This window comes from Amblyraja radiata, chromosome 38 (genome assembly GCF_010909765.2).
Source record: "Amblyraja radiata isolate CabotCenter1 chromosome 38, sAmbRad1.1.pri, whole genome shotgun sequence".
NCBI lineage: Eukaryota > Metazoa > Chordata > Chondrichthyes > Rajiformes > Rajidae > Amblyraja > Amblyraja radiata.
Genome location: NC_045993.1, coordinates 2,535,065 through 2,606,046, shown reverse-complemented (window position 1 = coordinate 2,606,046; position 70,982 = coordinate 2,535,065). Strand labels below are relative to the sequence as shown.

General features: G+C 47.7%; 3 protein-coding genes across 5 annotated transcripts in view; 1 reads left to right on the top strand and 2 right to left on the bottom strand.

Annotated features, from left to right (window-relative positions):
* Positions 1-9,158, top strand: part of gga1 (golgi associated, gamma adaptin ear containing, ARF binding protein 1) — a 33,769-nt gene extending 24,611 nt beyond the window's left edge. The window contains exons 12-17 of the mRNA XM_033013414.1: positions 967-1,040; positions 3,585-3,790; positions 4,547-4,887; positions 6,558-6,727; positions 8,324-8,434; positions 8,700-9,158. Of these exons, the coding sequence (XP_032869305.1) occupies positions 967-1,040; positions 3,585-3,790; positions 4,547-4,887; positions 6,558-6,727; positions 8,324-8,434; positions 8,700-8,810 (1,013 nt within the window). The 3' untranslated portion in view covers positions 8,811-9,158. The remainder of the gene's footprint in view (positions 1-966; positions 1,041-3,584; positions 3,791-4,546; positions 4,888-6,557; positions 6,728-8,323; positions 8,435-8,699) is intronic.
* An 8,021-nt stretch (positions 9,159-17,179) lies between these two features.
* On the bottom strand, positions 17,180-45,093 carry LOC116966950 (cytohesin-3-like). The gene is made up of 13 exons (XM_033013337.1): positions 44,940-45,093; positions 36,767-36,846; positions 35,089-35,153; positions 34,816-34,882; positions 30,011-30,129; positions 28,316-28,396; positions 26,915-27,027; positions 25,973-26,121; positions 24,825-24,936; positions 24,078-24,154; positions 22,762-22,833; positions 19,100-19,254; positions 17,180-17,763 (listed from the first exon to the last, which is right to left on the bottom strand). The coding sequence occupies exons 1-13, from the start codon at positions 44,947-44,949 to the stop codon at positions 17,685-17,687; spliced, it is 1,179 nt and encodes a 392-aa protein (XP_032869228.1). The 5' UTR covers positions 44,950-45,093; the 3' UTR covers positions 17,180-17,684.
* A 9,541-nt stretch (positions 45,094-54,634) lies between these two features.
* On the bottom strand, positions 54,635-69,952 carry tmem150b (transmembrane protein 150B). 3 transcript variants are annotated; one of them, XM_033013403.1, is made up of 7 exons: positions 69,860-69,952; positions 65,061-65,135; positions 61,109-61,168; positions 59,791-59,858; positions 57,563-57,690; positions 56,260-56,437; positions 54,635-55,533 (listed from the first exon to the last, which is right to left on the bottom strand). In XM_033013403.1, the coding sequence occupies exons 2-7, from the start codon at positions 65,123-65,125 to the stop codon at positions 55,349-55,351; spliced, it is 684 nt and encodes a 227-aa protein (XP_032869294.1). In that variant the 5' UTR covers positions 65,126-65,135; positions 69,860-69,952; the 3' UTR covers positions 54,635-55,348. The 3 variants fall into 3 exon arrangements, with proteins under 3 accessions (XP_032869294.1, XP_032869296.1, XP_032869297.1); XM_033013405.1 differs by lacking the exon at positions 59,791-59,858 and having other exon boundaries at positions 69,860-69,920; XM_033013406.1 differs by lacking the exons at positions 59,791-59,858; positions 69,860-69,952 and adding an exon at positions 69,455-69,617.
* Between the last annotated feature and the right edge of the window lie 1,030 nt (positions 69,953-70,982).

Here is a 70,982-nt window from a genome sequence, read left to right as displayed (position 1 = left end):
GGTCAGGCAGCATCTGTGGAGAACATGGATAGGTGACGTTTCACAGAGCGCTGGAGTAACTCAGCGGGTCAGGCAGCATCTGTGGAGAACATGGATAGGTGACGTTTCACAGAGTGCTGGAGTAACTCAGCGGGTCAGGCAGCTTCTCTGGAGCTAAGGAAATAGGCAACGTTTCGGGTCGAAACCCTTCCGGGTTTCGGCCCGAAACGTTGCCTATTTCCAGAAGGGTTTCGGCTCGAAACGTTGCCTATTTCCTTCGCTCCATAGATGCTGCTGCACCATAACTCAGCGGGACAGGCAGCATCTGTGGAGAACATGGATAGGTGACGTTTCACAGAGCGCTGGAGTAACTCAGCAGGTCAGGCAGCATCTGTGGAGAACATGGATAGGTGACGTTTCACAGAGTGCTGGAGTAACTCAGCGGGTCAGGCAGCATCTGTGGAGAACGTGGATAGGTGACGTTTCACAGAGTGCTGGAGTAACTCAGCGGGTCAGGCAGCATCTGTGGAGAACGTGGATAGGTGACGTTTCACAGAGTGCTGGAGTAACTCAGCGGGTCAGGCAGCATCTGTGGAGAACGTGGATAGGTGACGTTTCACAGAGTGCTGGAGTAACTCAGCGGGTCAGGCAGCATCTGTGGAGAACGTGGATAGGTGACGTTTCACAGAGCGCTGGAGTAACTCAGCGGGTCAGGCAGCATCTGTGGAGAACATGGATAGGTGACGTTTCACAGAGCGCTGGAGTAACTCAGCGGGTCAGGCAGCATCTCTGGAGAACATGGATAGGTGACGTTTCACAGAGTGCTGGAGTAACTCAGCGGGTCAGGCAGCTTCTCTGGAGAACATGGATAGGTGACGTTTCAAGTCGTGGTCTTTCTTCAGACCCTGGGCAACCTCTAAGACCCAAAATACGCTGCTTTAAAAAAAAAAAAAAAACCTGTTAATATTTATTTTCCTTTATCTGTAGGGCTGAATGACCTCGTCCCCAATACAATGCCCACATCGCAGGCTGTCGACTCAAGCAATTGGAATACATTTCAGGTAAGAGTGTAAAGCTTGGATCTCTTTTTATTTTTCTTCATTTAATCTTGAAAATGTACCTGGTCATATCTCTATTTTAAAGAATAATAACAGCATTGTGACAAAAAAAAACATATTTCAGGATGAAGTTCTGAATATTTTTTTATCTTCAAGAGTCGAGTGTTTTATTGTCTCTCCTAGATGCTAGATGGAATCCTCTTCCCCCATATGCTTAACATTAACCTTCAGAGCAAATGCAGGAAGATGGGGGGGGGGGGGGGGGTGGAGAGACTAGTGGGGCATGTTGGATGGCGTGGACAAGTTGGGCTGAAGGGCCTGTTTCCGCGCAGTATGACTCTGAGTTAGCACTATGGCTCTGGCTGGTAGTTAAAAAGAATGATTATTATGCATTGTAATTCGTTGGAGCTGGTTTCCCTCTTTCCCCCCCCACCACATTACAGCAGGTACAATCTTCAAAGGCAATGGTGGAGCACTTTGAATTGTCTTAAAAGAGATCTGAAGTATGCTATGGAAATATGAGGACTGTGTTATGATCATTCAAATATTTACTATTTAAACTATGTTTTGAATTACCAATGTGCAGTTAAATATCTTACATTTTAGGTTTGGGTGCTGAAAGGTTGTAGAGAAACCTGTCTTAAATGCTGTACTGCTGTTTTTCTGTTGTGACATAAATTGCTGCGATATCTTACTCTGCCTTTCCAGCCTGCAAGTTGTACTGCTGTGGGTGTGCATATTTCTACCATTTTGAAGTGTTCGTCTGATAAACACACTTGGGTGTGTTTTATCTGGTGGATCCTGCATGTTTCTGCACAGTAAATGGACACAAAATGCTGGAGTAATTCAGCGGGACAGGCAGCATCTCTGGAGAAAAGGTTTAGGTGATGTTTCGGATCGAGACCCTTCTTCAGACTGAAGATAGACACATAACGCTGGACTAACTCAGCGGGACAGGCAGCGTCTCTGGATAGAAGGAATGGGTGACGTATGAAGTCAGTCTGCAGAAGGGTCTCGATCCGAAACGTCACCCATTCCTTCTACCCAGAGATGCTGCCTGTAATGTTTGAGACCACGCAAGGCCCTGTTGTGACTAGCACAAAGAAAATACGTCTGACATCTTGTAAGTACATTTTATTCTGCCCCACCCACGGAAACTTCTCGAAGGTCACCTGATCTCGATCACGAGGCACAGGCATTTATATTAAAGGGGCACTGGTATGTATATTACATATACATCACACTGCCTGTCCCGCTGAGTCACTCCAGCATTTTGTGTCTTATCTTCGGTTTAAACCAGCATCTGCCGTTCCTTCCCACATGTTTCTGCACAGTTCCCACCCAACCCGGCTGTGTATATTTGTGCAATTCACACTGCTGACCGATCTCAGATGACAGGCAAGCTGGGCGTACAATAAATGTCACTGTTTTCTCGTTTCAATGTTATTTTGGTGGTCAAAGCCTGAGCCATCTTGTTAAAAGCAACCAATACTCCTTAATCACAATAATTAATCTATGTGCCTTATATCGACAGTACCTTATTCAGAAATTTAATATCAGCCATTTTTCCAGCTCCCATGCTGGAGTAACTCAGCGGGTCAAGCAGTCTGAAGAAGGGTGTAGGAAGGAACTGCAGATGCTTGTTTAAACCGAAGATAAGACACAAAGTGCTGGAGTAACTCAGTGGGTCAAGCAGCATCTCTGGGTAGAAGGAATGGGTGACGTTTCGGGTCGAGACCCTTCTTCAGACTGACTTCAAAAGACACCCATTCCTTCTATCCAGAGACGCTGCCTGTCCCGCTGAGTTACTCCAGTGTTATGTGTCTTATCTTCAGTCTGATGAAGGGTCTCGACCCGAAACATCACCTAATCCTTTTCTCCAGAGATGCTGCCTGTCCCGCTGAGTTACTCCAGCATTTTATGTCCATCTTCAGCGTAAACCAGCAACTGCAGTTCCATCCTGCACCTGTCATTCCGTCCCGCACCCATCTCTATTCCAGCTTTCTGATCTATCTCTCCCTCCTAACCCCAATTTCCTGCCTCAATCGCTGACACCCGTACTAATCCAGAATCTATCTATCTCTGCCTTAAATATATCCACTGACTTGGCCTTCAAGTTCAAGTGAGTTTAGTGTCATGTGTCCCTGATAGGACAATGAAATTCTTGCTTTGCTTCAGCACAACAGAACATAGTAGGCATTTACTACAAAACAGATCAGTGTGTCCATATACCATTATATAAATATATACATACATGAATATATAAACTGATAAAGTGCAAATAACAGATAATTGGTTATTAATAATCAAAGTTTTGTCCGAGCCAGGTTTAATAGCCTGATGGCTGTGGCTTCTGTGGCAAATAATTCCACAGATTCACCACCCTCTGACTAAATAAATTCCTCGTCATCTCCTTCCTAAAAGAACGTCCTGGTATCATGGATGGCATGGGCAAGTTGGGCCGCAGGGCCTATTTCTGTGTGTGAGATGCACAATTATCCTGTTTCCTTTCCGTATAAGAACAAGTCCTGTTTGTATCCTCTCCAGTCTGCCGAGCCTGATGAGCTGAGTGGCCCTGCAGCCTCTGTGGAAGCCAGTATGATGTCTACGGAATTGCTAAAGCCAGCTACTTCGACTGCCTGCCACCAAAATCCGGCTGCCAGCGCTGGAAGTAAAGCCTTGGACGACTTGGATATGTTGGGGAAAACTCTCCTTCAGCAGTCGTTGCCTCCAGAATCTCAACAGGTTAAATGGTACGGGACAGACAAGTGGTACGGTGCCGTCAACAATGAGTCTGTGTTTGTGCTGGAAGAACTTGGTGACGTCTGGATCCGCTGAGTTCCTCCAGCTTTTTGTGCCCCATCTGTGGAAGGAAATGGCCAGTCCACATTTTGGGCCAAAACCCTTCATCTGGACTGAGAGTGGAGGAGAGAGAGTTAAGAGTGGATAGGCGTGGCATCTCTTCTTCCTGCGTATGGCGTGCACAGCCTAAAGTTGTAGGACAACTTGTTCTATTTGATTGTGCACGCCAGGTTGATTGCATTCGTCGAAACAGGGTGGACCACGTGAAGGTTGCAATCTCCCACCCCATAGGTGTGGCAAGAGTTGGCAAGTGATAGGTAGGCCCGGAGAGAGGCACAAAAAGCTGGAGTAACTCAGCGGGACAGGCAGCATCTCTGGAGAGAAGGAATGGGTGACGTTTCGGGTTGAGACCCTTCTTCAGACTGAAGGTAGATCCGGAGTATTGTGTTCACATTTGGTCTCCCTTCAGAACAGTTGGATCCTTCCTAACTGATAGCAACACAAACTACAATGCTCCACTGTTTAGACATGACATGATAACTGGGACCACAAACGTATTCAGGTTATAATCCATCAATGGAGCAAAATTATCATGTGCTGCTTCGAACCTTGGCTGCTATCAAGTGCCAATGAAGTTCTGTTTGGCCTGGGATATAGGTGTGACCATCTCCATCTCTGACACATTACTTTACTTGTCTTATTCACAGGTCGGCTCCTCAGCAAAGGCAAACACTTCGAGATCTCCAGAACAAAGCAGGCACTAACTCCGCATCTGCCATGGACACCATGCCACTCTTGCCTGCTTTGACCAAGAGTGTCTCACCCATCTTGACAAGACCGATCCATCCGACAGGCCTTACACCTCACCCTGATCAGCCACTGGTGTTTGGGCATGGTTCGTTACTTGCCTCAGCCTCTGCCGGTGCCTCGAGCATAGGACAACGCGGAGCTCACTCCAGCGCTCACTCTGGCCTCAAATCATCACTGCTGTCTCACCAGGAAATATCGCTAACTAATGTTTTAGTACCTCTAGAATCTATAAAACCAAGTGAGTAACTAAATAGTTTTCACAACCCGTTCTCTATGGGGACGCAAGAAACCGCAGACGCTGGAATCTGGAGCAAAACACAAACTGCTGGAAGAACCTGCTGCTCCGGCAGCATCCGTGGAGGAGTGGACAGGCTGAACAAGGGTTCCAACCCAAAATATCACCCGTCCATTCCCTCCACAGATGCTGCCTGACTCGCTGAGTTCCGGCAGCACATTGTGCTTTGCTGTTGTCTGGATGATTTTGTGAAGTCAGGATTATTCTGAACAGATGAAGTTAGGAAACAAGAAACTGCAGATGCTGGTTTACACAAAAGGACGCAAAGTGCTGGAGTCAGAAGGAACTGCAGATGCTGGTTTATACTGAAGACAGGCACAAAATGCCGGAGTAACTCGGCGGGTCTGGCAGCATCTCTGGGGAAAAGGAATGGGTGACATTTTAGGTTGAGTCCGACGGGTTCGTTGACAAAGAACTGGAAAGCACGATGAAAATTAGTTCAGTAATTTTCAAAGAGGGATTGGAAAAAAATCTTTTTTGAGGGGAAAACTGCAGGAGTTACGGGATAGAGTAGGACAAATTGCTAACTTCTCTGAAGGCACTGATGAGTCCGGTTTATTGTAGAGATGATGAAAATTAACTCGGGCTTGCATTTCTGGACTCCTTCCTGTGTTTTTTTTCAACCTATTGAAGTAGGATTCTATGGAATAATACGCTATACTTTCGTGTGGTGTTGATATAACATGGGTGATTGATGTAGAGTGGATGATGTGGTATGGGTGGATGTTGTGTGACAGAGTGTTATGGAGGAGTAGGGAAGAACTGCAGTTGCTGGTTTAAATCGAAGGTAGACGCAAAATGCTGGAGTAACTCAGCGGGGACAAGTAGCACCTCTGGAGAGAAAGAATGGGTGACGTTTCGGGTCGAGACCCTTCTTCAGACTGAAATGTCACCCATTCCTTCTCTCCAGAGATGCTGCCTGTCCAGCTGAGTTACTCCAGCATTTTGTGTCTACCTTACAGAGTGTTATACCTCACTGGTGTGGGGGTGTGAGGGGAGAGAACGAAGGAGGTCCAGGTGTAGGGGAACTGCCAGGGGGGGGGGGGGGGGGGGGGAGAGAACAAAGGAGGTCCAGGTGCAGGCGAACTGCTGGGGGGGGGGGGGGGAGAAACGAAGGAGGACCGGTCGCGGGATACTTTATAACTTTGTGCCCTTTAGGCGGCTACTCTTTGCATACCTCGTGTGTGCAAAACAAAGAATATCACCCTGACTTGTTACATGTGACAATAAAATACTCATTCATTCATTCTATAACACCAGAGGTACTATAGAGTGTATTATGTGGCAGAGGTATTTCAGAATGTAAATATCTCTCCCGACGAGAGGGCCTGTACTTCGGACCGTCCTTAGCGGCGACTGCGGAGGGTTCATGGCCCCTGACCACGGGTGAAAAAAGGAGGAGGACTGGCTGTACTTTGTGCCTTCCCCCACAGTAGAAGAATGCTGTTGTGGATGTTTGTGTTAAATTTTATTGTGTATTGTGTGTTCTTTTTAAGTGTACCATTGCTGTCAAATTCATTTCACTGCACCTTTGGCTGCATGTGATAAATAAAATTGGCTTTGACTTCATCAGTAGACATGTCCATTGACGACATCTTTTTTCCTTCTTACAGGTAGCATCTTACCAGTCACAGTGTACGATAAGAATAGTTTTCGTATTCTCTTCCACTTTGCAAAGGACCCCCCTCATGGCCAGCCTGATGTGTTGGTGGTGGTTACGTCTATGATAAGCACAGCACCACAAACGGTGAAAAATATAAGATTCCAAGCTGCTGTCCCAAAGGTGAGTTGGCCTCAACACCTTTTAAATTCTTTAATTTTCAATATACGTTTGAGTTTAGTTTATTGTCATGTGTACCGAGGTACAGTGAAAAGCTTTAGCATGCGATCCAGCCTGCAGAAATCAATGCATGATTACAGTCGAGCCGTCCACAGTGTATAGATACACGATAAAGGGAATAATGCGAATTATGTTTAGGGCAAGATAAAGTTCAGTAAAGTCCGATCACAGATAGTCAGAGGGTCTCCAATGAGGTAGCTAGTTATTCAGCACTGCCCTCTGGTTGTGGTAGGATGGTTCATAGAAACATAGAAAATAGGTGCAGGAGTAGGCCATTCGGCCCTTCGAGCCTGCACCACCATTCAATATGATCATGCCTGATCATCCAACTCAGTATCCTGTACCTGCCTTCTCTCCATACCCCCTGATCCCATTAGCCACAAGGGCCGCATCTAACTCCCTCTTAAATATAGCCAATGAACTGTGGCCTCAACTACCTTCTGTGGCAGAGAATTCCCCAGATTCACCACTCTCTGTGTGAAAAATATTGTTCTCATCTCGGTCCCTAAAAGACTTCCCCCTTATCCTTAAACTGTGACCCCTTGCTTCTGGACTTCCCCAACATCGAGAACAATCTTCCTGCATCTAGCCTGTCCAACCCCTTAAGAATTTTGTATGTTTCTATAAGATCCCCCCCCCCTCAATCTTCTAAATTCTAGCGAGTACAACAGCTGGGGCAGGTTTTATTATTTGACATTGTTGAATCATTGTACGAGTTATTTCAGCCAAACTAGCAGCTCGTTAACTCTTCTCCCAAGTTCCCTTGTGGATTATCCCGCAGAAGGGCGGCATTGTGGCGCAGCGGGTAGAGCTGCTGCCTCACGGTGGCAGAGACCCGGATTCGATCCTGAGCTCGGGTGCTGTCCGTGTGAAGTTTGCACATTCTCCCTCTGATCAGTTTTACAGAGGGCAAATTATTAACCTACAAACCTGCACGTCTTGGCAGGAAACCAGGGGAAAACCACGCGGTCACAGGGAGAACATGCAAACCACACAGACAGCAGCGGAGGTCAGGATCTGACCCGGGTCTCTGGAACTGTGACACTGTGCTGACGAATAGACTAACTGGCTGTTGTAAATTGCTCCTAGTTTAGGTGGGTGGTGGGAGAACCAGGGGGGGTATAAATAGCCTTGTGCAGGGAAATAAGAAATATTCTTAAGACTGACTCAAAAACGTTAGTAGACAAAAATGGTGGAGAAACTTAGCGGGTGAGGCAGCATCTATGGAGCGAAGGAATAGGTGACGTTTCGGGTCTCGACCCGAAACGTCACCTATTCCTTCGCTCCATAGATGCTGCCTCACCCGCTGAGTTTCTCCAGCATTTTTGTCTACCTTCGATTTTTCCAGCATCTGCAGTTCCTTCTTAAACAAACTTGAGTAATTGTGCGGGTCAGGCAGCATCTCTGGAGAAAAGAAATAGGTGGCGTTCTGAGAAGGGTCTGTAACCCGAGACGTCACCCGTTCCTTTCCCCTGAGATACAGCGTGACCCGCTGAGTTGCTCCCTACACAAGAAATATTTTCAATTGCTGTGTTTCAGGCCATGAAGGTGAAACTACAGCCTCCCTCTGGCACCGAGCTGCCAGCATTCAACCCTCTCGTTCCACCTTCCGCAATTACACAGGTCTTGCTTCTAGCAAACCCACAGAAGGTGAGTCTAAGTCGTGTTGGTGCATCCTCTGTGCCGAACCAGCTACCCCAGGCAAATGTCTTGTCACAGTCGTGCAGCATGAAAACAGGCCCTTCGGCCCAACTCATCCCCATTGAAGCTAGTCCCACTTGCCCATGCTTGACCCTTTATCCCTCCCTCCCTCCCTCCCTCTCTCATCCTTTCCTATCCATGTACCCAAGAGTGGGTAATTCGAGTTAAATGTTCCGTTCCAACGTTTCCTAAAGTGTGGCTTCGTTCTTTGCAGGAGAAAGTGCGATTACGATACAAGCTCACGTTTGCGCTGGGCGACCAAACCTTCAATGAAATGGGAGACTTGGACGAGTTCCCACCTCCAGAGTCCTGGGGGAGTCTCTAACACGGACACAAACAGACACTACATGGGCACCTCTCTACTCTATTGCTAGGAGACCGCCTGCATTTTACTTATTAGGGTGAACTTAAAGGGGTGACCATGGTTTTAAAATGGTGTCCTGACGCAGTCCAGTTTCTAATTTCTAGGGCTGATCTTACCACACAATAAACTGCTCTGGAGCGACAACTCTGTTCTGATACTGAGCAAGACCTTGTTACTCCTGCTGTTAACTAGTTATGTCACAAATAGTTTTTCCCCCACCTCTGTGTGCAATAGTTTTACAGCTCCTGTCGTAAGGACTCCATAACTTTATTCAGTATGTGATAAAATCGTTCAAAGTTTTATTCCTGACTCGTTTCAAAGTCTACTTTTTCGGAGGCGCTCGTTAGCGCCCGCCTCTGTTGGTGTGTCGCCTTCTGGAATATGATTTTTATTTTATTTTGTCCGCAAGTTGGATGAATAAGTGGCAGAAGTTGTGGCTAGTGGACAGGAGAAGGGTTCGAGCCGAGAGGTTCAACTTCCCGGTTCCTGCCGGGGAGTAGGTCCTGACATTAGGTAGCGCGTTGGAGGCTGGTTGTGTGCTCCAATGTCGTGATTTGGGCAAAGAATGTTGGAAGAAACTGCTGGAGTAGCTGATTGAGGCAGGCAGTTTCTCTGGAGAGAAGGAATGGGTGACGTTTCTTTAGTCTGAAGAAGGGTCTCGACCCGAAAGGTCAGAGAAACATAGACATAGAAAATTGGTGCAGGAGTAGGCCATTCGGCCCTTCGAGCCAGCACCACCATTCAATATGAACATGGCTGATCATCCAAAATCAGTACTCCGTTCCAGCTTTACATAGAAAATAAGTGCAGGATGAGGCCATTCGGCCCTTCGAGCCAGCACCGCCATTCATTGTGATCATGGCAGATCATCCACAATCAATAATCCGTGCGTGCCTTCTCCCCATACCCCTTGATTCCACTAGCCCCTAGAACTAACTCTTTTAAATTCATCCAGTGAATTGGCCTCCACTGCCTTCTGTGGCAGGGAATTCCACAGCTTCATAACTCTCTGGGTGGACAAAGTTCCCCGTTCCTTCTCTCCAGATATGCCTCCTGACCCGCTGAGTTACTCCAGCATTTTGTGTCTACCTTCGGCGTATACCGGCATCTGCAGTTCCTTCCTACACGAATGTTGGAAAGAATCTGGGTGGTGGGAGAAGGGGCAAATAAAGTCCAGCAAGGAGAGGAATAATTTTTAATGTCCGAACCACTGCAATTTCCCATCTCAAACAGATGCAGAGTTAAGACTATGCCCCTTGATTTAGCTTGCATGTATTTCTGTTTGGGGGGGAAAAAAAGCTAGTTCTTCTGATGTACATGATCTGTTTCTCCTCTGCACCCAACAAGGCCCAAGTAGTTCACAAGGAATATTTGAAGCGGGTGTCCCTTGCTGAAGTTTGGTTTGCTCACCTTGGCTGCCCCATGACTGGTTCAGCCACAGAGTATCCAGCTGAGAATACTGACCTTATGCAGCCTTAAGTACGTACCTGCGGGTGAGAAACCTAATCCCTTTGCTCTTCCCTCTCCGGTGTAAAAATAGCTCGGCAAATAGTGTGATCTTGTCCTGATCTGAAATCTTCAAAACGAGCAATACTAACCTGAGACATCGGGTGGTCACTGTGGCACAGCGGGTAGAGTTACTGCCTCACAGCGCCAGAGACCCGGGTTCCATCCTGACTACGGGCGCTTGTCTGTACCGAGTTTGTACCTTCTCCCCGTGACCTGCGTGGGTTTTCTCCGAATTCTTCCGTTTCCACCCACACTCCAAAGACGTACAGGTTTGTAGGTTAACTGGCTTGGTATAAATGTAGAAATTGTCCCTAGTGGGTGTAGGATAGTGTTAATGTGCAGGGATCGCTGGTTGGCACGGACCCGGTGGGCTAAAGGGCCTGTTTCCACGCTATCTAAACTAAACTATAGTGCTGAATACTAAGTGCGTTCATGTCACAGGATGCTGAAGGATGATGGAGCATTGGTAAAATTGGCATTAGGAAGAGAGGTTAGAACGGCTTGAGACTGAGGTAGTAATAATCCCTGCTTGGTCCAAGTGCAGGTGATATGCTTTGCCTTTTTAATGTTCCTTAAAGTTTGTTTAGTGCCAGTAGTCACTGATTAGTGAGAAGGCAGACACAAAATGCTGGAGTAACTCAGTGGGGCAGGCAGCATCTCTGGATAGAAGGAAGGGTGACGTTTCAGGTCGAGACCCTTCTTCAGTCTGATTTTGTGCCAGCATCTGCAGTTCCTTCCTGTACGTGATTCGTGAGACCCCTACTGTTGGACTTGACTCTTAAACTCCTGAGGGAAAATTCTTTCCAGAGATCCTTACTTGCAGGTGAATCGAGCAAGGATTCAGAGTGGCTCTTTGCACAGTGGGCTACAGATGCAGGCTGTAGAGTCTAGACGCCCTGGGCACAAAGCTGAGACTAACTAGGAGAAGGGCCCTGGTGGGGGATGGAGAAAGACAAAGTGGATCTTGGGCACCATATGTGGCAGAGACATAGAGATTTGCAGCGTGGAAACAAGCCCCTTTGGCCCATCTTGCCCAAACCGGCCAAAATGTCCCATCTACATTAGTCGCACCTGTGCGTTTGACCCAGGTCCTTCTAAACCTCTCCTAACCATGTGGCTGTCTGATTGTTTCTTAAACGTTGCCTCAACTACCTCCTCCTGTAGCTCGTTACCCCTCACATTCCTATTAAATTTCTGCACCCTCACCTTGAACCTATGTCCTCTGGTCCTCGATTCCCCCCCACTCTGGGCAAGAGACACTGTGTGTTTTCCCGATCTATTCCTCTCATGATTTTGTACACCTCCATGAGATCACCCCTCATCCTCCTGCGCTCCAAGGAATAAGAGTCCCAGCCTGCTCAACCTCTCCCTATAGCTCAGGCCCTCAATGAAGAGTAAAGGTGCACATCAGTGGGCGGGGATGTGGCGGGTTTGAGCAGTGGACTATTTCAGCTGGAGTGGCTCGTCCCACTCAAGTACTGAACGGATAATGTACAACGACCAAGTAAATAGTCGCCTCCAAAAATAGAGGCGTGAAAACGAGAATGTGGGTGAGGCCTTACACTTAGAGTTTGCACATGTGGTCTGCAGGATGCACAAGCGATAGATGCCTTGTTAGTCTGTGAGCTGGAACGTGGTCATTTACAAGGGTCCTCTTTAACTGGATCTTAATTCCGATCGCAGAAATCATTACATATCTGAAGGTAGACAAAAATGCTGGAGGAACTCAGCGGGCGAGGCAACATCTATGGAGCAAAGGAATAGGTCGAGACCCGAAACGTCGCCTATTTCTTCGCTCCATAGATGCTGCCTCACCCGCTGAGTTTCTCCAGCATTTTTGTCTACCTTCGATTTTTCCAGTATCTGCAGTTCTTTCTTAAATATCTGAATGTCCTGCAAGGTCACTATTACAATGGAAGTTTGTGTGGCAGTGTGCCAGCGTTTTGAGGTGTCGTGACATTTGGACAAGATTAGATTATGTTTTTTTAAGCTTAGTTTAGAGATGCAGCGTGGGAACGGGCCCTTCGGCCCACCTAGTCCGCGCCAACCAATGATCAACCATTCACTAGTTCTATCCCACGCGCTACGCCAATTAACTTCCAAACCTGTGCGCCTTTTGGGGTGTGGGAGAAAAACAGGAGCCCACACGGTCTCAGGGAGAGCGTACAAACTCCACACAGACAGCACCCGTTGTCAGGATCGAACCCGGTTCTCTGACGCCGTAACGCATACTGTATGGTTCAAGCACATAATTGAGGCTTGTTCTTAAAAAAAAAATAAAATAAAATTGAGTAAGACAAAATAAAACTAGGAAAAGGCTGGAAAAGTGTTGGCGAACGAGCATTTTTTTTTTTTCCCGCGCATAAAATAATTCACGAAGGGTGGCGCAGCGGGTAGTGCCGCTGCCTCACAGCACCAGGGACCAGGGTTCGATTCTGACCTCGGGAACTGTCTGTGTGGAGTTTGCAGGACTCTCTGTGACCGCGTGGGTTTCCTCCGGGTGCTCCGGTTTCCTCCCACGTCCCAAAGACGTCGGTCTGTAGATAAATTGGTTAGCTGTAAATTGCCCCCAAGTGTGTCGGGAGCCGATGAGAAAGTTGGATAGCGTTGAACTAGTGTGACGGCAATGGCTGGTCAGTGTGGACTCGGTGGGCCGAAGAGCCTGTTTCCATGCTGTATCTAAACTAAACTAACTGAATATAGCAGTTGTGTTGGACCATTTGCAGACCACTAGTTGCTTGTGAATTGGCAGACTTCATTTCTCATGAAACAGTGGGGATGTTGCTGAAACAATTCAATGGCATCTGGACTGACCCTGTTACCACCAACCTAATGACCACAGCCTTTTTTCTGTTCAAAACGTGGTGTGCGTTAAATTGTTTTTAAAATAACCAGTCGCGGTGTGCTCGAATACAATGCAAGGAAATGTTACCCAAATGAACACTAGATGCAAGAAAAAAACTTCCCTTCATCGACTCTTCAACAAAAGCCCCACAAACAACACTATCCACAGCCGAGATAAATGAGCTCGGCCATGTTGGCTGCCTCTAAGCCACATTGTAATGCCTTGCATAGTGGTATTAACCTGAAACCCTAGGAACGCTATTCACCATTATTCAATCCTCAATCCCATGTTGTTTTTGGACCTGTTCAGGGTTTGGCTGGGAGGTAATTCTTGACCACCAGTTGCAGTTCAGGATTTTGACCATTCAGGATCCATAAAGATGGTAGAATGTATTGCAGACTTGAATTTAATTTTATTAATTAATGTCGGCAGCAAGAGAATCACTTGCCTTGTGTGCAACCAAGTGACTCCTTTCTTTCGAGATCTGAGATCGAGACAGCGGTGCGGCGGGTAGAGCCGCTGCCTCAGAGCCAGAGACCCCCCCCCCCGTTCGATCCTGACCTCGGGTGCTGCCCGTGGAGTTTGCACGTTCTGCCTGTGACCGCGTGGGTTTTCTCCGGATGCTCCGGTTTCCTCCCACACTCCAAAGACGTGCAGATTTGTAGGTTAATCGGCCCTCTGTAAATTGTCCCCATTGTGTAGAGAGTGGATGTGAATGGGTGATCGATGATCCGTGTGGACTGATGTACCTGTGTCTATGCACATCTCCAAACTAAACTAAGCGTAACCAATGCCTTTGAAGTGCAGAACTTGCCCAGGTTGTTTAAGGTCTGCCTCAGAAAGTGGACATGTATTTAGTGTGAGCAGCGAGATGCTAATACTGTTCTCTAAACATTGCACATCTACTGATTTCATTAAAGCCCCAGCTTGGGGGTCTGTAGAACTAACTTGTGTATATATTTATATGGTCCTCGAGAATTATGTACATTAGAGCAAAGATGTATTTATGGGAATTAATGTGTTCTTTTCCCAGGATGGAGCCACAGTGATGTGCTCTTGGCCTGCCTTTTCTTTGTGTATATTTTTCAATAAATTCCTCAAAGTCACTTTGTATTTTTATTTGTGTGTTAGATTTACAGGGTCAGGCTCTCGGTTTAATAATTGTGCAACAAAAAAAAAAGGCAGCCTCGCCTTGTACGCAAACTTAAACTCGGATGTGAAAAGCATGTGTGTTATTCGTACCACCGGTGTGAAGGAGGTTTCCCATCCCTGACCCGAAGGTTCACCTATTCCTTTCATCTAGAGATGCAGCCTGACCTGCTGAATTACTCCAGCACTTTGCTCCAAGCTGTAGTGTTGTTTCCTCACAGCACCGGAGACCTATGTTCGATCCTGACTATGGGTGCTGTCTGTGTGGAGTTTGCACGTTCTCCCCGTGACCATGTGGGTTTTCTCCAGGTGACCCGGTTTCCTTCCACACCCCAAAGACGTGCAGATTTGTAGGTAAATTGCCCCTTGTGTGTAGGATGCGAAACTGGGATACGGTAGAATTGTTGGTGTGGGTCATAGGGCCTGTTTCCACACTATTTCTAAACTAAACCTATGGGCCAAGCCTCTGGTTAATATTGATATTCAGAGTTTACACATATTGGCAAAATCACCAAAACCCATTTAAAAATTAAAAAAAAGACAAGTGCAAGGTGCAAGTTACGTTTTGGAAAATATAAATTTATTAATTTATTTACAGCAATAAAACATGAACTTATTATGAACATGAATTTCTGCAAAACCAGTTTCAACAACAATCGTTATTCTAAAAACATAATTACTTCATTAAGAATTTGAACATTATACATTTTTAAAATGTAGGAACCTAAGAAAGGCATAACTACTTTCACTGCTTGAAATGTGCAGGAAGGAACTGCAGATGCTGGTTTGCTCAGAAGATAGACACGTAAATGCTGGAGTAACTCAGCGGGTCAGGCAGCATCGATGGAGGAAAGGAATAGGTGACGTTTCGCGTCTGAAGAAAGGTTTCGACCCGAAACGTCACACTTCCTTTTCTCCAGAGATGCTGCCTGGCCCTTTGAGCACTCCAGCACTTTGTGTGTGTCTCTCTGCTCTCTCCCAATGTTGAGCTTGTTCCTGTTGCATGTTGATAAAGACCATCATATTTTTATTAAATTGCGGTAATTTCCCTCACTGTCTGGGCTAAGATATTGAGGCAGGATTGCACTGTGTGTTTGCTAGAGTCTCTGGATGCAGACAGTTAACACTGATCTTCTGGTCGGGGGGGGGGGGGGGGGGGAGTTCCCCCCGCCACGGGTACCATGTAATCCCCTGCTACCAGCTCCATGGTCGGATAGTCGGCGACTAAACCGTCTCCCCGCCTGGTTTGCCAGGTGAGGAGGGGGCTGTGGACCCCCAGCAGGACCAAAAACAAGACCTGTCAAAGGGCGGATGAGCTCCTAGCGAGCCAATGGCCATCCACACTTCAGTAGAAGTTGCGATCACTGTCGTACACGGCATTGTAACGGAGTGAAGAAAAACATGAAATGTAATTCTTCCCTCTCCTTGCATCTCAAGAGAGAAGTTGTTAAATTGATAATCTACTCTGATGATTGTCCCCACACCTTCCCATTCCTATAAATGTGCACATGTAGATCAGTTTCAGCCAAGAGTTCGTGAAGAAACATCCCTCCAACTCCAAAGATGTTGAGATGAGCTCTGAATAAAGAAGTTACTTCTGAACTCATCTCTCTGTGAGCAAGATCTCATCTGCAACTGTGCCGCATATTTCAACATTAGGCTCAGGCCAGTTCTACCATTGACATGTCCCTTCCATCATCACTAGGTCTTTCACAAAGCTTCTTCCTTGATTGGGCAAGGTTAAAGCAACTTAAATACTTGATCACGGATGTATGATTGTCCTGAACTGCTGCTTACAGAAACCACAGATGTTGACTGGACTAGAAATAACATCGTTGCTTGATGCATAGAACATTAAAAAAGAAAATCTTGGTATCAAAAATAATTTATCTAATTACGATCAGGATACGAAACAAAACCGTGGTAACACACCCACCACCATAGTACAAAATCACCAAATTATCTACACACTGCATTTTCACACAACTGTGTTACAATCCTTACAAATACACTAAATAACTCCAGTACAACTATGTGTTCAAGAAGGAACTGCAGATGCTGGAAACTCAAAGGTACACAAAAATGCTGGAGAAACTCAGAGGGTGCAGCAGCATCTATGGAGCGAAGGAAATAGGCAATGTTTCGGGCCGAAACGTTGCCTATTTCCTTCGCTCCATAGATGCTGCTGCACCCGCTGAGTTTCTCCAGCATTTTTGTGTACCTTCCTGTACAACTATGTTCCTTTCTAACACCACCCGGGCATGGACATAACCCCGGTAGAGGGGCAAGCATCTGGCTCGGGCAAAGCTCTCTTCCGCTTGGCGCCGTGACTCATGGATGGCCAGCTTGGCCAGGCCTAGGAGCAACCCAACCTGGACATTTTCGGCCCTGCCCTCTCCTTAGATCCCGTCGCCAGTCTTTCGGTCGCTGACAGCTGAGCCACGCACAGAACATTGGGCGGCACGGTGGTGCAGCGATAGAGGTTCCGCCTCACAGCGCCAGAGAAACGGGTTTGATCCTGACACTATGGGCGCTCTCTGTACGGAGTTTGTACATTCTCCCTGTGACCACGTGGGTTTTCTCCAGGTGCTCCGGTTTCCTCCCACACTCCAAAGACGTGCAGGCTTGTAGATTAATTGGTTTCAGTAACATTATAATTTGTCCCTAGTGTGTCTGTGTAGGATAGTGCTAGTATACGGGGTGATTGCTGATCGGCGCCTACTCTGCGGGCCTGTTTCCGCGCTGTATCTCTTAAGTCTAAAGTACAGCACAGGCCTTTCGGCCCACTTTGTCTGTGCTGGATATGATGCCAATCTCATCTGCCTGCATGTTCATAAGTTCTAGGCACAGAATTGGACCATTCGGCCCATCAAGTCTACTCTGCCATTCTATCGTGGTTGATCTATCTTTCCCGCTCATCATAACCCCAGACACCCGTGCTAATCTAGAATCAAACTCCGCCGTAATAATATCCATTGGCTCGGACTGCAAGTCCCGTCGATGGCGGTGAATTCGACAGATTCACCACTGATATTGTAGTCCCAATATTTGGATGGACGCCACTTGATTGTGAAAGGAACTTGAATTCTCTGCAGATGGCAATCCAGGATGCTTCTATGACTCCACCAAATGGGAGCAGCTCAGATGGACACGTTGGGGTTGCATTTTCCCAATTCCTGGAATTCCCACTTCAGGAACAGGTGCGGACGGCAACCCGAGTGGAAACAGGCAGAGTCCAACACTGCTGGAGGTAGTACGTGCAATAAATGTCATAGTGAAACCTACTTCACCGTCTTATTTAGCAGTTCAGAGGTAAGACAGAGAAGGTCTTCCTAGTTCAATTTGTTGCTGGTTAGTTTCCGTTTCCTTGCTGCCACCATGTCATAAAAAGGATCTTTCGTAATACTCGCTCTGAAATATAATAACCACAAATATGTTAATTCGCATTACTGTAATGCAAGGAATACTGTGTGCAATTTTGGTCTCCTAATTTCGAGGAAGGATATTATTGCTATTGAGGTTAGTTTCTGGGAAGGCGGGACTGACGTATGATGAAAGAATGGGTCGACTGGGCTTGTATTCATTGGAAGTTAGAAGGGTGAGGGTGAGGGGGAGGATCTTATAGAAACAGAAACATATAAAATTCTTCGCTCCATAGACGCTGCTGCACCTGCTGAGTTTCTCCAGCACTTTTGTCTAACCTAAAATTCTTAAAAGGATTGGACAGGCTAGATGCAGGAAAAATGTTGGGGGAGTCCAGAATCAGGGGGTCACACACAGTTTAAGAATAAGGGGTCGACCATTTAGGACTGAGATTAGGAAAAACGTTTTCACCCAGAGAGTTGTGAATCTGTGGAATTCTCTGCCACAGAAGGCAGTGGAGGCCGATTCACTGGGTGTTTTCACGAGAGAGTTAGATTTAGCTCTTGGGGCTAAAGGAATTAAGGGATATGGGGAGAAAGCAGGAACGAGGTACTGATTTTAGATGATCAGCCATGATCACATTATATGGCGGTGCTGGCTCGAAGGGCCGAATGGCCCACTGCGCCTATTTTTCAGTTTCTATACACTAACTGTATTTTTAACGATATAGGAACTGCCGTCATTATTATTTTAGACAAGTCGCTTAGCTTCTTTCAATTGTCCCTAATGTGTAAGCTAGGACAAGAGGGGCTGGGCTGGGCTACAGGGAGAGGTTGAGTAGGCTGGGTCTCTATTCCTTGGAGCACAGGAGGATGAGGGGAGATCTTATAGAGGTGTATAAAATCATGAGAGGATTAGATCGGGTAGATGCACAGAGTCTCTTGCCCAGAGCAGGGGAATCGAGGACCAGAGGACATAGGTTTAAGGTGAAGGGGAAAAGATTTAGTAGGAATCTGAGGGGTAACTTTTTCACACAAAGGGTGGTGAGTGTATGGAACAAGCTGCCAGAGGAGGTAGTTGAGGCAGGGACTGCCCCAATGTTTAAGAAATAGTTAGACAGGTACATGGATAGGACAGGTTTGGAGGGATATGGGCCAAGCGCGCGCGGGCAGGTGGGACTAGTGTAGCTGGGACATGTTGGCCGGTGTGGGAAAGTTGGGCCGAAGGGCCCGTTTCCACGCTGTATCTCTGAACTAAACTGAATCTGGTTCAGTTTTACTCAGAGGAAGGGTCTCGACCCGAAACGTCACCCACTCCTTCTCCCCAGAGATGCTGCCCGTCCCGCTGAGTTACTCCAGCTTCTTGTGTCATTCTTCAGTTGTACCTGATTGATTTGATCCATGTATCCCTTTCTTCCTTGGAAGGTGCAGATATTCTGTAGAAATGGTGGTTGCCTTCGACGACCCGCCCATCCGTGTCCGTCTTGCAGGCTTTGATGGTGTGGCCTTTACTGTTGGGCGAATACAGATCAAAACAATTCTGCAACATAAAACAACAAGTTGGTCAACCAACCATTGGCTTCAAAACACAAATCATCGCGCCAGCGTTCGCATTAATTTGTCCATTAGTACATTTTGAGCGGCACACTAGCGCAGCGGTAGAGTTGCTGCCTTACAGCGCCAGAGACCCGGGTTCCATCCTGATTATAGATGCTGTCTGTGCGGAGTTTGTACGTCACCAACTCCATGCTATAGCTGGGCTAGGCTGTAAGTCGGTGGGTCAAGACAGCATCTCTGGAGAAAAGGAATAGGTGACGTTTCGAGTTGAGATCCTTTTTCGGACAGACTCGGGAGAAAGGGAAACGAGGGAATAAAGACAGTGATGCAGAGAGATGTGTAAGAAAGAACTGCAGATGCTGGTTTAAATCGAAGGTAGACACAAAATGCTGGAGTAACTCAGCGGGTGAGGTAGCATCTCTGGAGAGAAGGCCATACCCTTAAGATATCCCTGAAGACAAAAGCAGCACAAAATAGACAAATATTTACCTCACTCAGAAATAAAGTCACTAAAGAAATCAGGAATGCTAAGGCAAACTTTTATATTAATGTAATAAGCAACACAAGAGGTAATGCTAAGGAGATTTGGACAAACATAAGGAAACTAACTGGAAATAATATCATCAACAAGAACATTAGGGAGTTGCAACTAAATGAAAATCTGACTAATGATCCAAATGAGATTGCAACAGCCCTTAACACGTATTTTATAGATTCTGTGAAGAACTTGACTCATAGTTCCTGTTCCGCAGTCCGACATGCTATGCCGCTGAACTCTGCTTCCCAGGTTCTTATTTTGAATGAAGTGTCTCAGCCATGGGTTAACAGGATTATTTGTGGTCTTAAAAATTCAAAAGCCGAAGATGCTTTTGGTATGGATATAATGTTTCTTAAAGCTCATAAGCAGTCACTCATTGCTCCAATTACCAGCATCATCAACAAGTCCATAAACGAATGTGTATTCCCAAATTCTTGGAAATCTGCAGTAATAACTCCCATTTTAAAATCAGGAGACCTCACTATAATTAGTAATTATAGACCAATAAGCATTCTCCCGGCAATTTCCAAGATAGCTGAAAAATGGGTTGCAGGACAGATAATTAAACATTTAAACAATAGTCCATATACCCTAAACCCAATGCAGTTTGGCTTCAGAAAATATCACTCCACCGAGACGGCACTTTGCTTCCTTTTGGAAAATATGAAGTCCAAAATTGATGCAGGTGGTGTTATAGGAGCTGTTTTTCTTGATTTACGAAAAGCCTTTGATACTGTGAACCACCAGATCTTGATGACCAAATTGTCCTATTTTAACCTCTCTTTGAGCACGATGAAATGGATTGAGTCATATATGGTACAGAGAAAACAATGTGTTAGAGTGCACAACAGTAAATCTGCAACTTCTAAAAACCCTCTTCGTGTACCTCAAGGTTCAATCTTGGGACCACTATTATTCAGTCTGTACATTAATGATCTACCAAGTAGCTGTACATCAAATGTAACTTGCCAGATGTATGCTGACGATGCAGTTGTGTATGTACATGCCAAAAACAAACATCAAGCTGCACAAGACCTCTCAGCTGCTATGATTAATGTGTCAAACTGGTTGCAGTTTTCTGATCTACATCTTAATGTGTCAAAGACTATCTGTATGTTTTTCTCCAAAAAGGCAAGTACTGATGGAGATCCTGATGTGTTTGTACATGGAACAAAACTTAAAATTGTACATGAGTTTAAATATTAAGGAATTGTGATCGATTCACAGCTCTGCTTCAAACAACAGGTGAAAAGAACAGTAAATTTAATAAAATTTAATTTGTCCAACTTTAGATATATTAGAAATAATGTAACTATTGATTCAGCCAAACTATACTTTAATGTAATGATTGTGCCATACATGACCTACTGTATAACAACTTGGTCACTGGCATGTAAGTCCACACTAAAGCCTGTTGAAATTGTTTATAAACAAGCCCTAAAAACTCTTGACAAAAAGCCCAGAATGTACCATCACTGTAACATCCTGAAGAAATTTGATCTGCTGAGCTGGGAAAACGTAATCAAATATTCGGACTTGATTTTGGTTTACAAAATCTTCCGTGGACTAGCCCCACCTCCGTTAAAGGACTTTATAAAGAAAAACACAAATAGGTCGACAAGAGCAGCCTCCAGGGGTGATTGTATAGTCCCGTTTAGGAAAAGTGTCTTTGGGCAGTCAGTATTTTCATATCGAGCGTCGCAGACCTGGAACACGATGCCATGCGTCATACGGGATCTGCCAACCCTTACCTCATTTACCAAACATCTAAAAACATGCTTACTGCAAAATCAAAATTGCAATCATAATCTACATTAAAATTATCCTATGGTATTCTTTTATTGCTACTTTTTTACTTTATTGTTTGTTTTGTTTTTGTTTTTGTCTTTTGGTTTGACCTTGTTTGGGATATGTTTACCTTGTGTCGGGACTAAAGATGGGAATTAGCTACTGGCTACAATCTTGCATATTACATGCAAATGTTTATTAATATGCACTGTCCCTAATAAAAAAAATCAATTCAGTTCAATTCAATTCAAGGAATGGGCGACGTTTTGGGTCGAGACCCAAGAGTCTCAAGTTGCTATTGAGGGAGTGCAGCGTAGGTTCACCAGGTTAATTCCCGGGATGGCGGGACTGTCATATGCTGAGAGAATGGAGCAACTGGGCTTGTACACACTGGAGTTTAGAACGATGAGAGGGGATTTCATTGAAACATATATAAGATTATTAAGGGTTTGGACACGCTAGAGGCAGGAAACATGTTCCTGATGTTGGGGGAGTCCAGAACCAGGGGCCACAGTTTAAGAATAAGGAGTAAGCCATTTAGAACGGAGATGTGGAAACACTTTTTTTCACACAGGGAGTTGTGAGTCTGTGGAATTCTCTGCCTCAGAGGGTGGTGGAGGCAGGTTCTCTGGATACTTTCAAGAGAGAGCTAGATAGGGCTCTTAAAAATAGCGGAGTCATGGGATATGGGGAGAAGGCAGGAACGGGGTACTGATTGAGGATTGATCAGCCATGATCACATTGAATGGCGGTGCTGGCTCGAAGGGCCGAATGGCCTACTCCTGCACCTATTGTCTATTGTCTGTTGGGAAGTACCCTGTGGGTTGAGGCTAAGGGTTGATATGGACCAAACTAGACTTGATGTGTGGAGTACACAAAAATGCTGGAGATTCTCAGCAGGTGCGGCAACATCTATGGAGCGAAGGAAATAGGCAACGTTTTTGGCCAAAACCCTTCCACTATTGGGAGAGGCCACATCCTCAGATCCAAAAGGACGTTCCTTCAGAACAGAGACGAGGAGGAATTTCTTTAGTCCGAGGGTGGTGAATCAGTGGCATTCATTGCCACAGACGGATGTGGAGGCCAAGTCGTTGGGTATTGAGTTTGATGGGTTCTTGATGCCTACACGAGTCAAAGGCAGGAGAATGGAGTTGAAGCACATACCAATTTTCGTGAGTCTTCCGCTGCTTTGACACTCAGGTTTTCCAATGGAATAATTCCTCTAGGTTCCTTGTCCTGTGAAACAAAAGAGCTTATTTTTATATATGCCTCTTGTTTTGAAATAGTGCTTGCTTTAGAGTAGCATATAGTCCAGTTTATTGTCACGTGTACCGAGGTACAGTGAAACGCTTTCTTGCTGCATGCCAACCAGTCAGCGGAAAGACAATGCATGATTACAATCGAGCCGTCCACAGTGTACAGATACATGATAAGGGAATAACGTTTAGTGCAAGGTAAAGTCCGATTAAAGATAATTCAATTCGGTAGATGGAAGGTAGACAAAAATGCTGGAGAAACTCAGCGGGGGAGGCAGCATCTATGGAGCGAAGGAAATAGGTGACGTTTCGGGTCGATTCTCGACCCAAAACGTCGCCTAATTCCTTCGCTCCATAGATGCTGCCTCACCCGCTGAGTTTCTCCAGCATTTTTGTCTACTTTCGATTTTCCAGCATCTGCAGTTCCTTCTCAACCAATTAGGTAAGTTGGTGGTTTTTGATTTTTAGATTTAGAGATACAGCGTGGAAACAGGCCCTTCGGCCCACCGAGTCCATGCTGACCAATGATCTGCCGGGCGCCAGTCTATCCTACACACTGGGGACAACTTACAGAAGCCAATCGACCTACAAACCCGCACGGGTTTGGAGCGTGGGAGGAAACCGGAGCCCCTGGAGAAAACTCACTGGGAGAACGTGCAAACTCCACACAGACAACAGATCGTACCTGGGTCTCTGGCGCTGTGAGGTTGCAGCTCTACCCACTATGAGCGTAATGCCCCTGTCCCACTTAGGAAACCTGAACGGAAACCTCTGGAGACTTTGCGCCCCACCCAAGGTTTCCGTGCGGTTCCCGGAGGTAGCAGGCGGTTGCCGGAGGTTGCAGGTGGTTGCCGGAGGTTGCAGGTAGTGGAAGCAGGTAGGGAGACTGACAAAAACCTCCGGGAACCGCACGGAAACCTTGGGTGGGGCGCAAAGTCTCCAGAGGTTTCCGTTCAGGTTTCCCAAGTGGGACAGGGGCATAACTGTGCCCCGCCTCTCACCCTCAAAGCTCGTCTCCCTGTCAGGCCCATTGATGCCACTGCCATCTACACACCAGGGGGAGAGGGAACAGCCACCGTGAACGTACACACCTTGAAGCCCGAAATGCTTACTGCTGTGGAATTTGGGGGGGGGGGGGGGGGGGGGGGGGGGGGGTGGAAATATTTCAAAACAAGCAGACATTTATCTTTCAATATCTCGTATAATATGATACAAGCGACTCACTGTTGTGTGCTCAAAATAATACAAGCAGTTGTCGGTCAAAATGAACCAGCGCCGTTTCCATGTTTTCACACGCCCGCCTGTAACGAGAGCAGGGAACGGGGTCAATAGACAATAGACAATAGGTGCAGGAGTAGGCCATTCGGCCCTTCGAGCCAGCACCGCCATTCAATGTGATCATGGCCGATCATCCACAATCAGTACCCCGTTCCTGCCTTCTCCCCATATCCCCTGACTCCACTATCTTTAAGAGCCCTATCTAGCTCTCTCTTGAAAGCATCCAGAGAACCTGCCTCCACTGCCCTCTGAGGCAGAGAATTCCACAGACTCACAACTCTCTGTGAGAAAAAGTGTTTCCTCGTCTCCGTTCTAAATGGCCGACCCCTTATTCTTAAATTGTGTGTGGCCCCTGGTTCTGGACTCCCCCAACATCGGGAAAATGTTTCCTGCCTCTAGCGTGTCCAAACCCTTAACAATCTTATATGTTTCAATGAGATCTCCTCTCATCCTTCTAAGCTCCAGAGTGTACAAGCGCAGCCGCTCCATTCTCTCAGCATATGACAGTCCCGCCATCCCGGGAATTAACCTTGTAAACCTTGATAGATCAGCCGTGATTGAATGGCGGTGTGGACCAAATGGCCTAATTCTTCTCCAATCACTTATGAACGTATGAGTTACTCCAGCACTTTGAGTTTTGTTGTTGTTGTTGTGAACCAGCATCTGCAGTTCCTTGTGTCCCCTCACACGTACCCAGTTTGGAAAGCCAACCTTCTCGGTCAGGATTGAAGAACGTGTGCGTTAGATCGTTGCCATCGTCTTCGGGGATCTTGAAGGGCTCATTCTTGATGCTCTCATACAGGTTCTGTGTGAAGGAATCAAGGGAAAGTTCTTTAGCCTGAAGACTTCAATTTGATTTGAAATTCCACCCAGCTGACTCCGACACGTGGCTTCTCGTCTCCGCATTCACGGTGGAGCAGCGGTAGAGTTGCCGCCTCACAGCACCAGAGACCCGGGTTCGATCTTGACTACGGGTGCTGTCTGTACAGAGTTTGTACCTTCTCCCCGTGACCCTCGTGGGTTTTCTCCGGGTGCTCTGGTTTCCTCCCACACTACAAAGAAGTGCGGGTTTGTAGGTTAATTGGCTTCGGTCTTGCCCAGTGAAGCTGTGGGTGGTATAGCAGGAAAAATGTTCCCCATGTTGGGTGAGCCCACGACCAGGGGCCACTCAGTTTAAAAATAAGGGGTAGGCCATTTAGGATTGAGATGAGGAAAAACTTTTTTCACCCAGATAGTTGTGAACCTGTGGAATTCTCTGCCACAGAAGGCAGTGGAGGCCGATTCACTGGATGCTTTCAAGAGAGAGTTAGATAGAGCTCTTGGGGCTAATGGAATCAAGGGATATGGGGAGAAAGCAGGAATGGGGTACTGATTTTGGATGATCATATTGAATGGTGGCGCTGGCTCGAAGGGCTGAATGGCCTACTCCTGCTCCTATTGTCTATTGAGAAGAAACTTTTTTTCACCCAGAGAGTTGTGAATCTGTGGAATTATCTGCCACAGAAGGCAGTGGAGGCCAATTCATTGGATGTTTTCAAGAGAGAGTTAGATTTAGCTCTTAGGGCTAATGGAGTTAAGAGATATGGGGAGAGCAAGTCTGAAGAAGGGTTTCGGCCTGAAACGTCGCCTATTTCCTTCGCTCCATAGATGCTGCTGCACCCGCTGAGTTTCTCCAGCACTTTTGTCTACCTGGGGAGAAAGCAGGAATGGGGCACTGATTTTGGATGATCATATTGAATGGTGGTGCTAGCTCGAGGGGCCGAATGGCCGGCTCCTGCGCCTACTTTCTCTGTTTCGATGGTTCTCTGTTCGTGCCGGGTCGCTGACCAGGGAGTGCCCACCTTGAGTAGCTCCTGCGGAAGGTCCCCGCCGTTGTTGATCCCTCGGTTCATGGCCACAAAGCGCTCCAGTGCCGGCTTCTCCTTCACGTTGGGGTTGTGTAGACTTGTGTTCAACATGATGATGGCAAACGACAGCACATAGCAGGTGTCTGGAGTGGAAAACACATTGTTCATGAGGCCGCGGGCGCAGATGCTGGCTTACAATGAAGGTGGCGGAGTAACACGGCCGGGACAGGCAGCATCTCTGGAGAGAAGGAATGGGTGACGTTTTGGGTCGAGACCCTCCAGAATGGAGAAACATCACCCGTTCCGTCTCTCCAGAGATGCCGCTGCCTGTCCCGCTGAGTTACTCCGGCATGTTATGTCAACTTTGTTGATTGGACCCCCCCCCCCCCCCCCCCCCCCCCCCCCCCCCAAGGGAAAGAGCAACGACTGCTTAAAGTAACTCCACAAAGCCAAAGAAGGGCCTTGCTCTGGCACGGTGGCGCAGTGGTAGAGTTGCTGCCTCACAGCGCCAGAGACCCGGGTTCGATCCTGACCACGGTGCTGTCTGTAAGGAGTTCGCACGTTCTCCCCATGACCCGCGTGGGTTTTCTCCGGGTGCTCCGGTTTCCTCCCACACTCCAAAGACGTGCAGGTTTGTAGGTCAATTGTAAATTGTCCCTAGTGTGTGTGTGTAGGATAGTGGTAGTGTGTGGGCATGGCTGGTCGGAGTGGGCTGAAGGGCCTGTTTACCCGCTGTATCTTTAAACTAAACGTCAATGACAACTCACAGCATTTTAATCCTAATCCAGAGTTTGTTTTAATTTGTATTTGTAGTCAACCATGGGACGATAAAGCTCTCAGCGTTAAGGATTGGACTGTAGAGATACAGCACAGTAACACATACATCTCTAACTAAATTAAATTGAGAAGCATGAGTTGCCACCTTGAGATACTCACCGGTTGACTGAAACACCTCCTGGTTACACTGACAGTATCGAGTGGCAAAGGCTTCCATCATCCTGTCAATCTTCTGCGCCTCTCCCGGTAACCGAAAACTCCACAGGAACTGCCTGAGTCAGGGCAACATGGCAGTGTCAGTGTCTGCACAGTAACACACACACAGGTACACGCGCACACGCACGTACACGCGCACACACACACGCACGCACAAACACACACAGGTACACGCACACACACACACACACACACGTACACGCGCACACACACAGGTACACGCGCACGCACACGCACACACACGCGCACACACACACTCACACACGCGCACACACACACATAGGTACGCGCGCGCACACACACACACACACACACACACACACACACACACACACAGGTACACGCACACGCACATATACACACACATGCACGTACATATACACATACACACACAATTGCACCCACACAGGCACACACACACACACACACACACACACACACGTGCGCACACACATGCGCACATGCCCGCACACACACAGACACACACGTGCGCACACACGCACATGCACACACACGTTTAGTCCAAGCTCAACTAAACTTTACCAATTCCCATCTCAGTTGAAAATGGCCTAAAATTAGTTTTCCCTTGACATGTATGTTTTTGGACGTTCACAGGACTGGAATATTAGATCTCGGGTTTGCCCCCAGTGGCTCAGTCTCCCTCACAGCTTCAACAGGGGAACACATCCAGCAGGGAGACCTCCCCCTCTCCCCCTCCCACCCCCCTCACTTTCCCTCCCCCCCGCCCCAGACCCCCCCTTCCCTCCCCCCTTGATTTGCATTAATACCATTAATCCTACACTAATACTACTCGTAATAATATTATTCTTGCACCACATTCGTTGCACTTTCGTACTTAGTTATGGTTGTGCTTATGTCCAGTCTAATTTCAGCCACAAGGCTATATAGCTGAGATGCAACTATCTGGGGACAGATACTGCAGCTGGGGGTGTGAATGTGGTGAGCAGGGTTGAGTGTGTTGAGTTATCGAGAACAAGCAGGTCCAGAACCAGGGGCCACACACAGTTTAAGAATAAGGAGTAAGCCATTTAGAACGGAGATGAGGAGACACTTTTTCTCACAGAGAGTGGTGAGTCTGTGGAATTCTCTGCCTCAGAGGCCGGTGGAGGCAGGTTCTCTGGATGCTTTCAAGAGAGAGCTAGATAGGGCTCTTAAAGATAGCGGAGTCAGGGGATATGGGGAGAAGGCAGGAACGGGGTACTGATTGTGGATGATCAGCCATGATCACATTGAATGGTGGTGCTGGCTAGAAGGGCCGAATGGCCTACTCCTGCTCCTATTGTCTATTGTCTATTGATCAACCGATACATGAAATGTTCTCACCTTAGCGCTTGCACCAGGTTTAGGTCGGAAAACTCATGCTGTTCCACGAAGGATTGGAGGATCCTGAGGTTTAACGTTTCTCTGTAGAGATGAGAGTGCAGCAAAGTTTCAGAGACTTGTTCACGACCAAACTGACTGGACCCACTGCTTAAAAATCCCTACTGCATTTTAACTGCGAAAGCCAACTTTATAATTTTACCTTCCATATAACAATCACTCAAATGTACTTGGTTCTTGGTTCTTGGTTTCTTGGTCCTCCAAAATATTCCAAATGGAATTTAAACTGGAGGTGGTGAAGAGAGGGCTTAAGCCAGTACTGGCCCATTATTGACCCTACTTTATTTGGGGGGGGGGGGGGGGGTGGGGTTGTGCGGCACGGTGGTGCATCGGTAGAGTCGCTGCCTCACAGAGCCGGAGACCCGGGTTCAATCCTGACTACGGGTGCTGTCTGTACGGAGTTTGCACGTTCTCCCCGTGACCTGCGTGGGTTTTCTCCGGGTGCTCCGGTTTCCTCCCACACTCCAAAGACGTGCAGGTTTGTAGGTTAATTGGCTTGGTGTAAATGTAAATTGTCCCCAGTGTGTGTAGGATAGTGTTAGTGTGCGGGGATCGCTGGCCATCGCGATGTTTAGGGATAATTTTGACAGGTACATGGATATGATAGGTTTGGAGGGATATGGGCCAAATGCAGGCAGGTGGGACTAGTGTAAATGGGACATGTTGGTCAGCATGGGCAAGTGGGCCGAAGGGCCTGTTTCCGCACTGTGTATCTCTAAAACTACAAAACTAATTCATGTTTTATCGTATTCCCTTACACCTCCAATCTGCTCAACATACTGTGGGTCATCAGAGACATGGAGTCACACTGTGTGGAAACAGACTCGTGTTATCTCAGGTTTGTATCATGCAAGTTACAGAAGCCAATCCTTGGAGTGTGGGAGGAATCCGGAGCACCCGGAGAAAACTCACGGGGAGTTTTGTGGTCACAGGGGGAGAACGTACAAACTCCGTACAGACAGCACCCATAGTCAGGATTGAACCCGGGTCTAGAAACATAGAAACATAGAAAATAGGTGCAGGAGTAGGCCATTCGGCCCTTCGAGCCTGCACCGCCATTCAATATGATCATGGCTGATCATCCAATTCAGTATCCTGTACCTGCCTTCTCTCCATACCCCCTGTTCCCTTTAGCCACAAGGGCCACATCTAACTCCCTCTTAAAATAGCCAATGAACTGGCCTCAACTACATTCTGTGGCAGATAATTCCACAGATTCACCACTTCAAATGATTTTCTCATCTCGGTCCTAAAAGACTTCCCCCTTATCCTTAAACTGTGACCCCTTGTTCTGGACTTCCCCAACTTCGGGAACAATCTTCCTGCATCTAGCCTGTCCAACCCCTTAAGAATTTTGTAAGTTTCTATAAGATCCCCCCTCAATCTTCTAAATTCTAGCGAGCACAAGCCGAGTCTATCCAGTCTTTCTTCATATGAAAGTCCTGCCATCCCGCGAATCAGTCTGGGGAACCTTCTCTGGCGCTGTGAGGCAGCAACTGGAATTGTGCAGATGTCCAGTCGAGAGCCAAGAGTGTTTTATTGTCACGTGTCCCAGATAGAACAATGAAACTCTTGCTCGTTGCAGAACCACACATTGTGTAAACATCATACATGGTGCAAGAAGTCCATCAGACTCACCTCCCTCCAAGGTAGTCTCCGATTGGGGTTTTGTGTAAACCTTCCCCCTTGTACAGGAACTTGGCAATGTCCTCTTCATTCTGACACAGCATCTTGTTCTGTATCAGGTAATCTATTCCCTGGCAAGAAAGAAAGTCAGTCATTGACAAGGGTTCAAAGACTTGTTTAGTTTAGAGATACAACGCGGAAACAGGCCCTTCGGCCCACCGAGTCCGCGCCGACCAGCGATCCCTGCACACACACACACACACACACACACACACACACACACACACACACACACACACACACACACACACACACACACACACACACACACTAGGAACAATCTTACATTTATACCAAGCCAATTAACCTGCAAACCTGCACGTCTTTGGAGTGCGGGAGGAAGCTGGAGCACCTGGAGAAAACCCACACGGGTCACGGGGAGAACGTGCAAACTCCGTGCAGACAGCACCCGTAGTCGGGATCGAACCTGGGTCTCTGGCGCTGTGAGGCAGCAACTCTACCGCTGCGCCACCGTGCCAAACCCCAAACGTTGAATGTAACATTTAGTTTAGAGCTACAGCGCAGAGACAGGCCCTTCGGCCCACCGAGTCTGTGCCGACCAGCGATCCCCGCGCACTAACACTATCCTACACACACTAGGGACAATTAACCTACAAACCTGGAGGAAAGGAATACGTGATGCTTTGAGATGCCGCCTGGCCCGCTGGGTTACTCCAGCACTTTGTGTCTTTCTTCGGTTTAAACCAGCATCTGCAGTTCCCTCCTACACTATTATTTTCGATGACGTCATGGGACCTCTGTGATCTCTTAGCAATTGATAAAATGATGGCAGGAAAAAGTTCAGCTGGTGAGTGAACTTGTTCCACGTTTACAAATAATGTTGCAGTCATCCTGCTGAGACATTTCCTGCCACCGTTTTAAAAGTATAGTTTAGATAAACAGCGGGGAAACAGGCCCTTCGGCCCACTATGTCCGCCCCGACCAGATCGGGACCCTTCTTCAGACTGTGTTCCAAGAAAGTTCCCGACTTGAGACGTAACCTGTCCACGTTCTCTCGAGATGCCATCTGGCCTGTTGAGTTACTCCAGCACTTTGTGTCTTTTTCTTGTGAACCAGCGCCTGCAGTTCCTTGTGTCTACAGTACATTAACTCTGGTGGGTCTCTCTCCAGAGATGCTGCCTGACCTGCTAAGTTACTCCAGTACTCTGTGTCTTTTTCTTGTGAACCAGCGTCTGCAGTTCCTTGTGTCTACAGTACATTAACTCTGGTGGGTCTCTCTCCAGAGATGCTGCCTGACCTGCTGAGTTACTCCAGTACTCTGTGTCTTTTTCTTGTGAACCAGCGTCTGCAGTTCCTTGTGTCTACAGTACATTAACTCTGGTGGGTCTCTCTCCAGAGATGCTGCCTGACCTGCAGAGTTACTCCAGCACTTTGTTTTTTTTCTTTTGCCTCACCCTTTCACTTTCCCTTTCCCTATCCCGCCATTAGCCTTCATTCCAGAGCATTCTCTCTACACCTCCTCATCTTTCATCCATCCATCCGATCACTATCTTGGATCTAGCCAACTTATCTTACAGAAGTGTATCAAATCAGGAGAGGAATAGATCGGGTAGACGCACAGAATCTCTTGCCCAGAGTGGGGGAATCGAGGACCAGGGTACAAAGGTTCAAGGTGAAGGGGAAAAGATTTAATAGGAATCTGAGGGGTAATTTTTTCACACAGAGGGTGGTGGGTGTATGGAATGAGCTGCCAGAGGAGGTAGTCGAGGCTGGGACTATCCCAACGTTTAAGAAACAGTTAGACAGGAACATGGATAGGACAGGTTTGGAGGGATATGGACCAAACGTGGGCAGGTGGGACTTGTGTAGCTGGGACATGTTGGCCAGTGTGGGCAAGTTGGGCCGAAGGGCCTGTTTCCACGCTGTATCACTCTATGAGTCTAAAAGACCTTGCCGACACTAGATAAGTGCCGGAAACAGGTCGATGATCTTGAATGATGCAGTCTTTTCTAAGTATTCCATTGTCCTTAACTCTCAGTCGATCTTAGATGATAAATATGACAGTGTAACTAGGTCACTCGAGCCCACAAACCTCACTTGTTCTATTAGATGATGGATGATCTATGACTCAACACCATTGATGTCATCTGCCATGATGTAGAGGAAGGAACCGCAGCTGCTGGTTTAAACCGAAGATGGAAACAAAATGCTGGAGTAACTCAGCAGCATCTCTGGAGAGAAGGAATGGGCGATGTTTCGGGTGGAGACCCTTCTTCAGACTGAGTCAGGGGGTGCGGGAGGTACAGAGATAAGAAAGTGTAAGGTGTAAGAACATCTCTGTTTGCTTTGTTGCCACCTTCTCCAAGTTAACAATGATCTGTTCTGCATTTTCCTAGATCTCCATCCCCTCTTTCTCCTTCTCACAGCTTGCATAGTCAGGATGGAACCCGGGTCTCTGGCGCTGTGAGGCAGCAACTCTACCGTTGTGCCATCGTGTCGGCCTATTGTAGAGCAGAGGGATCTAGGAACGTGGTTGTGGAGTCGCACGTTGGCGAGGTGGTCAATAAGGCTTTTGAGCACCTTGGCCTTCATCAGTCAGAGTATTGAGCATAGCGGTCGGGAGGTCATGTTGCAGATGTACAAGACGTTGGTGAGACCACATTTAGAGTATTGTGTTCAGTTCTGGGCACCGTGTTATAGGAGAGATATTGTCAGGCTGGAAAGGGTTCAGAGATGATTTACAAGGATATTGCCAGGACTAGAGGGTGTGAGCTGTAGGGAGAGGTTGAGCAGGCTGGGTCTCCATTCCTTGAAGCGCAGGAGGATGAGGGGTGATCTTATCGAAGTGTATAAAATCATGAGAGGAATAGATCGGGTAGAGTCTCTTGCCCAGAGTAGGTGAATGGAGGACCAGAGGACGTAGGTTTAAGGTGAAGGGGGAAAAGATTTAATAAGAGCCTTCTTTACACAAAGGGTGGTGGGTGTATGGAACGAGCTGCCAGAGGAGGTAGTTGAGGCTGGGACTATCCCAACGTTTAAGAAACAGTTAGACAGGTACATGGACATTCGGCCCTTCGAGCCAGCACCGCCATTCAATGTGATCATGGCTGATCATCCAGAATCAGTACCCCGTTCCTGCTTTCTCCCCCATATCCCCTGATTCCGTTAGCCCAAAGACTGGACAGGTTTGGAGGGATATGGACCAAACGCAGGCAGGTGGGACTAGTGTAGATGGGACATGTTGGCCGGTGTGGGCGAGATAGGCCCATGCAGGTCACGGGGAGTAGGCCATTCGGCTCTTCGAGCCAGCACCGCCATTCAATGTGATCATGGCTGATCATCCCCAATCAGTACCCCGTTCCTGCCTTCTCCCCATATCCCCTGACTCTGCTATCTTTAAGAGCCCTATCTAGCTCTCTCTTGAAAGCATCCAGAGAACCTGCCTCCACCGCCCTCTGAGGCAGAGACAGGGTTACTCCGGTACTCAGCAGACGGAGCAGAGAGATTGATTTCTTTGCAAGTAACAGTTGCTGAGGAAACAGAGTTGGGTTTCTCCACCATCGAGGCCCTCATGGTGTTGCTTCAGCAGAGCTCCACTCTGCAAGTGCATCTCATGCAGCTTCCTGCCTTGCTAACTGAGCCAAACATGAAGAGAAATAGCTACCTGCCTGTGCACAAAAGCCCGAGCTCTATCTACAAGGCAGTAACGCTGTCTCAACCAGAGAACTCCAACATAGAAACATAGACAATAGGTGCAGGAGTAGGCCATTCGGCCCTTCGAGCCAGCACCGCCATTCAATGTGATCATGGCTGATCATCCAGAATCAGTACCCCGTTCCTGCTTTCTCCCCATATCCCCTGATTCCGTTAGCCCAAAGAGCTCTCTCTTGAAAACATCCAGTGAATTTGGCCTCCACTGTCTTCTGTGGCAGAGAATTCCATGGACATTTGGGGGAGAGTGCAAGATATCTTGGAGGGAGAGGTGATGGAGGGTTGGGGGGGGTGGGAGGAAGTCCATGCATTAGTTACATTAGTCTGAAGAAGGGGACCAGCCCAAAATGTCACTTGTCCAAGTCACAAGTCAAGGGCAGTCACGGTGGTGCAGCGGGTAGAGTTGCTGCCTCACAGCGCCAGAGACCCGGGTTCAATCCCGACTACAGGTGCTGTCTGTACGGAGTTTGCACGTTCTCCCCGTGACCTGCGTGGGTTTTTCTCCGAGATCTTCGGTTTCCGCCCACACTCCAAAGACGTGCAGGTTTGTAGGTTAATTGGCTTTTGGTAAATGTAAAAAATTGTCCCTAGTGGGTGTAGGATAGTGTTAACGTGCGGGGATCGCTGGTCGGCACGGACCCGGTCAAAGCCTCGCCCAATGTAAGGTGGATGCGGATGAGGGAGTTTATGATCGTCAGGTGGGTGGACAAAGGCCAGATGGAAAGGAGATAACCCTCACCATCTTCCAGTCCCGCCTCAAGACCCATCTCTTCACCTCTGCCTATCCTTAGCCCCACGTCCCCCTCCCTTTTCATCTGTGCTTGAATTGCCTCATATTGTGTTTTGAATTGAATTCTGTCTTTAATTTGTGTACTAGTCATGTCTCTACTATTTATTTAATTCCGCCTACATGTTTTTCCTCTACTTGCTAAATTTTTGTAAGGTGTCCTTGAGACTCTTGAAAGGCGCCCATAAATAAAATGTATTATTATTATTATTATAAAAGAGTGTAAGACAAGGAGAGGAGAGGTGTGGAGTTACACTTGTCGGAGAGAGGTGATGTACACTGAGGAGAGGGTTGGTACCTTTTTCGGATCCATGTTGAATTTCTTCCTGCCTACAGCCATCAGTTTGTTCCTTTCTGCAATTTTGCTGAACGGAAGCAAAGGAAAACTTGATTAACTTAGTTTAGAGATACAACACGGAAACAGGCCCTTCGGCCCATCGAGTCCTGGCTGGCCATCGATCACCCGTTCACACTAATTCAATTTTGAGAGGTGCTGGCTCGATGGGCCGAATGGCCTACTCCTGCACCTATTGTCTATTGTAACTGCATGGTCAAATTGGCTCGGACTCACCTCTCCCCTGCTTGATTGAAGTTCTCTAGGTCCGCGATGACCTGAGCAATCTCCATCTTCAGCTTCTGAAGAGTGAAAATAGTTGCAGTTAGGAAGCACGTCGGGAAAAGTTGGCAGGGCTGGAGACAGGAGGCATCTCCAGTAAGTAGGAGAGAGAGGGGGGAGAAGGATTAGGATGTAAGGGCAGATAAATACAGTGCAATTTACAATGAGGTCAATATAGTTGTCGCTGCCCTTTGTGTGGCCACTCTTTGCATACCTTGTGGATGCAAAACGATGAACCCCACCGAGACTTGTCACATGTGATAATAAAGCTTCATTCATTCATTAATCAATTCATCACTTAATTAATCAATTAGCCAATCAATTAATCAGTTAGTTAATCACTTAATCCATCAATTAATTAATCAATTAATCACTTAATTAAGCAACTAAGCAATTAATTAATCGGCCAACTGAATTAATTAATTAACTGATTAATGGGCGAGGTGCTTGATTAATTAATGGATTCACGATTAATTAATTGGTCAATTAATTGATGAATTGATTATTAATTGATCAATTAATTAATTTAATTAATCGGCCAGTCGATCAATTAATTATTTAGCCGATTAATTAATCAATAAATCCATTAATTCATTAGATCCATTAATCCATTAGAGAATTAATTAATTAATTAATTGGTCAATTGGTCGATTACTTGATTAATCAATTAATTGATCAATTAATAAATCAATCCATCAATTAATTCACCAATTCATTAATCAATTAATCGATTAATTAATCAATTCATTCATTCATCTATTCATTCATTTAAGGGAAGCAAGTGAGAAAAGACTGCATTCATGTAGCGCTCCGACACTTTCTTTCAAAGTGCCCTGAATTCTTTTAGATATTTTTCTTCAGAAGCCCCGGCTAAAGTGGGAGACAGAGCAGACAATTTATACACAGCAAGACGCCACATTGAGAAATGTGAGAAGGAGCAGACTGCCAGAATATTTCCCCTGGGGTGGAAGTGTCCCGGGAGGGAGGGTTTTGCTTTAAGGTGAGCGGGAGAAAGTTTACATGGGATGTGCGGGGCAGGTTTGTCACCCAGAGGGTGGGGCGTGCCTGCAACGCACTGACGAGGGGGCGATGTTCGGATATGTTTAGAGGTATAGCACGGAAACAGGCCCTTCGGCCCACTGAGTCCGTGCCGACCAGCGATCACCTGTACACTAATCCTACCCTGCACACTAGGGACAATTTCCAGAAGCCAATTAACCTGCAAACCTGCATGATTTTGGAATATGGAAGAAACCGGAGCGCCCGGAGAAAACCCACGCAGGTCACGGGGAGAACGCGCAAACTCTGTACAGACAGCACCCGTAGTCAGGATGGAACCCGGGTCTCCGGCGCTGTGAGGCAGCAACTCTACCGCGTGGGTTTTCTCCGAGAACTTCAGTTTCCTCCCACACTCCAAAGACGTGCAGGTTTGTAGGTTAATTAAGTGTGTGTAGGATAGTGTTCGTGTGCGGGGATCGCTGGCCGGCGCCGACCCGGTGGGCCGAAGGATCTGTTTCCGCGCTGTATCTCTAAACTGAACACAACTAAATTGGTTGAGCCTGGCATCATGTTTGGCACAGACATTGTGGGCCGAAGGGCCTGTTCCTGTGCGGTTTTGTTTTATGATCCATACCTGAATGTCCTCCAGTAGTTCCTCCTTGTGTATACGTATAACGTGGACCTCTTCCTGCTCCACTGACGTGAGTTGTGACTCTGAGGGACGAGAGGGTGGAAGAGTTGCATTGAATGCCCAGAACATCACACCAACCCACTGAAGAAGGGTCTCGACCCAAAACGTCACCTATTCCTTTTCTGCAGAGTTGCTGAGACATTCCAACTTTTTGTGACTATCTTCGACGCAAGCCAACCCCCCTTCCATCGACTCCATCTGCGCCTCACGCTGCCTCGGCAAGGCTGCAGATGCTGGTTTAAATCCAAGGTAGACACCAAATGCTGGAGTAACTCAGCGAGTGAGGCAGCATCTCTGGAGAGAAGGAGTGGGCGGTGTTTCGGGTCGAGACCCTTCTTCAGACAGAAGAAACATTGCAGCATAATGTACTTCTAAACATGTTCCTAGAGTAACATCCACTATTATATCTGAACATCAGTACGTCACCGATCTGTCTGAAATTAATGTTCGCAAGTCAGAGGTTAATCATGCCTGATCTATCTCTCCCTCTCCACCACTGTACGGGTTCTTGGTTCTTGGTTTCTTGGTCCTCCAATATATTCCAAATGGAATTTAAACTGGAGGTGGTGAAGGGACGGCTTAAGCCAGAAAGGGTTATTGGGAAGAAAGAGCTACGTTATATTTAGTTGCATCTGGTTGGGTAACTATAGTAGGGTGGAGATTATTCCATGCTTTAATTGTGCGGGGGAAGAACGAATTGCTGTACACATCTGTCTTTGTAGCTGGGATCACAAATTGGATCGAATGCCCTCGTCTGCTCCTAATTGGTTTGGGTTTGGTGTAGGTCTTGTAGTCTATGTCGAGCTGACCATTTAACATTTTGTAAAAACAGGTCAAACGGTGAGCTTCACGTCTGTCTGTCTTGGAGAGGGTTCCTTCCACCCCAGAGAATTCAGAAGTTGCGTGATACTCGCTTCTCTCTCATAGGTGTTAGTAACAAATCGAGCTGCCTGTCTTTGGACACGTTTGATGGAAGAAAAAAGAAAGGGTGTCAGGGGTTACGGGGAGAAGGCAGCGGGTCAGAATGGGGTTGAGAGGTAAAGCCATGATTGAATGGCGGAGTAGACTTGATGGGCCGAATGGCCTAATTCTGCTCCTATCACTTCTTCTTGCGTATGGCATGCACAGCCTAAAGTTGTAGGACAACTTGTTCTATTTGATCTTCCGTTTGTGCATGCCGGATTGATTGCGTTCGTCGAAACAGGGCGGACCACGTGAAGGTTGCAATCTCCCACCCCTATCCTATCACTTATGAATCTGCCAATCTCTGCTTTAAAAATATCCACAGCCTTCTGTGGCAATAAATTCCACAGATTCACCACCCTCTGGCTAAAAAAAAATCCTCCTCGTCTCCTTTCTAAAGGAACGTCCTTTTATTCTGAGGCTGTGCCCTCTGGTCCTAGACTCTCCCACTAGTGGAAACATCCTCTCCACATCCACTCTGTCCAGGCCTTTCACTATTCGGTAAGTTTCAATGAGTTACCCCCTCATCCTTCTACACTCCAGCGAGCACAGGCCCAGCGCCGTCAAACGCTCATTATGCTACGTGATCTCAGTCATCCCTGGGATCATTCTCGCAAGCCTCCACTGGACTCTCTCATGCACCAGCATATCCTTCCTCAGATCCGGGGCCTGAATTACTCACTGAGTCCATGTTCTGACTCAGTTGAGCATTGCCTGCTGCTTAGAGCGTGTGGATGGCGGAAACAGGTGCTGTTATCATGAGGAGGAACTAACTCCTGCAATTCCCCATTCTCAGCCCAAACTTGGCTGCCTGCCTTGCAGGAAGCAGCCGGTTCGTGCGTGACTGAGAGAGGGTTTAGTTTAGAGATGCAGCGTGGGAACAGGCCCTTCGGCCCACAGAGTGCATGCTGACCAGCGGGGTGTGTGTGTGTGTGCGCGCATGTACATAAAAATGTGTGTGTTTATACTTATATTTATACTCGACCAAGAGCAGAACCCCTTGGGTCCCGTTCCCCAACGCAATATTCCACCACTCACCCATAGCCCCCAACTGCGCCGCCATTTTCAATTGTGACAGGTCCCCATTGTGACGCGAGTCAAAATGTGTGAGCACGACTGCGACTTTTTATTAAAGTATAAAATGTCAATAACTTGTAAAATATAACATCAATCTGAACAAAACTTGCTGGTTCACACCGCAGGACAACGGGGAGTAAGGTGGGCCAAAGATTGTAGCGCTATCGTGTACAGCTTTGGCGGAGTTTCAGGAACACACATACAAAAAAACAAACAAACAAGATGAGAGTTTTAGTAATATATAAGATGATAGATAGATATATGATATATTTCAATGAGATTTCCCCCTCATCCTAATCTCCAGCGAGTATAAAAAATGCTTCAATAGTTGTGAGAATGGTTGGGCCATCATGAAAGGTGTGTGAAAATGACAAACCGCACTATCGACTCACCCAACCTCACCTCCCCCTCCATCCCCATCATTCCTTCCGTTACATTAATGAGCAATCCAGTTTCAGTTTTAATGTACTCTGCCACACTGCGCCAGAACTGACCTGCGGGTTTGATCCTGACCGCGGGTGCTGTCTGTGTGGAGTTTGCACGTTCTCCCAGTGACTGCGTTGGGTTTCCTCCGGGTGCTCCGGCCCACAATCTCTGGCGAAGAGGGATGGGTGACGTTTCATCGGACATTCCCGACCTGAAATATCACCCATCCTTTTTCACCAGAGACGCTGCCTGGCCCGCTGAGTTAAGGGATTCTCCCACTTACGCGACCTTTACAGGCGACTGCCGGCACCCGTGATAGGTCGCCAAAATTTTCAACATGTTGAAAATTCAGCGGCGACCAGAAAGACTCTTTGGAGACCTCTCACGGCCATACAGGCTGTCTTATTCACAATGAGTATAAAATATAGACAATAGGTGCAGGAGTAGGCCATTCGGCCCTTCGAGCCAGTACAACCATCCAATGTGATCATGGCTGATCATCCCCAATCAGTACCCCGTTCCTGCCTTCTCCCCATATCCCCTGACTCCGCTATCTTTAAGAGCTCTCTTGAAAGCATCCAGAGAATCGGCCTTCACTGCCTTCTGAGGCAGAGAATTCCACAGACTCACAACCCTGTGTGAAAAAGTTTTTCCTCGTCCCCGTTCTAAATGGCTTACTCCTTACTCTTAAACTGTGGCCCCTGGTTCTGGACGCCCCCAACATCGGGAACATGTTTCCTGCCTCTAGCGTGTCCAAACCCTTAACAATCTTACATGTTTCAATGAGATATCCTCTCATCCTTCTAAACTCCAGAGTGTACAAGCCCAGCCGCTCCATTCTCTCAGCATATGTCCTTATGAACTGGGGAGGAATTCAGAGTTAACACCATCCATGGCGATCCAAGATGTGGCCTAAGTCAGGCTACTCTTTGTGTGTTAGTCAGAGACTAAACTGAAACTGTGATACGTGTAGGAAGGAACTTCACTTGCTGCTTTACACCAACGATAGACACCAAGTGCTGGAGTAACTCAGCGGGTCAGGCAGCATCTGTGGAGAACATGGATAGGTGACGTTTCACAGAGTGCTGGAGTAACTCAGCGGGTCAGGCAGCATCTGTGGAGAACATGGATAGGTGACGTTTCACAGAGTGCTGGAGTAACTCAGCGGGTCGGGCAGCATCTGTGGAGAACATGGATAGGTGACGTTTCACAGAGTGCTGGAGTAACTCAGCGGGTCGGGCAGCATCTCTGGAGAGAAAAGGAATGGGTGATGTTTTTTGCCTTCCTGTAACTGTAAGCTGCGGACAGCCTGATTGTAAACATGTACACTCTTCACGCTGAGCTGATAGCTTGCAGCAAAAATGCTTTTCACTGTACCTCGGTTAGGCGTGATGACAATATATAAATGAGCTAAACTAAACTATTCACCTCACGAAGCAAAAAATAATTAGAATGTGGCAAACGTGGGCGGATGCTGAAAATAGTGACCATCAGATTGTCATCAAACAGCCTCGTCGAGATCATCTTCGGACGAGAGAGAGCTGTTCTGGTGGCGTTTACAAGGAGCACATTTGCAAGCGAGACGGGTGTGTGGTCAAAGGCCGAGCCATTTGCAAAACCACATCCTGCCCGCCCGGCATCAAGACCTGTAGGTGTCGAGTCTAGGTAGACACAAAATGCTGGAATAACTCAGCGGGACGGGCAGCATCTCTGGAGAGAAGGAGAGGGTGACGTTTCGGGTCGAGACTGAAGAAGGAATCCTCATTCCTTCTCTCCAGAGATGCTGCCTGTCCCGCTGAGTTACTCCAGCATTTTGTGTCCACCTTCAGCCCCGAGACCTCCTCTGTCTGAAGAAGGGGTTCGGCCCGAAACGTTGCCTATTTCCTTCGCTCCATAGATGCTGCTGCACCCGCTGAGTTTCTCCAGCACTTTTGTCTACCTTCGATTTTCCAGCATCTGCAGTTCCTTCTTAAACACTCCTCTCTATCTATCTGCTTATAGAAACGCGAAGTGCTTCCGTGTCAGTGTAACATGGACCGGGCTGGCTGCCCGCAGTGACATAGTAGGCCGGGGGGGCCAACCCTCCCCCTGCAAAAGTCCCCTGGTGGTTTTAACTATGGTGCAGAAAACAAACAAGCTATCAGGCAAAGAGCACAAACAAAAATACCAAAGTCAAACGCTCTCGTCGAAAATCCACTTCTTACTCACAAGGCAGATCTATCTGCCTTCTGACAAGGTAGACAAAATTTTGGAGTAACTCAGCGGGTGAAGCAGCATCTATGGAGCGAAGGAATAGGCAACGTTTCAGGTCTAGACTCGACACCTATTTCCTTCGCTCCATAGATGCTGCCTCACCCGCTGGAGTTTCCCCAGCCTTTTTGTCTGCCTTCGACTTTTCCAGCATTTGCAGTTCTTTCTTAAACATGCCTTCTGACAAGCTCAGTGCTTCTTGCCCTCACGGCCCAGAGCCCCGGGTTCGATCCCGACTACGGGTGCTGTCTGTACGGAGTTTGCACGTTCTCCCCGTGATCCGTGTGGGTTTAGTCCGGGATCTCGCGTCTCCTCCCACACTCCAAAGACGTGCAGGTTTGTAGATTAATTGGCTTGGTATAAATGTGCATTGTCCCTAGTGTGTGTAGGATAGTGTTAGTGTGTGGGGATCACTGGTCGGCACGGACTCGGTGGGCCGAAGGGCCTGTTTCCGCGCCATATCTCTAAACTTCACGACAGCACAGGGACAGGCCCTTCGTGAGTTCATAAGTTGTTTTTTATAGTTTGGTTTCGAGAAACATGCCATTCGGCCCATCGAGTCCATGTTGACCAATGATTTTCGCAAACTAACACTATCCTACACCCACTAGGGGAACTTTGTGGGCTTCGTAACTGTCACTGTATGTCATGTTGTTACTTGTGGGCGGAGCACCAAGGCAAATTCCTTGTATGTGAATACTTGGCCAATAGACTTACTTACTTAGTTCGTGTTACCCTGTTCATTGCTATTTTTTGCATATATTTCATTAATTTGTTCTATATATCTCTACATCACCGTCTATATCTCTCGTTTCTCATTCCCCCGACTCTCAGTCTGAAGAAGGGTCTCGACCCAAAACATCACCCATTCCTTCTCTCCAGAGACGCTGCCTGTCCCACTGAGTTACATAGAAACATAGAAAATAGATGCAGGAATAGGCCATTCGGCCCTTCGAGCCTGCACCGCCATTCAATATGATCATGGCTGATCATCCAACTCAGTATCCTGTACCTGCCTTCTCTCCATACCCCCTGATCCCTTTAGCCACAAGGGCCACATCTAACTCCCTCTTAAATATAGCCAATGAACTGTGGCCTCAACTACCTTCTGTGGCAGAGAGTTCCACAGATTCAACACTCTCTGTGTTACTCCAGCATTTTGTGTCTATCTTCAATGATAGGAGGCAGATTGACATCAACCAGGGCGGGCTTGATAGTACCGTCTAATCCAACTGGCAGGGTTGAATGAAGAGTTAACTCTGCTTCTCTCCCCACAGACGCTGCCTGACCAGTGAATAGTTCCACAATTAAACCTGTTCTCGTAAACTGTAAAAATACATTTCACACTTCGTAACCACAAGGTTCCAGAAGGCAGATCTTCTCTCCTTGACTCCTCACAAAGATTTGCAGAAAACCCTGTGATCTTCTGCATGAGAAACAGAATACAGCGAAGAAAGAGTGCATTCAGCCCATCTTTCCTGTGCTAGCTCTTTAGTTTACTTTAGTTACACTTAAATTAATTTAGTTAAGTTTGTTATGGGTTTGGACACACGTGTACCCGATGTTGGGGGAGTCCAGAACCAGGGGCCACACACAGTTTAAGAATAAGGGGTAAGCCATTGAGAACGGAGACGAGGAAACACTTTTTCTCACAGAGAGTGGTGAGTCCGTGGAATTCTCTGCCTCAGAGGGCGGTGGAGGCCGGTTCTCTAGATGCTTTCAAGAGAGAGATAGATAGGGCTCTTAAAGATAGCGGAGTCAGGGGATTTGGTGAGAAGGCAGGAACGGGGTACTGATTGGGGATGATCAGCCATGATCACATTGAATGGCGGTGCTGGCTCGAAGGGCCGAATGGCCTACTCCTGCACCTATTGTCTATTGTCTGTTGTCTATAAGTTTAGTTTAGTTAAGTTTAGTTAAAGTTAATTTAATTTGGTTTAGTTTAGTGGCGTTAGAGATACAAAGCGAAAACAAGCCTTTCAGCCGACCAAGTCCAGCGATCCCCGCACACTAACACTATCCGACACACACTAGTGACAATTTACACTTGCACCAAGCCAATTAGCCTACAAACCTGAAGGTACACAAAATTGCTGGGGAAACTCAGCGGGTGCAGCAGCATCTATGGAGCGAACGTTTCGGGCCGAAACCCTTCTTCAGACTGTTCTTCAGCCTACAAACCTGCACGTCTTTGGAGTGTGGGAGGAAACCGGAGCACCCGGAGAAAACCCACGCAGGCCATGGGGAGAACGTATAAACGACAGCACCCGTGGTCAGGATCGAACCCGGGTCTCTGGCACTGCAGATGCTGTAATCCTGAACAATACACAGAGTGCTGGAGTAACCCAGCCGGTCAGGCAGCATCGGAGAAAAAGGATAGGTGATGTTTTAGGACGGAATGTCTGAAGAAGGGTCCCAACCCGAAACGTCACCTATCCTTTTTCTCCGCAGATGCTGCCTGACCCACTGAGTTACTCCAGCACTTTGTGTCTATCTTCAGGTGGGTCGTAGGGTTAGTTTCCGTGCAAATCTTTCTATCAGTCAAAACACCCTCAGCAAGAGGCAACGATGTCTTAGACAGCAGCACAACCAACACCTGGAGATAGTTGCAGGAAGGAACTGCAGATGCTGGTTTAAACCTTAAACCGAAGTTAGACATAAAAAGCTGGAGTAACTCAGCGGGATAGGCAGCATCTCTGGAGAGAAGGAATGGGTGACGTTTCGGGTCGAGACCCGGAGAAAGTTTCTTACTTGTTAAGGTATTATCGAGTTATCACCTGCCCCACAGCCAACAACGGACCATTGTGGGCTCCACATATCCTTGATCATTATTGCTTTCTGCATATCTTCCATTTATTTGTCCTAAGTCCCGTCTATCTCTCTCGTTCCCCTCCCCCCCTGACTCTCAGTCTGAAGAAGGGTCTTGACCCGAAACATCACCCATTCCTTCTCTCCAGAGATGCTGCCTGTCCCACGGAGTTACTGTCTATCTTCGGTTTAAACCAGCATCTGTAGTTCCTTCTTACACACAAGGTCATAAGTGATAACTGCAGAATTAGGCCATTCGGCCCATAAAGTCTACTCCGCTAATCTATCTCCCCCTCCTAACCCCATTCTCCTGCCTTCTCCCCATAACCCCTGACACCCGTACAAATCAAGAATCTATCTCTTAAAAAAAAGTCTTAAAAAAATATCCACTGACTTGGCCTCCACAGCCGTCTGTGGCAAAGAATCCCACAGATTCGCCACCCTCTGAATAAAGAAATTCCTCCTCATCTCCTTTCTAAAGGAACGTCCTTTAATTCTGAGGCTGTGATCTCTGGTCCTAGACTCTCCCACCAGTGGAAACATCCTCTCCACATCCACTCTGTCTTTCACAATTCTTCAAGGTATTTCTTACCTTCTTCCATGGCTGTCCTCGCCTCTTCACAAAACGATTCACGTGCGGTGGGGCAGCGGAGACGGGGGGCAGAGGGATTACAGAGTCGCGCTGCTCTCTGTACAGTCGGCCGGCAGAGCTCAAACCACTTCTCTCAGCGCAAATAGATGCTGCTGAACTGGCAGGCACAATCGCTTCCTCTCAGTCACTTCCTCTCAGCTGTCAGAGACTAGCCCTCCCACCATCACCTCCCTCTCTCTCTCTCCCTCTACCCCTCCCTCTCTCCCTCTCTCCCTCCCTCCCTCCCTCCTCTCTCTCTCTCTCCCTCCCTCTCTCTCTTCCTCCCTCTCTCCTCCCTCTCTCCCTCCCTCTCTCTTCCTCCCTCTCTCCCTCCTCCCTCTCTCTCTCCTCTCTCTTCCACCTCCCTCCCTCCCTCCCTCCCTCCCTCCCTCCCTCCCTCCCTCCCTCCCTCCCTCCCTCCCTCCCTCCCTCCTTCCCTCCCTCCTCCCTCCCTCCCTCCCTCCCTCCCTCCCTCCCTCCTCCCTCCTCCCCTCCCTCCTTCTCTCCCTCCTCCCTCCCTCCCTCTCTCCCTCCCTCCTCCCTCCCTCCCTTCCCTCCTCCCTCCCTCCCTCCCTCCTCCCTCCCTCCCTCCCTCCTCCCTCCCTCCCTCCCTCCCTCCCTCCCTCTCTCTCTCTCCCCCTCTCTCTCTCTCTCTCTCCCTCTCTCTCTCTCTCTCTCCCCCTCTCCCTCCCTCCCCCCCTCCCTCCCTCCCCCCCCCCCTCCCTCCCTCTCCCTCCCCCTCCCTCCCTCCCCCCCCCTCTCCCCTCCCCCTCCCTCCCTCCCTCCCTCCCTCCCTCCCTCCCTCCCTCCCTCCCTCCTCCTCGCTCCCCCTCCCTCCCTCCCTCCCTCCTCCCTCCCTCCCTCCCTCTCCTCCTCTCTCCCTCTCTCCCTCCTCCCTCTCTCCCTCTCTACCTCTACTCCCTTCTCTCCCCTCTCTCCCTCTCTCCCTCTCTCCCTCTCTCCCTCTCTTCCCTCCCTCTCTCACCTCCCTCCTACCCTCGCCTCCCTCCCTCCTCCCTCCCTCCCTCCCTCTCTCCCTCCCTCCCTCCCTCCCTCCCTCCCTCCCTCCCTCCCTCCCTCCCTCCCTCCCTCTCTCTCTCTCTCTCTCTCTCTCTCCCTCTCTCCCTCCCTCCCTCCCTCCCTCCCTCCCTCTCCCCCCCCCCCCCCCCCTCCCAGCGGGTCAGGCAGCATCTGTGCAGGGAATGGACAGACAACGTTTCAGGGCTGAACCTTTCTTCAATTTAAGATTGCGTATACGTGTTGAGTCTCCTGCCCCCAACACCTGCAAATCTCCACAATTCCTGTTGTACTTCTGCCTTTTACTTTGTGAACATGTGCGGTATGACTTGACTCGATGCCTTAAATAAATAAGACTAAATAGCTTAAATAGACTAAAGAACGGAATCTCGCTACAGACGGCTGTGGAGGCCAACCCAGTGGGTATTTTTAAGGCATTGATAGATTCTTGATTAGTGCGGGTGTCAGGGGTTATGGGGAGAAGGCAGGAGAATGGGGTTAGGAGGGAGAGATAGATCAGCCATGTTTGAATGGCGGAGTAGACATGATGGGCCGAATGGCCTAATTCTGCTCCTATCACTTATGAACTGTTGTGAACCACACGTGAGAATACTAACAAACCAATTTTGATGCAGTACCTCATATTCGGGCAGCTTACACCCCAGCGGTATGAACATTGACTTCTCTAACTCCAGATAGCCCTTGCTTTCCCTCGCTCTCCATCCCCTCCCCCTTCCCAGTTCTCCCACCAGTCTGACTGCCACCGACTGCATTTTTTAATCTCTGTACTACCCCCTCCCCTGACATCCGTCTGCAGAAGGGTCTCGACCCGAAAACTCTGAAAATCGAAGGTAGACACAAAATGCTGGAGTAACTCAGCTGGGCAGGCAGCATCTCTGGAGAGAAGGAATGGGTGACGTTTCGGGTCGAGAGTTCGACCCGAAACGTTACCCATTCCTTCTCTCCAGAGATGCTGCCTGTCCCGCTGAGTTACTCCAGCTTTTTTGTGTCGACCCACTCCACATCGACTCTCTCCAGGCCTTTCACTATTCGGTAAGTTTCAATGAGCCCCCCCCCCCCCCCCTCGTCCTTCTAAACTCCTGTTGCAAGACCTGCTCACTGGTCCCCAGCCCTTTCTGCTTCTGGAGCAGATTTATCGCATGTTTAGTACTTCCCTTTTGAGAGGCGATCTCATCATTTGCTGGGAGGCAGTTTCTCTTACCGCCACTACCCCCCCCTCCCCCCCCCCCCCCCCCCCCCCCCCGCGCACTTCAGATAATCAGGAAGTGTGAGTCGCCACTTAGAGAAAAGGGAAGAAATGTCCTTTGAACAACTCGTGAAAAACCTTCAGAAATGACAGATGCTCATCTCTGTAACGGGCTCCACTTGCTCACTGCATACCCCCTACTATACAACAGGGAGGGCTCAGATAACTTTGCATCATGTTATTACAGTCTCAAGAATAAACCCACTTGGGCTGTTTTTCACTTTTGCAAACCATTCTCTCATTTCCCTTTTAGTCTCACCGTTTAATACGTCGGGCAGTTTAGTTCTTGGTTCTTGGTTTCTTGGTCATCCAAAATATTCCAAATGGAATTTAAACTGGAGGTGGTGAAGGGGGGGGCTTAAGCCAGTAAGGGTTATTGGGAAGAAAGAGCTACCTTATATTTAGTTGCATCTGGTTGGGTAACTATAGTAGGGTGGAGATCAGTCCATGCTTTAATTGTGCGGGGGAAGAACGAATTGCTGTACACATCTGTCTTTGTAGCTGGGATCACAAATTGGATCGAATGCCCTCGTCTGCTCCTAATTGGTTTGGGTTTGGTGTAGGTCTTGTAATCTATGTCGAGCTGACCATTGTGAAAACAGGTCAAACGGTGAGCTTCACTTGTGTCTGCCTTGGAGAGGGTTCCACCCCGACTAGAGAATTCAGAAGTTTGGTGACATTCGCTCTCTCTCATAGGTGTTAGTAACACATCGAGCTGCCTGTCTTTGGACACGTTGGATGGAAGAAATGTTTGTATTTGTGTATGGGTCCCAAGCTGCAACTGCGTAGTCCAAATGAGGTCTAACGAGGGTGAAGTGCAGCTTCTCCTTGACAGAAGTTGAACAATGATGAAAGTTGCGCCTCAGAAAGTTTAGGACACCTGTTGCTTTCACCGTTGCATGACGAGTCTGACCATTCCAACGCAGATCATTCTGCAATTTGATGCCAAGATACTTGGTTTGTTTGGATTCTTCAAGTTTCATTACAAATGTCAGGGGTTGTGGGGAGAAGGCAGGAGAATGGGGTTGAGAGGGAGAGATAGATCAGCCACGATTGAATGGCGGAGTAGACTCGGTGGGTCGAGTCGAGTTGCTGCCTCACAGCGCCAGAGACCCTGGTTCGATTCTGACCTCGGATGCTGTCTGTATGGAGTTTGCAGGCTCCCCTTGTGACCGCGTGGGTGCCCCAGTTCCTCCCACGTCCCAAAGACGTGCGGGTTTGTAGGTTAATTGGCCTTGTGTATATTTGTAAATTGTCCCCAGTGTGTGTAGGATAGGGGCTAATGTGCGGTGGGAGATGGCTGGTCAGCACACACTCAGTGGGCCGAAGGGCCTGTTCCGATCTCTAAAGTCTAAGAGGCTAAAGTCTGAAGACATGGAACAAACACTGGCAAATGAAATTAGCTGAGATGGGACTTCTTGGTCGGCATGGACATGATGGGCTGAATGGCCTATTTCCATGCTGTTCCGTTCTCTGACTCCAATCCATCGGCAGAGAGTGTTGAGATCCCGAAATATGAAATGTTGCAAGATGTGAGATAGTTAGGGCTAACGGAATCGTGGGATATGGGGAAAAGAAGCAGGAACCGGGTACTGATTTTGGCTGATCAGCCATGATCGTATTGAATGGCGGTGCTGGCTGGAAGGGCCGAGTGGCCTACTCCCGCCCCACCTATGTTCTCTGTTTCTGTGTGTGTGTGTGTGTGTGTGTGTGTGCGTGTGCGTGTGCGTGTGCGTGTGCGTGTGCGTGTGCGTGTGTGTCCGTGTGTGCGTGTACGTGTGTGTGTGCATCTATTCAGGGAATTACGGTATCTCCGACTGGCTGAATTGGAATGAAAGAGGAAACTGAGTAGGAACTGCACGACAGAGAATAAATAACCGTTTTCTCTCTCTGTGACCAAAATAGTTTCGTGAGAAATGGTCTATGTTTCCCCCAATGACTCTCCTCCCCCACCCCCCTCATCCCCAGCTGTTGGCAACGATGAGGCAACATGGATTCACAGACTCGTCTCCTGGGTAGCCTAGACCCCAATGGTCAGAGTATTGAAGGCTCCAAGCTCAGGTCACCCACTCCCCCTCAGTTCTTCTCTAAGATTGTTAAGGGCTCGGACAGGCTAGAGGCAGGAAACATGTTCCCGATGTTGGGGGAGTCCAGAACCAGGGGCCACACAGTTTAAGAATAAGGGGTAAGCCATTTAGAACGGAGATGAGGAAAAACTTTTTCACCCAGAGAGTTGTGACTCTATGGAATTCTCTGCCTCTGTGGAGGCCGGTTCTCTGGATGATTTCAAGAGAGAGCCAGACAGAGCTCTTAAAGATAGCGGAGTCAGAGGATATGGGGAGAAGGCAGGAACGGGGTACTGATTGGGGATGATCAGCCATGATCACATTGAATGGCGGTGCTGGCTCGAACATCCGAATGGCCTCTACTCCTGCACCTGTTGTCTGTTGTCTACTGTCTGTACCTTGGTACACGTGACAATAAACTCTACTGATGCTGGTCGGAGTGGGCAAGTCGGGCTAAAGTGCCCATTTTCCCGCTGTAGTTGTCAGTTGTGAATCTGTGGAATTCTCCGCCACAGAAACATAGAAACATAGAAATTAGGTGCAGGAGTAGGCCATTCGGCCCTTCGAGCCTGCACCGCCATTCAATATGATCATGGCTGATCATCCAACTCAGTATCCCGTACCTGCCTTCTCTCCATACCCTCTGATCCCCTTAGCCACAAGGGCCACATCTAACTCCCTCTTAAATATAGCCAATGAACTGGCCTCGACTACCCTCTGTGGCAGAGAGTTCCAGAGATTCACCACTCTCTGTGTGAAAAAATTTCTTCTCATCTCGGTTTTAAAGGATTTCCCCCTTATCCTTAAGCTGTGACCCCTTGTCCTGGACTTCCCCAACATCGGGAGCAATCTTCCTGCATCTAGCCTGTCCAACCCCTTAAGAATTTTATAAGTTTCTATAAGATCCCCTCTCAATCTCCTAAATTCTAGAGAGTATAAACCAAGTCTATCCAGAAGGCAGTGGAGGCCGATTCACTGGATGTTTTCAAGAGAGAGTTAGATTTAGCTCTTAGGGCTAACGAAATCAAGGGACGTGGGGGGGGAAAGCAGGAACGGGGTACTTAGTTTAGTTTAGAGATACAGCGCAGAAACAGGCCCTTCGGCCCACCGTGTCCGCGCCGACCAGCGATCCCCGCACACTAACACTATCCTACACACACTAGGGACAATTTTTACATTTACCGAAGCCAATTAACCTACGAACCTGTACGTCTTTGGAGTGTGGGAGGAAAACGAAGATCCCGGAGAAAACCCACGCAGGTCACGGGGAGAACATACAAACTCCATACAGACAGCACCTGCAGTCGGGATCGAACCCGGGTCTCCAGCGCTGCATTCGCTGTAAGGCAGCAATTATACCGCTGCGCCAACATCATATTGAATAGCGGTGCTGGCTCGAAAGGGCCGAATGGCCTACTCCGGCACCTATTTTTATTTGTTTTTCTATGTACGGCTCTATTTGTAAAGAGTGATTGGAGACATGAGGAAGGTCAAGGCGCTGTATAAATGCAATTTATTGTTGGTTCGGTGGCCCACACTCTGTCGCAAGCCCAGCCACCTCGTTCCTCGAGGGTTAACAACAGTTGAGCAACAGTTAGTTGTGTGTTGTTCTCAGCTGGATGTCCGGGCGAGTTCACCGGCAAAGGCAGCAGAGAGATAGATGTAAATGTTTTGAGCACAGCTCCACTGCTCAGCCTCGCTGGCTCCATTAACCACACATCCGTCTGAGACGCTCGCTATTTCTGTCCCACGCACACTGCCCGGAGTTCGAAGAAGTCCTCTCGCCTTCTCGGACAAGATAAAGGGGACTTTAGAGGAAGCATCTCGGCATTTGAGTTCGATGTGCACAGTAGAGAGAGCATACTGACTGGTTGCGTCATTGTCTGGTTCGGCAACTTGAACGTCCAGGAGCGGGAAAGAGAGCAAAAAGTCATGACCACTGCCCAGGCCATCACCGGCTCTGACCTCCCCACCATCGAAGGGATCTATCGCAGTCGCTGCCTCAAAAAAGGCAGCCAACATCACCAAGGACCCACACCATCCTGGCCACACACTCATCTCACCACTGCCATCGGGAAGAGGGTACAGGAGCCTGGAAACTGTAACGTCCAGGTTCAGGAACAGATTCTTTCCTACAGCCATCAGGCTATTAAACACAACAACCCTATATAGGCTCTGAACTACAATATAGACTATTATTATTATTGTTGTTGCACCGTTCTGTTTGTCTTTTGAGTGTGTGTGTGTATATATGTATGTGTGTGCGTATATATGTATGTGTGTGTATATATATGTATGTGTGTGTATATAAATGTATGTGTGTGTATATAAATGTATGTGTGTGTATATATATGTATGTGTGTGTATATATATGTATGTGTGTGTATATATATGTATGTGTGTGTATATATATGTATGTGTGTGTATATATATGTATGTGTGTGTATATATGTGTGTGTGTATATATATATATATATGTGTATATATATGTGTATATATATGTGTGTGTATATATATGTGTGTATATATATGCGTGTATATATATGTATGCATGTGTATATATATGTGCATGTATGTATATATATATGTGTGTATATATATGTGTGTATGTATATATGTATATATATATATATATATATATATGTTTGTATATATATATATATCATGTGTGTCTGTATATATACTATTTGTGTGTGTTGAATATATATGTATGATGTTGTGTGTATGTGTTATATGTAGTGTATGTTGTGTGTATCTTATATATATATTATATTATACGGTGTATATACACACACACACACACATATATATATATATGTTTAAGAAAGAACTGCAGATGCTGGAAAAATCGAAGGTAGACAAAAATGCTGGAGAAACTCAATGGGTGAGCCAGCATCTATGGAGCGAAGGAATAGGTGACGTTTCGGGTCGAGACCCTTCTTCAGACTTCATCACCTATTTCCTTCGCTCCATGCATGCTGCCTCACCCACTGAGTTTCTCCAGCATTTTTGACTACCTTATCTATATATGGGTATGTTGTATGTGTATATATACACACGGAGCTCTTCTTTTCTCTCTCTTGTTTGCAATATCATAGTATGTCTGCATATTCTGTTGTGCTGCAGCAAGTATGGATTTAATTGTTCTATCTGGGACACAAACGGCTGAGCATCCGTTCAATGTTGTGTTTTGGGGGAATCGCTCAGATGCACTGGTTGTCCATTGGAATTTCTGCTGAAAGAAAGCAAAGCATCAAGTGGGTCAGGCAGCATCTCTGGACCCGAAACATCACCCCTCCATACTCTCCAGAGATGCTGCCTGACCCGCTGAGTTACTCCAGCACTCCATGTCTTGCTTTGCTTTTCATCAATAGAGCCATAGAGTGATACAGCGTGGAAACAGGCCCTTCGGCCCAACTTGCCCACACCAGCCAACATGTCCCAGCTACACTAGTCCCACCTGCCCGTGTTTGGTCCATATCCCTCCAAACCTGTCCTATCCATGTACCTGTCTAACTGTTTATTAAATGTTGGTATAGTCCCAGCCTCAACGACCTCCTCTGGCAGCTCGTTCCATACGCCCACCACCCTTTGTGTGAAAAAGTTACCCCTCAGATTCCTATTAAATCTTTTCCCCCTTCACCTTAAACCTATGTCCTCTGGTCCTCGATTATCCTACTCTGGGCAAGAGACTCTGTGCATCTACCCGATCTATTCCTCTCATGATTTTAACTCGAGTCTTCAAGTTGGTACCTTGGGATAGTTTGCAAGAAACAAGATGTGTAAGTGAGAATTTAATTGTTCAGGTCACATGACAATTAAACGGGGTGGTGAATCTGTGGAATTCTTTGCCACAGACGGCTGTGGAGGCCAAGTCAATGGATATCTTTAAGGCAGAGATAGATAGATTCTGGTGTGAGGGGTTACGGGGAGAAGGCAGGAGAATGGGGTTAGGAGGGAGAGATGGATCAGCCATGATTGAATGGCGGAGTAGACTTGATGGGCCGAATGGCCTAATTCTGCTCCTATCACTGGCCAACTTGTGAAAACACTCTTGAAGTTCTGACGGCTGCAGTTACAAGGATAGCCACACGGAGGCAGCGAACCTCCATTATTTATTAAGTAGTTAAAGGGTTGAAAAGGCTGGAGTAGGTGCTGGAGTAACTCAGCGGGACAGGCAGGCAGCATCTCTGGAGGGAAGGAACGGGTGACGTTTCGGGTCGAGACCCTTCTTCAGACTGAGAGTCAGGGGAGAGGGAGACACAGAGATAAGGAAGTGTAAGGTGTGAAAACGAGACATCAAAAGAAATGATGATCAAGGAAAAAGTAGATTAGTTAGTTATCTAGGAGAAGGCGATGACATATGTGTATATATATATGTGTGTATGTATATATGATAAAATATGATCAGGGGGGCAGTCAGACTGGTTGGAGAATTGGGAAAGGGCAGGGAAGGAGAGCAGTCTTACTAGAGAGCAGTGCTGAGCTACTATCTACCTCACTGGAGACCCTCAGACTATCAATGATCGGACTTTACCTTGCACTAAACGTTATTCCCTCATCCTGTATCTGTACACTGTGGACGGCTCGATTGTAATCATGTATTGTCTTTCCGCTGACTGGTTAGCATGCAACAAAAGCTTTTCACTGTACCTCGGTACACGTGACAATAAACTAAACTGAAGTTATCCTTTGGAAGCGAGTTGTTGGTTCTACCAGCAACTCGTGAAGATAAAGGCAAAGTGAGGGGGCAGAGGCGGAATATAAAGGCTGTACCTTCCCGTAAGTGGCAAAGCAATCTCCAAAGACATGTAGGTTTGTAGGTTAATTGGCTTGGCATAAAATGTAAAGTTGTCCCTGGTGTGTGTAGAACAGTGTTAGTGAGCGGGGATCGCTGGTCGGCGCAGACAAGGTGAGCCGAATGGCCTGTTTCCGCGCTGTATCTCTAAACTAAACTAGATCACGTTGTACCATTCGATGGCTGAACTCAATGGTGAGAACATTCTACAGGGCGGCACGGTGGCACAACGGTAGAGTTGCTGCCTCACGGCGCCAGAGACCCGGGTTCGATCCTGACGTCGAGTGCTGTCTGCGTGGAGTTTGCACGTTCTCCCCGTGACTGCGTGGGTTTCCTCCGGGCGCTCCGGTTCTCTCCCACACGCCAAAGACGTGCGGGTTTGTAGGTTAATCTGCTCTCTGTAAATTATCCCCCCCCCCCCCCAAAGTGTGTAGGACATAGAACGGGTGATCGCTGGTCAGCACGGACTCGATGGGCCGAAGGGCCTGTTTCCATGCTGTATCTCTGAACTAAACTAAAATATCAAATTCAAACACTGATCAGCAAAACTGGAATGAAATAAGAATGTTAATCATAAGACTGATATTATTTCTCCCTGATATTAGCAAGTAACATAAAACTACCTGCGGTTTGCATTGATTCTTACATGCTGGTAGTAATCTGCATTTATGTAGCTCCTTTTTGGCATGGTTTAATGTTTCAAGGGAGTGTGGTGAAATGTCCTGAGTTGCTTTAAAGGAGTGCAGTAAATAATGTATTTCAAGGGAGCGTGGTGAAATGATCTCCAAGGGACTGTGGTAAAATGTCCTCCACCATGGGACCGTGGTAAAATGTCCTCCAGCAAGGGACCGTGGTAAAATATCCTCCAGCAAGGGACCGTGGTAAATGTCCTCCACCAAGGGACCGTGGTAAAATGTCCTCAAGGGAGCGTGGTGAAATGTCCTCCACCAAGGCAGTGTGGTAAAATGTCCTCAAGGGAGCATGGTGAAATGTCCTCCACCAAGGCAGTGTGGTAAAATGTCCTCAAGGGAGCGTGGTGAAATGTCCTCCACCAAGGCAGTGTGGTAAAATGTCCTCAAGGGAGCGTGGCAAAATGTCCTCAAGGGAGCGTGGCAAAATGTGCAGTCCCCTCACGTTCCATTGAGGTAGAGGCAGATGGAGGGAGCCTTGGCTCTGGGCCACAGTCCGTCCGTCTGTCTTGCAGCCGGGGCAGTTGTTGCTGCTACAGCTCCAGGGTGGTGACCGAGGTCTGCATGGCGCTCTTCTCCCTCATGACGTGGAAGTAGTGGCCGTCGATGTGGCCAAAGTCCACGGCGAAGAGGCCGAAGAGGAAGAGCAGGGCGATACCCGCCACCCACTCGCAAATGGCCGCCGCCGTCCGATGCTCCCACAGATGCAGCACCACCACTGCAGCCGCTGTCAAGGAAAGTGTCGCCAAGGCGTTGTTGCCCACTGCCCCCACCCACACTCCATCCCCAACCCCCCCACCCCCGCAACCCATCCCACCCCCCCCGCTTGTTGCCCACCGCCCCCACCCACACCCCATCCCACCTCCACCCCCCTTCCCACATCCCCCATTAAACTTCCCACCCGGCAAGCCCATTCCAAATCCCAATCCCATTCCCAATCCCATTCCCCATCCCATTCCACATCCCATTCCCAATCCCACCTCCATCCCCCTTCCCACAACCCCCATCAAATTTCCCACCCGGCAAGCCCATTCCCAATCCCATCCCATTCCCAATCTCATTCCCAATCCCATTCCCAATCCCATCCCATTCCCAATATCATTCCCAATCCCATTCAGCCCTTCGAGCCAGCACCACCATTCATTGTGATCACGGCTGATCGTCCCCTATCAATAACCCGTGCCTGCCTTCTCCCCATATCCCTTGACTCCACTAGCCCCTAGAGCTCTATCTAACTCTCTCTTAAATCCATCCAGTGGCTTGGCCTCCACTGCCCTCTGTGGCAGGGAATTCCACAAATTCACAACTCTCTGGGTGATAAAAGTTTTTTTCTCACCTCAGTCTTAAATGACCTCCCCTTTATTCCAAGAACCTCCCATTTATTCTATCTCCGCTTCAAATCCCGGCATCCTGCCCGTGTCCGCGACCTCTGCTCAAAGGATACCTAGGACGAGGCAAACCGTGACCAGCAGGTTGCATATGATCCTCAGAGGGCCAACCCAGCATCCCCCGTGCCTGGGCTTGAGCCTGTACATCAGCACCACCTGCAGCCAGAAATACAGGTTGCCGATGAAGAACGACAGGAACGCTCCAAGCAGGTGGACATAGATCTGGTTGACAGTCTGTGGGGAGAAGGGTCAGAGAGGTCAGTCTTGCCCTGGTCGACACAAACTGCTGGAGTAACTCAGCGGGACGGGCAGCATCTCTGGAGGAGATGGACAGCATCTCATCTCGGCCCGAAACGTCACCCATTCCTTCTCTCCAGAGATGCTGCCTGTCCCGCTGAGTTACTCCAGCATTTTGTGTCTACCTTCGATTTTCAGAGTTCATTCGCTCTTTGCTCCATCATTCTAGCCCTGATAGTCCCTGCCTCAAATACCTCCCCCGGCAGCTCGTTCCATGCACCAACCACCCATTTAGTAAGGGTCTCGACCCGAAACGTCACCCATTCCTTCTCTCCAGAGATGCTGCCTGTCCCGCTGAGTTACTCCAGTTTTTTGTGTCTATCTTCGGTTTAAACCAGCATCTGCAGTTCCTTCCTACCCATTTAGTTCAGTCTAGTTTATTGTCCCGTGTACCGAGGTACAGTGAAAAGCTTTTGTTGCGCGCTAACCAGTCAGCGGAAAGACAATACATGATTACAATCGAGCCGTCCACAGTGTACAGATACAGGATAAAGGGAATAACGTTTAGTGCAAGGTAAAGCTAACAAAGTCAAGGGTTTCGGCCCGAAACGTTGCCTATTTCCTTCGCTCCATAGATGCTGCTGCACCCGCTGAGTTTCTCCAGCATTTTTGTGTACCTTTAAAGTCTGATCAAGGATAGTCCGAGGGTCACCAATAAGGTAGATAGTAGTTCAGCACCACTCTCTGGTTGTGGTAGGATGGTTCAGTTGCCTGATAACAGCTGGGAAGAAACTGTCCCTGAATCTGGAGGTGTGCGTTTTCACGCTTCTGTACCTTTTGCCCGATGGGAGAGGGGAGAAGAGGGAGTGGCCGGGGTGTGACTGGTCCTTGATGATGCTGCTGGCCTTGCCGAGGCAGCGTGAGGTGTAGATGGAGTCGATGGAAGGGAGGTTGGGTTTGTGTGATGGTCTGGGCTGCATCTACAACCTTGGAAATATGGGGGGGGGGGGTGGGGGGGAAGAGGTGGGGGGAGGTAGATCAGCCATGATTGAAGGGCAGAGTAGACTTGATGGGCCGAATGGCCTAATTCTGTTCCTATCACTTGTGACCTTATGAACTTACCTGGAAATTTCCCACCAGTGAGCCGCCCAGTGCACAAAGACAACCAGCCACCAAGCTGAGGATGTTGAGGGAGGATTGATACCCATAGTCCACCACCTGCTGGTACCTGATGATGCAAACCCAGGTCACTGCAAGAGAAAGACCGGCTTAAACGTCACCAAGTAATCTTCCCCAGAGTCGCACGCTTCTTCAACATGGAACCTCTCCTGCTCAGGTCAGTTCCGTTCATTGTCACGTGTCCCAGCTGTTATCAGGCAACTGAACCATCCTACCACAACCAGAGAGCGGCGCTGAACTACTATCTACCTCATTGGTGACCCTCGGACTATTGGAGGAGCAGCACCACCTCATATTTCGCTTGGGTAGTTTACACCCCAGCGGTACGAACATTGACTTCTCCAATTTCAGGTGGTCTTTGCGGGGTGGGAAGATTGCAACTTTCACGTGGCCCGCCCTGTTTCGATGAATGCAATCAACCCGGCGTGCACAATCAAATAAGATCAAATAGAACAAGTTGTCCGAAAACTTTAGGCTGTGCACGCCATACGCAAAAAGAAGGTAGTCTTTGCTTTCTCCCTCTTTCCCTTCCCCTTCCCAGCTCTCCCACAGACCACTGTCTCCGCCTCTTCCTTTCTTCTTCCCGCTCCCCCCCCCCCCCCATCCCACATCAGTCTGAAAAAGGGTCTCGACCCGAAACGTCACCCATTCCTTCGCTCCATAGATGCTGCCTCACCCGTTGAGTTTCTCCAGCATTTTTGTCTACCTTCGATTTTTTCCAGCATCTGCAGTTCCTTCTTAAACACTCGGACTATCCTTGATCGGACCTTGCTGGCTTTACCTTGCACCAAACGTTATTCCCTTATCATGTATCTATGGGCAGTTCTGGTCACCTCATTACAATAAAAATGTTTAGTCTAGTTTAGTTTGTTGTCACGTGTACCGAGGTACAGTGAAAAGCTTTTGTTGCGTGCTAACCAGTCAGCGGAAAGACAATACATGATTACAATCGTGCCGTTTACAGTGTACAGATACAGGATAACGAAATAATGTTCAGTGCAAGGCAAAGCCCGATCAAGGATAGTCCGAGGGTCACCAAAGAGGTAGATAGACACACAGCACTGCTCTCTGGCTGCCATCGGATGGTTCAGTTACCTGATAGAAGTTGATCTGTAGAAGTTGGTGTGAGTTGAAGGGGGACATGCCGAACTTCCTAAGCCCTTGAGGGATGTTGAGGCGTTGATGTGCTTTCTTGGTCATTGCTTCAATATTGTCTATTGTCTCCCCCCTCCCCCCCCCCCATGTTTTAAAAGCGATTTCCGCCCCTGTGCCAAAGGATAACAAGAGGATTTCAGTATAGGAGTAAAGAGGTTCTTCTGCAGTTGTATAGGGCTCTGGTGAGATCACATCTGGAGTATTGTGTACAGTTTTGGTCTCCTAATTTGAGGAAGGACATCCTTGTGATTGAGGCAGTGCAGCGTAGGTTCACGAGATTGATCCCTGGGATGGCGGGACTGTCATATGAGGAAAAATTTGAAAAGACTAGGTTTGTATTCACTGGAGTTTAGAAGGATGAGGGGGTATCTTATAGAAACATATAAAATTATAAAAGGACTGGACCAGCTAGATGCAGGAAAATTTTTCCCAATGTTGGGCGAGTCCAGAACCAGGGGCCACAGTCTTAGAATAAAGGGGAGGTAATTTAAGACTGAGGTGAGAAAAAAACTTTTTCACCCAGAGAGTTGCGAATTTATGGAATTCCCTGCCACAGAGGGCAGTGGAGGCCAAGTCACTGGATGGATTTAAGAGAGAGTTAGATAGAGCTCTAGGGGTTAGTGGAGTCGAGGGATATGGGGAGACGGGTTATTGATAGGGGACGATCAGCCATGATCACAATGAATGGCGGTGCCGGCTCGAGGGGCCGAATGGCCTCCTCCTGCGCCTATTTTCTATGTTTCTATGTAAAGGGCCTGTCCCCACAATGTATCTCTGGTTGTCTAAGGTGGGGAGATGCATTGTACTGATTGGAGGTATAAGGACCTATGATAAAAACATGAATTACTTTTAGTTTTTTATAGTTTTGGTTTAGAGAAAAACATCGTGTAAAACAGGCCGTCGCTCTAATTGCGAGACCAGAGCAGAATCTCGCCCATTATTGGATATCGTTTACGCATTCCTTTCCACCCGACCTTTTCTTAGCCCGAGGGGGAAGGATAATCAAGATGGCTCACCCAGGAAGGATCCGACGTTCATGACTTGGCCAAAGACACAGCTCTGAGGAGGGTTAGCACCGCACACGCTGAGGAGAGGACATACGTTAGAAGACGGACACAAAATGCCGGAGTAACTCAGCGCGACAGGCAGCATCTCTGGGTGACGTTTCAGCTCGAGAAACGTCTGAAGAAGGGTCTCGAGCCGAAACGTCTCCCATTCCTTCTCTCCAGAGCTGCAGCAGAGTTAACTCCCGCTGAGTTACTCCAGCATTTTGTGTCTGAATTACAATTAAAACACAAAGTACTTGTGCTATAACTCTAGGACAAGCGCTCAACTAAGAAAACCAAGCCCCCAATGCCAAAGTATTACCCAACTATCTAACTAAATATACCTACTTAAAAAATAAATAACTCCGTATACAAAAAAACAGCGACCTGCATATTAACTAGTTCTTAAAAAAACAACAAATCCTGTTGATGCAAGTATGTTATTGGGGTTTTCAAGTGGGCACCTCCCTTCATTGGTGTCTCGATGAGTTAGGCCCAAGACACCTTAGGAAGGCTCAACAGTTGGTTCTGTCATTCCAGAACAACCTCCCTCAATACATGCTCACACCATCGATGCTCCCAGTATCTTCTGTTCAAACTAGCATTTTCAGTTCATAGAAACATAGCAGGAGTAGGCCATTCGGCCCGTCATGCCAGCACCGCCATTCAATATAATCATGGCTGATCATCCACAATCAGTACCCCGTTCCTGCCTTCTCCCCATATCCCTTGATTCCCTTAGCCCGAAGAGCTAAATCCAACTCTCTCTTGAAAACATCCAGTGAATTGGCCTCCACTGCCTTTTGTGGCAGAGAACTTAGTGCAACATAACGTCCAGTCAACTCTGATTAAAGTTAGTCTTTAATCAGGCCTCCAATGAGGTAGATGGGAGGTCAGGACCACTCCCTAGTTGGTCGGAGGATGGTTCAGTCGCCTGATAACAGCTGGGAAGAAACTGTCCCTGAATCTGGAGGTGTGCATTTTCACACTTCTGTACCTCTTGCCCGATGGGAGAGGGGAGACCCCTCTTCAGGGATCACCCCGTACACTAGCACTATCCTGCACAGTGGGGACAATATCCAGAAGCCTAATAACCTACAAACCTGCACGTGTTTGGAGTGCGGGAGGAAAACGGAGCACCCAGAGAAAACCCACGCAGGGAGAACGTAAAACTCCGCACAGACAGCACCCGTAGTCGGGATCGAACCCGGGTCTCCGGCGCAGTGAGGCAGCAGCTCTACCTGCTGCGCCACCGTGCCGCCCTAGCTGAGGATCTTGGTTTGCTCACCTGATGTAGGGGAACTCCACGGTGATGTTGACTGACCCATTGACCACCGCCATCCCATACCTGCAGGAGATCAACCATCAATGACATTGGAGCAACATGGGATGGCCAACCATGACGTGACAAGGTGAGGCAATGCAAAAACATACCAAAATAAACTTACAAAAACAATGTTCACAAGTTATAGGAACAGAATTAGGCCATTCGGCCCATCGAGTCTACTCCGCCGTTCAATCATGGCTGATCTCTCCCTCCTAATCCCATTTTCCTGCCTTCTCCCCATAACCCTTGACACCCGTTCTAGTCAAGAATTTGTCTATCTCTGCCTTAAAAATATACACTGACTTGGCCTCCACAGATGTCTGTGGCAATGAGTTCCACAGATTAACTACCCTCTGACTAAAGAAGTTCCTCCTCACCTCCTTTCTAAAAGAGCGCATTTCAATTCTGAGGCTATGACCTCTGGTCCTAGACTCCCACCAGTGGAAACATCCTCTCCACATCCACTCTATCTATGCCTTTCATTATTCTGTAAGTTTCAATGAGGACCCTCCCTCAACTTTCTAAACTCCAGCGAGTACAGGCCCAGTGCTGTCAAATGCTCATCATATGCTAACCCACTCATTCTGGGGATCAATCTTGTAAACCTCCTCTGGACCCTCTCCAGAGCCAGCATATCCTTCCTCAGATACGGGGACCGGAATTAATAATTTTATTTATGGGCGCCTTTCAAGAGTCTCAAGGACACCTTACAAAAATTGAGCATGTAGAGGAAAAACATGTAAGGGGAATGAAATAAATAGTAGAGACATGACTGGTACACAAAGTAAAGACAGAATTCAATACAAAACACAGTATGAGGCAATTAATGCACAGATGAAAAGGGACGGGGACGTGGGGCTAAGGATAGGCAGAGGTGAAGAGATGGGTCTTGAGGCGGGACTGGAAGATGGTGAGGGACACGGAATTGCGGATCAGTTGGGGGAGGGAGTTCCAGAGCCTGGGAGCTGCCCTGGAGAAGGCTCTGTCCCCAAAACTGCGGAGGTTGGACTTGTGGATGGAGAGCAGACCGGCTGATGTGGATCTGAGGGACCGTGAGGGTTGGTAGGGGGAGAGGAGGTCAGTGAGATATGGGGGGGCCAGATGGTGGAGGGCTTTGTAGGTGAGGACCAGGATTTTGTAGGTGATCCGGTGGGAGATGGGAAGCCAGTGAAGTTTTTTGAGGACTGGAGTGATGTGATGCCAGGATTTGGTGTGGGTGATGAGTCGGGCGGCTGCGTTCTGGACCAGTTGGAGTCGGTTGATGTAGGTGGAGCTGATGCCAAGGAGAAGTGAGTTGCAATAGTCCAGTCGGGAGGAGATGAAGGCATGGATGAGTCTTTCAGCAGCAGGCGGTGTGAGAGAGGGTCTGAGTTTGGCGATGTTGCGGAGATGAAAGAAGGAGGTTTTAATGACATGGCGGATGTGAGGCTCAAGGAAGAGGGTGGAATCAAAGATCACGCCAAGGTTGCGGGCCTGGGGAGATGGGGAGACAGTGGTGCCGTCGATGGTGAGAGTGGGGTTATTGATTTTGCTGAGTGTGGCTTTGGAGCCTATGAGGAGGAATTCTGATATGGGGCCCAAATGTGGCCTGACCAGCGCCTTATAGAACCTCAGCATTACATCTCTGATTTTGTATACCACTCCTCTTGATATAAATGCTAGCATTGAATTTGCCTTCCTTACGGTTCAACTGTGAGGTGAATGGTCGAGGGGCCATATCACGTTGCCTGTCACTTATCAGACACTGATGGTAATTGTGAACAGCCACCTTAAATCCAAAGGTTGCAAGCAATCCATGATAATAATTAAACCTTCCTCGGTTTACACCCCAGCGGTATGAACATTGACCTCTCCAATTTCTTGCTTCCTCCCTCCTTCCCCTCCCCTTCCCAGCTCTCCCACAGCCCACTGTCTCAGCCTCTTCTTCTTCCCACCCCCACATCAGTCTGAAGAAGGGTCTCGACCCGAAACGTCACCTATTCCTTCGCTCCATAGACGCTGCCTCACCCGCTGAGTTTCTCCAGCATTTTTGCCTACCGATTTTTCCAGCACCTGCAGTTCCTTCTTAAACATTTCCTCAGATAAATGTTTACACAGACCTGAATATATCTAAAATGAGGAATATACCTGAATATATCTAAAATGAGGAATATATCTGAATATATCTAAAAATAGTCATCCAAATTAAGGAACAACCTGTTTTAAAAGTGATTAAATGTATCACAGTCTCAAGAAACGGTGCTGGCAAATGGCCTATTCCTGCATCTATTGTCTATTGTCTATAAGATCGCTGTAAAACACATAGATATGCAGCATTGGAAACAGGGCCATGGTCAGGATTGTATACCAAAGACAGAGGGTTTTTTTTCTCTAAGAGGATCATGACACCCTCTTCCTCGAAGGTCGGTGAAAGTTGAGTCTTTGACAATTTTTAAGGAGGAGGGAGGAAGTCTTTTTGAGAAGAGAATTTACAATCTCATCGAGTTGGTGGCTGTTGACCCAATGAGATTGGACTTTGGTTGTCCTATAAAATGATTGGTAATCCACACAGCTGACAGATATGGACAATGAATATACACCTTACGTGCAACACAGCTGTTTAATAATTCATTCTCAGACATCTCGCAAAGTGTCGGGCTACCAGCTGTTTCACAGTTTACATCAAGGATCGTACGATGGGTCATGTCAACATGTATATTATCTTCAAAGCAGTAAAACATATCGATGTTCGGGAGAATTATTAACCAAGCCATACAAGGAAATGTTAGGATACACAGGACGCAAATCTCAGTCAGAGATCTTTAAGGAGGTAGGGTGGGTCAAGAGACATAGAGAAGGGACTTAAGAGATTGGGGCTTAGACAGGTCCAGGCCCCAGTCTCTTAGCCCAAGACAGGTCTATCAGTGTTACAGTCAGCGGATGAGCAAGAGTCTACAGCGGAAGGAAAGAAATGTCAGATTTAGTTTAGTTTAGACTAGAGATACAATGCAGAAACACTGAGTCCGTGCCGACCAGCGATCCCCGCACATTAACACTATCCTACACACACTAGGGCCAATTTGCAGTTTTTCCGAACCCAATTAACCTACAAACCTGTACGTCTTTGTGGGAGTGTGGGAGGAAACCGGAGCACCCGGAGAAAACCCACGCAGGTCACGGGGAGAACGTACAAACTCCGTACAGACAGCAGCCATAGTCGAGATCGAGCCCGGGTCTCTGGCGCTGTGACTCCACCATTCTCCCGAGATGTTGCCTGACCTGCTGAGTGACTCCATCCAGCACTGTGTGTGTTTTGATGGTGGGGAAGGGGTGAGGTGCTGCCGCGTGCCGGGGCAGCAGGGCGAAGGCAGCGGACACCAACTGAACCAACAAGCCCACCAGGAAGGCCGGCGGCTATCAAAGTGTACAACTCCTCCCCCTTCTGTCGTGGGGTAGACTGAGACTAACTCCCCTCCCCCCCCCCCCGCCCCCCCCCCCCCAATCTTTGCACATCCCCAATCCTGGACTTTTCCACTTAACACTTGAATTTAATTTCAAAACCCTTGCTTTCCCCCTCTCTCCATCCCCTTCCCCTTCCCAGTTCTCCGAGCAGTCTTACTTCTCCGACCACATTTTATCTCTGTTTGCTTTGTTGTCACCTTCTCCCCAACTAGCAATGATCTATTCTAGGTGTTCCTTGCTCTCCATCCCCTCTGTCATGTTTTCACACCTTACGCTTCCTTATCTCTGTACCGCCCACTCCCCTGACATCAGTCTGAAGAAGGGTCTCGGCCCAAAACGTCGCCCATTCCTCCTCTCCCCAGAGATGCTGCTCTGTCCCGCTGAGTTACTCCAGCTTTCTGTGTCTCCCTGTGCGATAAACAGAGTCGTGTCACGTCGTACCGCGCAGTGGCACGAAGGTTCAGATACTTACACGGCCCAGATACCTCCTGTGGCGATGATGGCCAAGAAGATGGGGAGCAGCGCCCATACCCACATCCTGCAGCAGCTGCAACAGATTGAACAGATCCCGTTATTCTGAAGCACAACACCATCACTCCAACAACTTTCCCTCACACTTTCCAGCCTCCAGTTTAAATTCCATTTGGAATATTTTGGAGGACCAAGAAACCAAGAACCAAAAACCACACCATCCCCAGTGGCCACAGCAACCTGCCACCTCAGGTTATAGGAAATACTGTATATTGTCAAGCTGGAAAGGGTTCAGAGAAGATTTACGAGGATGTTGCCAGACTCGAGGGTGTGATCTACAGGGAGAGGTTGAATAGGCTGGGTCTCTATTCCTTGGAGCGCAGGAGGATGAGGGGTGATCTTATAGAGGTGTATAAAATCATGAGAGGAATAGATGCACAGTCTCTTGCCCAGAGTAGGGGAATTGAGGAACAGAGGACATTTATTTATTTGTTTATTTGTTCCGAACAAGTAAAGACATAAATAGGAATAAATAACAACAACAAAATCGAAATAGTCAAACAATTGGACATTCCAGGCAATATTTGCAAAGCAATGAAAAGCATAAAGCAACATTTAAATGTCCAACACTTTTTCTTTACAAGCTCGAAAAGGAGTGAGAAGAAGAATAACTTATTTAATCTCACCCCTTCTCCCTAAACCCTTCTTCCATATTTAATAATTAATGAATTAATAATAATAATACCCCAGACAATGTTTAGAGATGCATACAGACATATATATACATACAACTGATATACACATACAAGTAATATGTATGAAGTAACCAAAAAACATAAATAAGTAATAAATAAAATAATAAATAAACATTAATAAATAAACATTAACCGCTAGGTTTAAGGTGAAGGGGAAAAGATTTAATAGAAATCTGGGGAGTAACTTTTTTCACACAAAGGATGGTGGGTGTATGGAACGAGCTGCCAGAGGAGGTAGTTGAGGCAGGGACTATCCCGACGTTTTAATAATTTAGATGGGTACATGCTTAGGACGGGTTTGGACCAAACACAGGCAGGTGGGACTAGTGTACCTGGGACATGTTGGCCGGTGTGGGCAAGTTGGGCCGAAGGGTCTGTTTCCACGCTGTATCATTCTATGACTCTATAAACATAGAAACATAGAAAATAGGTGCAGGAGTAGGCCATTCGGCCCTTCGAGCCTGCACCGCCATTCAATATGATCATGGCTGATCATCCAACTCAGTATCCTGTACCTGCCTTCTCTCCATACCCCCTGATCCCTTTAGCCACAAGGGCCACATCTAACTCCCTCTTAAATATAGCCAATGAACTGGCCTCAACTACCTTCTGCGGGAGAGAATTCCACAGATTCACCACTCTGTAAACATTATATACTATCCCTCGCCTGCCTATCCTCGCTAGATCGCACATTGCTGACTGAACTGACCTGACCTAGAAGGTGTGCCAACACTGCCCATTATATGATGCTCAGAGGTTTAAGTTCAGGATTAAAACTATTAATAATCAACCAGATATTTGCCTGACCAAAACATCCATATTTATCCCCTGCCACAGCCTGGTGATGTTGGAATCGCATTCCTTCAGAAAATAGCACTTTTATCGAACAGATATACCTATGTGGCAGGAAATTTCCATAAGTCTATAAACCAAAGGTTAACATCAATTCCCCCTCCCTTTATTAAAATAAACATGCCCTGTTAAAACATATCCTTGCTACGTAAAGTGTAGTAAGAAAGAACTAACTGCAGATGCTGGTAAAATCAAAGGTAGACACAAAATGCTGGAGTAACTCAGCGGGTCAGGCAGCATCTCCGGAGAGAAGGAATGGGTGACGTTTCGGGTCGAGACCCTTGGGGTCTCGACCCGAAACGTCGCCCATTCCTTCTCTCCGGAGATGCTGCCTGTCCCGCGGAGTTACTCCAGCTCTTTGTGTCGACCAGGGCAACACTAACCAAGGGTCTCGACCCGAAACGTCACCCATTCCTTCTCTCCAGAGATGCTGCCTGACCCGCTGAGTTACTCCAGCATTTTGTGTCTACCTTCCCTGCTACGTAACCCTGACTGGGAAATCACGTCACCAGAGTCCCAGGTTCGATCCTGACCTCGGGTGCTGTCTGTCTGTGTGGAGTTTGCACGTTCTTCCCGGTGGCCGCGCGGGTTTCCTCCCTCATCCCAAAGATGTGTGGGTTTGCGGGCTAATTGGCTTCTGTAAAATTGTGTGGGGAAAGTGAGATAAGGTAGAACTAGTGTGAACGAGTGGTCGATGGTCGGCTTGGACTCGCTGGGCCGAAGGGCCTGTTTCCACAAAGTATCTTTCGATCAGTCAATTCAACCTATCTCCCTCCGCCAGCCCTTGAGAAGGTCTTCTTGAGCCAAGAGTTTCCTCAGGACGGCACTGGTTTGAAGGGTTTTGGATTTAGACCCAGGGGTGATGAAAGAATGGATTCTGTATCTTTAGAGACACAGCATGGAAACAGGCCCTTCGGCCCACCGAGTCCCCACCGACCAGCGATCCCTGCACACTAACACTTAGAATTGGGGACCCAGAGTTTCGCTGAGGAGAGAGACTTGATTGTATTTACAGATATGTCTATTATTATTAGAACGGGATACGGCGCGTAAACAGGCACTTTGGCACAGCAAGTCCATGCCAACCATCGATCGCCCGTTCAATGTTATCCCACTTTCAACACACTGGGGGCAATTTACAGAGGGCCGATTAACCTACAAACCCGCAGGTCTTTGGCGTGTGGGAGGAAACCGGAGATCCCGGAGAAAACCCGCGCGGGTCACGGGGAGAACGTACAAACACCGTACAGGCAGCACCCGTGGCGCTGTGAGGCAGCAACTGTGCCGCTGTGCCGCCTATACTAAACTAAAATCTAACGTATTAGATGGCCACTAAACAAAATTTTACAGCAGACATTAATATACCACTGGATTAGTGCTTACGGGCCAATCTTATTTGCTTGACTTTATTCATAGGTTTTAATGATATACAGAAAAAAAATCAAACTGAGAGGCACTTAGATGGAACGGTAAATAAACTTGCACCACATAGGTACAAGTCTCTTATTGTTCGAGAATACCGCACAGAAAATACAGTTTGATGAATTTACAGTAACGTCGGGTAAAACCTGCGTAAACAGCTTGGGTAGTGATTTTCAAAGGGACTGAAAAGATTAATTTTAGTTTAGTTCAGAGATACAACTGGGAAATGGGCCCTTCGGCCCATCGAGACCACACCAGTCAAAGTCAAAGTCCATCTTATTCGTCACATACACCCAAAGGTGCAGTGAAATGAATTTGCCAGCAGCGATACACTCAAAAAGAACACACAATGCACAATAAAATTTGACACAAACATCTACCACAGCGTTCTTCACTGTGGTGGAAGGCACAAAGTTTAGTCAGTCCTCCTCCTTTGTTCACCCGTGGTTGGGGCCATAAACCCTCCGTATTCGCCGTTACGGACAGCCCGATGTACAGGCCCTCTCATCGGGATGATCCAAACTCCGACGTCGGGACGATCGAACACACAAAAAACCATTGATCACCCAATCACACGTTGTACATTATTCACATTATCCTGTATCTATACACTGTGGACGGCTTGATTGTAATCATGTATTGTCTTTCCGCTGACCGGTTAGCTTGCAACAAAAGCTTTTCACTGTACCTCGGTACACGTGACAATAAACTAAACTAAACTATCCCACTCTCTCACCTAAGGTAGACACCAAATGGTGGAGTAACTCAGTGGGTGTGGCAGCATCTCTGGAGAGAAGGAATGGGCGAGGTTTCGAGTATTTAGCAGACCAGTAAGACACCATTATTTACAACTCTTATTGCTATGCTATTTGTTAAATATCCAATAGACAATAGGTGCAGGAGTAGGCCATTCATCCCTTCGAGCCAGCACCGCCATTCAATGTGATCCTGGCTGATCATCCACAATCAGTACCCCGCTATTTTTAAGAGCCCTATCTCGCTCTCTCTTGAAAGTATCCTGAGAACCGGCCTTCAACGCCCTCTGAGGCAGAGAATTCCACAGACTCACAACCCTCTGTGTGAAAAAGTGTTTCCTCATCTCCGTTCTAAATGGCTTACCCCTTATTCTTAAACTGTGGGTCCTGGTTCTGGACCCCCCCAACATTGGGAACACGTTTCCCACCTCTAGCATGTCCAAACCCTGAATAATCTTATATGTTTCAATAAGATATCCTCTCATCCTTCTAAATGCCTAATAGTTTGAGAATGATTTTCAAGAGAGAGCCAAGTGTGTTTTACTGTTACATGTCCCAGGTACAATAATGAAATTCTTACTTGCAGCAACAAGTGAGCAGATTTTACTTACCAATAATCTGTCTTGCCCTCTTTGGAATGTCTTTACCAGATTAAACTCCACAAATCTCATCCTTTACCTCATTTAAAGAGGCACACTCAGCCATGTGGGGCTCCCCCCCATCCAATGCCAAACCCCGTCTTTCATGAGGGTCGGGACTAGGATTCACTGCGATTTGTTTTTGATTTTTTACCCCCAGTCTCTCTCTCATAGCCCGATTGCTGCTGAAAGAGCAGGCGCACTACGCAGGGCTGTCGGTCGGTCCCCCCACCCCCCCACCCCAACCTCTCCTCCTCCCCCCACCTCAGTAACTCTGCGACTAACTCTCCCCCTGAATGAGTCTCCTTGTCACCCCCTCTTGAATCACTTTTCCTGTTTGATTTAAAGCATAAATAATTTGTAAAGCCTTTCACCCACCTCCTTCCAGCGGGCTTGACCGAATGAATGAATTCAATCTCTCGGGTGTACTTTACTCTACACGTCGACAGGGTGAGTTTCCTCTGTAAAGGGTTGAACAGGCACAGGTAGGTAGCTACCGTATTTACCAGTGTATCGCCTGTCTCCATATATAAGGAAGCTACAAAGAAGTGTGCAGGAAGGAACTGCAGATGCTGGTTTACACCGAAGATAAACACACAAAATGCTGGGCGATAGACAGGAGACAATAGACAATAGACAATAGGTGCAGGAGTAGGCCATTCGGCCCCTCGAGTCGGCACCGCCATTCAATGTGATCATGGCTGATCTTCCAAAATCAGTACCCCGTTCCTGCCTTCTCCCCATATCCCTTGATTCCGCTATTTTTAAGAGCTCTGTCTAGCTCTCTCTTGAAAGCATTCAGAGAACCTGCCTCCATTGCCTTCTGAGGCAGAGAATTCCACAGATTCCCAACTCTCTGGGTGAAAACGTTTTTCCTCATCTCTGATCTAAATGGCTTGCCCCATATTCTTAAACTGTGGCACCTGGTTCTCGACTCCCCCAACATCGGGAACATATTTCCTGCCTCTCGCATATCCAAACCCTTAATAATCTTATATGTTTCAATAAGATCCACCCTCATCTTCCTAAATTCCATAGTATACAAGCCCAGCCGCTCCATTCTATCAACATATGACAGTCCCGCCAAAACCCGGGAATAACTCAACAAGGTCAGGCAGCATCTCTGGAGAGAAGGAATGGGTGATGTTTCGGATTGAGACCCTTCTTCAGAAGAGTCTGAAGAAGGGTCTCAACCAGAAACGTCACCCATTCCTTCTCTCCAGGGATGCTGCCTGTCCCGCTGAGTTACTCCAGCATTTTGTGTCCAGCTACAAAGAAGGGTCTCTCTCACCAGGAACCATTTTGAATTGGGATATATTAATTAATTGTCATTAAGTTGTATCCCTTGATTCCGTTAGCCCTAAGAGCTAAATCTAACTCTCTCTTGAATACATCCAGTGAATCGGCCTCCACTGCCTTCTGTGGCAAAGAATTCCACAGATACACAACTCTCTGGGTGAAAAAGCTTTCCCACTTCAGGACCCTGCTTCCTGCATTCTGC

Bases quoted from the DNA above. Each gene is read 5' to 3' on its own strand.
- LOC116966950 (XM_033013337.1), bottom strand. The intron at 24,937-25,972 runs GTGGGCACTCCC...TCCTTCACACAG, and splicing joins TTCCGCAGGAGCTACTCAAG to AACCTGTATGAGAGCATCAA. The intron at 19,255-22,761 runs GTATGTGCTTCA...TTTATGTTGCAG, and splicing joins CGGAAGACTCACGAAAATTG to AATTGTTTTGATCTGTATTC.
- tmem150b (XM_033013403.1), bottom strand. From the start codon at position 65,125: ATGTGGGTATGGGCGCTGCTCCCCATCTTCTTGGCCATCATCGCCACA. The intron at 59,859-61,108 runs GTGAGCAAACCA...TCCTCTCCTCAG, and splicing joins GTGGAGTTCCCCTACATCAG to CGTGTGCGGTGCTAACCCTC. The intron at 57,691-59,790 runs GTGAGCCATCTT...TTTCTCTTGCAG, and splicing joins GAACGTCGGATCCTTCCTGG to TGACCTGGGTTTGCATCATC.